The 72,089-nt window shown below is 35.8% G+C and overlaps 4 protein-coding genes across 11 annotated transcripts in view; 2 read left to right on the top strand and 2 right to left on the bottom strand.

Moving 5' to 3' along the window:
- Window positions 1-9,825, bottom strand: part of LOC127855407 (deleted in azoospermia protein 2-like) — a 31,787-nt gene extending 21,962 nt beyond the window's left edge. Inside the window, exons 1-6 of one of the 2 annotated variants that reach the window (XM_052390944.1) lie at window positions 9,662-9,825; window positions 7,400-7,516; window positions 5,508-5,599; window positions 4,605-4,674; window positions 4,293-4,352; window positions 2,458-2,479 (exon numbers count right to left, since the gene is read on the bottom strand). In XM_052390944.1, the coding sequence (XP_052246904.1) occupies window positions 2,458-2,479; window positions 4,293-4,352; window positions 4,605-4,674; window positions 5,508-5,599; window positions 7,400-7,516; window positions 9,662-9,682 (382 nt within the window). In that variant the 5' untranslated portion in view covers window positions 9,683-9,825. The remainder of the gene's footprint in view (window positions 1-2,457; window positions 2,480-4,292; window positions 4,353-4,604; window positions 4,675-5,507; window positions 5,600-7,399; window positions 7,517-9,661) is intronic. The other variant, XM_052390945.1, reaches the window with a different exon arrangement.
- Window positions 9,826-36,490: 26,665 nt separating this feature from the next.
- Window positions 36,491-46,277, top strand: LOC127855403 (heat shock 70 kDa protein 12B-like). Of its 4 annotated transcripts, none has more exons than XM_052390934.1 (9): window positions 36,491-36,552; window positions 37,553-37,677; window positions 37,851-37,958; window positions 38,312-38,401; window positions 39,934-40,152; window positions 40,353-40,512; window positions 41,034-41,624; window positions 42,120-42,182; window positions 42,426-46,277. In XM_052390934.1, exons 2-9 carry the CDS (start codon window positions 37,579-37,581, stop codon window positions 42,833-42,835), a joined length of 1,740 nt encoding a protein of 579 aa, XP_052246894.1. In that variant the 5' UTR covers window positions 36,491-36,552; window positions 37,553-37,578; the 3' UTR covers window positions 42,836-46,277. The 4 variants fall into 4 exon arrangements, with proteins under 4 accessions (XP_052246894.1, XP_052246895.1, XP_052246892.1 ...); XM_052390935.1 differs by having other exon boundaries at window positions 36,505-36,535; XM_052390932.1 differs by having other exon boundaries at window positions 36,540-36,663.
- A 2,189-nt stretch (window positions 46,278-48,466) lies between these two features.
- On the top strand, window positions 48,467-66,307 carry LOC127855410 (heat shock 70 kDa protein 12B-like). 4 transcript variants are annotated; one of them, XM_052390954.1, is made up of 6 exons: window positions 48,467-48,777; window positions 49,196-49,320; window positions 49,682-49,789; window positions 50,331-50,420; window positions 53,738-53,956; window positions 65,714-66,307. In XM_052390954.1, exons 2-6 carry the CDS (start codon window positions 49,222-49,224, stop codon window positions 65,741-65,743), a joined length of 546 nt encoding a protein of 181 aa, XP_052246914.1. In that variant the 5' UTR covers window positions 48,467-48,777; window positions 49,196-49,221; the 3' UTR covers window positions 65,744-66,307. The 4 variants fall into 4 exon arrangements, with proteins under 4 accessions (XP_052246914.1, XP_052246913.1, XP_052246912.1 ...); XM_052390953.1 differs by having other exon boundaries at window positions 48,468-48,793; window positions 65,714-66,300; XM_052390952.1 differs by having other exon boundaries at window positions 48,469-48,777; window positions 49,182-49,320; window positions 65,714-66,299.
- A 45-nt stretch (window positions 66,308-66,352) lies between these two features.
- On the bottom strand, window positions 66,353-67,789 carry LOC127855411 (heat shock 70 kDa protein 12B-like). The gene is made up of 2 exons (XM_052390955.1): window positions 67,432-67,789; window positions 66,353-66,877 (listed from the first exon to the last, which is right to left on the bottom strand). Exons 1-2 carry the CDS (start codon window positions 67,753-67,755, stop codon window positions 66,716-66,718), a joined length of 486 nt encoding a protein of 161 aa, XP_052246915.1. The 5' UTR covers window positions 67,756-67,789; the 3' UTR covers window positions 66,353-66,715.
- Between the last annotated feature and the right edge of the window lie 4,300 nt (window positions 67,790-72,089).

The following is a 72,089-nucleotide window of genomic DNA, read 5'->3' as shown; positions in this document are numbered from 1 at the left end:
GACCTAAACACAAAACTTAATCAAATTTTCAATTTTCTAAGTATAAAAAGGGCACATAATTCTGTCAAAATGCCAGTCAGAGTTACATTACTTTGCCTGCACAGTCCCCATATGATAGTTAGTAAGTGTTGCAAGTATGAAAGCAATAGCTTTGATGCTTAAGGAATAAAATGGACCTAAACACAAAACTTAACCAAAATTGTCAATTTTCTAAGTATAAAAAGGGCACATAATTCTGTCAAAATGCATGCCAGAGTTATCTAACTTTGCCTGCCCAGTCCCCTCATGATAGTAAGTAAGTGTACCAAGTTTGAATGCAATAGCATTGATACTTACTGAGAAAAGTGGAACTAAACGCAAAACTTAACCAAAATTTTCAATTTTTTAAGTATAAAAAGGGCACATAATTCTGTCAAAATGCACGCCAGAGTTATCTAACTTTGCCTGCCCAGTCCCCTCATGATAGCAAGTAAGTGTACCAAGTTTGAATGCAATAGCATTGATACTTTCTGAGAAAAGTGGACCTAAACGCAAAACTTAACCGGACGCCGACGCCAACGCCAACGCCAACGCCAACGCCAACGCCGACGCCAAGGTGATGACAATAGCTCATAATTTTTTTTCAAAAAATAGATGAGCTAAAAAGAATAGAAAATTTTAAGATTTTCACATTTTTAGTTTACTGTACATTGTAAAAACATATTATATTGATAGATCTTAGCCAGTTCCAATTCTATCCATTACCGGATAATCCAGTATTATTACGATTTCTTTTTTTTCGAAACCAAATTGCGGCCAAAGTTGACGATGCATGTCGTCCGCCATTTATCGCAAGTGCATATACAAATTGAATTGTGGGATTGGGGAATTCCCATTGAACATGCGCGAATCACATGGCGCAATTTGAGAGCATTGAGAACCGTTTATATTTAGTAATTGCATATGTATGCATAGTTTGGTAATCTCAAAACAGGTTATTTACCTACTTATTACATTATGTGTTATAACCATTTGTATAACAAAATGCATTATTTAATCGAAGTATTGTCAAATGCGTATAATTAAATGTGTTATCCGAAATCATTTTCAGATTTCATTATTCACGGAAAATTTAAAAATTCTAGCAACAGACACACATTTCTCGTGATTTTTATGTACAGATGAAAATCATGCCAAAATTAGACTTCATGTATAACATCACGTCATTCTTCCTCTGGGAAAGCGTGGACTTAAATATTTAGATGCTGAATAACAACTTCGTAGCGCAGAGGTCACCAGGGCCCTCAATCCATTTTAGGGGAAGCGGGTCGCTACCCATAGCAGGGGGAATTTTCGCGGCGTTTCCCTTTTTGGGGGATTTTTAACTTACTCTAATTATTACATTTGTACATGTTTGCACTATATTCATTGCTTATTTCATAATTAAGTATGTTTGATAAGATTAAATTAAAATAGAATTGAGATATAGTAATCATGAGACACCTATCTATAAAAAAAAAAAAAAAATAAAAATCCCCCAAAAAGGGGAAAAAAGTATACTTTTCAGGGGGGGGGGGGGGGGGGGGGGGGGGATGCGGCCGAATTTCGGCCGTGGATTTGACAGAATGAGGGCCCTGGTCACTAATATCTTTTATTTTGGTAGAAAATCAAAGAGCATTTTTTAATATGTAGAAACCTTTTCTCTAACTAAAAAAATAGTTAATTACGCTCTACAGTGCTACATTCGTTGAGATGCGGTCAGTAATAATCTGTGAAATGTACAGCTATTTGATACAGTTTCACTTGGGGTTGGCGTGTATTCGGCTGCCTGAGCGCTGATTGGTGGACGTACTTACAAAGAAGAATTTGATTGACAGCTGGAAAAATCAATATTGGCAACTCGCTGAGAAATTCATTGAAAACAGTAGCTCTTAGACGGAGTTAACAGACTGACTGAATGACCGGGCGTCGCTCTACTATACCACGGTTATTCCTCGTCAGTTATTGTCGGTTTGCGTGATCTTAACTTCCGATCGCAATTTTAAAGATTCGGGAAAAACAACCGATTTCTGGCAATTTAAACCAATGAATTCGATCGGCAATCGGTTAATAATGACAACCCTGCATGCCATCCCTATTACAGAATAAGTTGGTATACTTACATGGGTGAAAGTGCAGACTTTTAAAAATACTGAAATCTGGTCAAATAATGATGATATAACAGTTTTTACTATAGTTTATTAAGGACAAAAATTATGCAAAATACTGAAATCAGTATTAATACTGAAAACTTTCACCCATGTACTTATAATTATTAACAAATCACATTACACAAACAACTATACATGTATACAATTTCTGTTATTTCCTGAAGACCATACAACATTTACTTTGCAACTTAGTTTAAATCATGCACTTCTGTAGTTAGTATTATAGAAATGTAATATTGTCACATCATAATTAAAAATGTAAGCTTACCGAAAGCCCTTGGCAAAACTTGCTGTAAATGAAATGGGAAGAACAAGTGTTAGGCAACAATAAATACCATGCAGATCAACATACTATTAAGGCCAAACATATGGGAAAGTTAAGTCTTGATGATCTTTAAGATACACCTTTAGTCCACATATGAACTTGATCACTGTACCAATCTCTTGGGGGCGTTACATCTGTTTGCTTCCAGCAGAATAATAAGACACATAACCAAAAATCATTTATTTTTAAAGAATATCCAAAAAGGTTTAAGTACATTTTAGCTATTGCCAGGCAAATTAGCTGACTATTTGAATCATTTTAAACTGACACTCCACCCCCACCCCCTCTAAAATGTTCTCAAATTTACACCAATCTCAAAAATGGTCCTGGGAACTAAAGAAATTTTCAGAATCCCTGGCATCTGCTGAAAATCAAACTTCCTTCAAAATCAGCAAATATTTTAATAAGGATTTCACACAACCCTCAACTCCCAGTCTCATTGGTTTGCAACCAAATCCTTGCATTGAAATGTAAATGCAAACATGAACGAAAAGAAAGTTATTAGATTAAACAAAAAGAACAAGCTTTAAGTTCCCTCTTATAACCAATTATATGATGCCTTTTTTTTTAATTAACTGTCTTAAAGCTTGCTCTTTGATTCTTCATGCATTACAACTTAAACATGACTTCCAAAATAAATACATACAAGAAATGTGGTTGCTAACATGTTTTCATTCAACAACCTAAACATGGGATAATATACTTTACAAAACGTGTAGAAAATCATGAGAAAACCACTTGTTTTCTTCTTTTTTCTTCATATATCAAAATTAACCTGAACCAAGTTTAACCTGTTATAACATTTCAACTTGATTCAAATCGATGATAATATTATTGTTTACATCCAAATTGCGAGCTTGATAATATTATTGTTTACGTCCGAATTGCGAGCCGTTGACCTACCATTATTAAAGTTTAGATTTGTTAGTTTTGGATTAAGCTTCAACACCTTATTTCCGAGGCATTTTTTCTGTATTATTTATGACCAAGTTACACAAAGTTAAAGCAGGTTTTCATCCTGGGACTTGAGAAAATATCATAACACATTCTATTTAAAAGGTCGATTCTTATGGTTCGTATTATTCATCAGCGGCTCGACTAGAGCCAATCAAAAGACTTGCTGGAGTCTTCAAGCCTCATTCGGTTAAACTCAGCGTTCATTGCTACACTTTTGACTCGTACACAAGATGGTTCGTGCTTATCGTGATTCGCGTATGCGTTAACGGATACAGTTCAGCAATGCGTCCGAGTGGACACACATATTTCAAAATGATGCATCGATTTCGATATTTGTGCGTCATAGACACGGGACACACATGTAGATTTATCCCTGGATAATACACGCACAAATGAATATTGCAGTCGGCTCTTTTATGATGGGCGAAAAAAACTGAAAAAAATACGTTTTCAGAAATGGCAATAATTTTTTTTGGGTCAGGGGTAAAAAGTGGGTCAGTCTGTAAAAGCCAAACAAACTTTATTGTAATTTAGGCTTTATCACTTTAAACAAAGATTATAATGACAAATATCTCAATGCATATCCCAAGTAAGCTTGCTGAATGAGCAGTAAAACATTGCAGAAATCTTTAGTATAAACAGTTACCTACATTTTATTCAAACAAAACAAATTGTACATGTAATGTCCCACATTCAAGAACAAGTGTGTGATCAATCCTTGAGAAAATCTTTACAATTAACATTTTAAAACCACACAAACCATACTGGGCTAGGAAATCATGTACATTTTTTCCTTGTGCTATGTTAGTTAAACACTGTACCTGCTTTCGAATAGCTGGTCCAATGTTCAACTTTCTGTCACGGAATACTAAGTTGTCTGACTGGAATTAAAGAGGCTCACGGAAAATAAATCTGTATATACCACATGCTGAATATGCTAATATTAAACAGTTAAATAATCACAACAATTGATATTAGCATTTGATGCAAAATAACACAGCTAGTTATAAGCTTACATTAATTTAGACATCTTTCAAAGTTAAATTTAAGAATAAGAACAGGCATTTTATTGTACAGCATACATTTAGTACTCTTATTTATAAGGATTAAAAAAGACAGAAAATGACACTCACTTCTACACTCACCTCCTTCTTGATAATACGGTCGGCATCTTCTTGATTTTCAAATGTTATAAACCCATAACTGAAAATAAGGCAATAATTTAGATTAAACATTATATAGATAAACCAGTAGGGTGTATAAATATGTAATCACCACTTCAAAACAAACAATTTTGGTTAGGGTCACAAGCCCCCAATTAGTGCAAGGCCCAAGGTGCTTCACAATAAAAGATTAAGTTAACATTTCTATTCCCAACTTACAGATTCAGCACTACTGGCAGGGCTCTGGTTCACAATAAGATCCATTGTTAACAAGACCTACCGGTTACCGCCAAACATCCAAGTCAATGGTGGAATGTTTTGCGTTGTCATAAATATTGCAACTATCAAGCTTAAAAGTTCTACTTTTATGCACAAAATAAGCATGTTTAGCATTCATGGTTTGATAAAATTTACATATGTATTGATACTCAGTTTCTATGTAATGTTTCATAAATATGAGAACACTTCCCTTTTGGATGCAAAAACACCTTTAACCAAGACATGTATGCAGTCAAATCTCAACAAATTACAGCTTTAAACCTTAATTATTATAAGACCTCCTAACAGTGAGTGTATTCAGAGGTTTTTGCATTTTACTGTAGATGTAAACAATAACTAGCAATTTTTTTAATTGATATCTCCCACCACATACAATTTGCTTGTGACAGACAGACAGATGGATGGACTAACAGACAATGCAAAGTCTATATTTCTCCACCTTTGCCAGATGATAAAAACTTTCAATGTGGCTTGTACATAAGCCTAATAGACGATTCAGAAGCATAAATTCAGATCAAATGCTCTGTAAAGTTGAGTAGGAATGCTGAAAGTCCTGCATTGGAGAATAACTTTGCAGTGGACAACAAAATTTACCCCTTTGAAACACCTGCTCGATCTGCAATTATTTTGGAATCTTTTACAGCTCCATAAGCAGAGAAAAACTGCTTCAACTCTTGCTCGGTAGTCTGCAAAAACAAGATCATGTCATTATATTTGTGCAAAACAGTGTTTTTTTCACCATTTTGGGAATGGGGCAGGGTCCCTTTGAATTAGAGGCGTTTTGACTAAAATCGGGATATCAAGTGTTGTTGTTTTGTAAAAAAAAAAACAAAAAAAAAACGGGTTTTCAGTTCAATATTTACTAAATTTACTAAGGTTGAACTTATAATGGATGGTAGTTTAACACAATATTGATTTATTTTTTAACTTTCATTGGGAATTTTTAGCACCCATTGGGGAAAAATATTATTTTGGATAATTTATGGGTGATAATGTAGAAAACCTTGTAGCCAAATGGAATTTTGTGTAGCCATATTTTCTTATTTCTAGACATTGACTAATTTGGTGACTGGCAGAGAAAGGCCAAACAAATAATAGGTCTGTTTGGGGTCTCCTTGGAAAAAACAAGAGATGTGTTCGTCAGAAACACAATGCCCCCTATTGCACCATTTTGAATTAATTTTTTTTGGACCATTGACCTTGACCTTGAACTTCCAGGGCTCGAATTTAACTTTTTTTTCTACTTGCAAAACATTGCGAGCAGCTTTAATACCAACTCGCAAAATCAAAAACTTTCTCGCAAATTCTGCTGCAAACATAATTTAATTTCGTTTTTTTTATTCAACAGTTATTGTGAGTTAACTTTGCTTTATCTTTCGTATTGTTAAATCCATCTGTGGGCAAAAAGAAACTAGTTATTTTTCGCTTCGACGCCATGTCTGTTTAAGTTCAATGAACACGTGTGAATTAGTCGACTGTTTAACGTTCTTTGTACCAATACGATCCTCGTATCTGTACTATAAGTATACTAGTCTATATACAAAGTGCGCGCTTCCGCATACTGGTATGAGGACGTTCTATTACCTCTGGTTTAGTGTTCAGGACGTCGAACGCATTTAGCAATATTACTGTTGTTGTTTTTCACTATTTCTTTACTCGCAAAAAATTACTAGTGGTTTAAAACTTAACTCGCAATCGGTATTTTTCACTCGCATTTTGCGAGTGTGCGAGTGTTAATTTCGAGCCCTGACTTCCACCACTCAAAATGTGCAGCTTCATGAGATACACATGCATGCCAAATATCAAGTTGCCATCTTCAATATTGAAAAAGTAATGGCCAATGTTAAAGTTTTCGGACGGACAGCCCCCATATATTTGACATTTGACCTTGACCTTTAACCACTCAAACTGTTCAGCTCCATGAGATACACATAGAATATCAAGTTGCTATCTTCAATAGTGAAAAAGTTATGGCCCGCATGTTAAAGTTTTTAGAGTAGACGGACGGACAGACGCCATATATTAGACATTTGACCTTGAAGGATGACCTTGACCTTCACCACTTAAAATGTGCAGCTCCGTGAGATGCACATGCATGCCAAATATCAAGTTGTTATCTTCAATATTGAAAAAGCTATGGCCATTAAAGTTTTCGGACGGACGGACAGCCTGACATACTGACGGACAGTTATACTGCTATATGCCACCCTACCGGTGGCATAAAAACAGGGTGGGTAGGTAGGGATTTTTTTTTTTTTTTTTTAGGGGGGGGTACTATCATAGAAGGCTACTAAAGCTTTTAATAAGAAATACATGTATATATATGCTTTGTTTGCTTTATATTACATTTGGCGACCCCAATAAAATGTTGAAGGTTGGCGCCGATTCAGGAGACAAGGTCAGGTGACCCGAAACGGACCTATTTTTTTTATGACCTAAGCCCTGTTAGCTGAATATAGTAAGTTTAACACAAACATAACACTTACGTTAGCTGCTATTCCACCAACAAATATTCTGTTAGGTATAACAGTTCCATACTTTGGGGCTCCACTCAAAGGGGTCCCGCATGGGGTTGTGGTTGGACTGACATCAGTTGACGACGTCTGCGAATGTGCAGAACACAATATGTTTGTATTATATAATATACATTAATTTAATTATGATTGGCACTCTAGAATCATTTCTTGCTCGCCACACTAAGCTCAAACATCTCAGGCACATGACTTGACATATATGAGACATTATGGTTTGTATACCTATTTTGCATTAATAGTTTTAAAGCATTTATTTTAAATTCTTTAGGACAACAGTCTATCTTTAATTGATCAGGATTGTGAGTAAGAACCTACTCAGAAAAGGAAAATCCCCTACCCAACTCACAGGGTTCAGTTACACTGGACATTTGTATATAATATAGATCCAGCAAACAACTATTTGTAAAACAAGTTTGATATTGAGCGAGAGATGTGTTTCGTCAGAAACACAATGCCCCCAACTGCGCCGCTTTGAAGCCATATTTTACCTTTGACCTTTCACTACTCAAAATGTGCAGCTCCATGAGATACACATGCATGCCAAATCAAGTTGCTATCTTCAATATTGCAAAAGTTATGACCAAGGTTTAAGTTTTTTGACAGACACACAGACCAAAAACAATATACCACCGAGGGGGGGGGGGGAAGGAATATAGAAAGAAGAAATCAGCTCTGCTGAAAGGGGGAAAAATCACAAGCCTGTTTATAATTAGTTTAAACCTATTTATTTTAAGCTCGATTGCATAGAAAGTAATAGCCTAAAACCAGTACTTGGGTGTCTTACACTAAACAGGGAGATCTAAAGAACGCTCCCACGGTGGGGATCGAACCCGTGACCTCCTGGTCGCTAGGCGGACACCATATCCTTTACACCACAGCGACCTATAATTTATAATTCTAAGGCTCACTGTCCAGCTAACATGAGATGTCTACCTTTAATTAGTGCATGAGCATAACTCTGTGGAAATGGTAAATCAGTAAAGACCTTTGGCATCTTTTCTTATGAATTGCTAGCTATTCTTATTGGTATAAAACTGGGAATTTTAAATTTTACAGCACCTCACATGATTTTACTAAGTCCTTTTCTTGTTGAACCGAATAAATGGAATTATTTTTTTCAAGCCTTATAAGTGTTATCTCATTTTAAAGTTAAAAGGTAAACCAGTCCAATAATATCAAAATTTGTACATATCAAACTAAAGCAAGTGAAGAAATCTCTATATTCAAACAAAAAAACTAGAAAAGCCCATGTCATGTCAGTAAAATCCAATTTAAAGCAAAGAGTGCTTTATTGGTTGGTAACAAGTCATATAATTATATACCATCTTATATGCCTAAAACCATGAAATCATGTCAATTTTTATGGCAAATATGCAGTTTTGTTTTCCTTTTGATCTAACTATCACTAATGACATTTATAAACAATTTTTTTACTGGACACGTCGTGGATTGCCAGTTTTAGAAATTATACAGGACGTCAGGTCAATTTAAACCGATCTCTGTTAAGAACTATAAACAGACGATAGAATAAGACATAAAAGGCAACAGTCCACAGACAAGCGATGTCAGCAGGGCTGCGCAGATGAACAACAGAAACATACTCAAATGATAACCCTGATTTTAAAAATTTCATATTAACAAAATGGAAAATTAACATTCAGTGCCAGTAGAACTTGGAAGGATTTTTCTGAAAAACGGATGTGCATATTCATGAATATTTACCACTGGAAGGGCTTCTGTAATTTCTATGACAATTTGCCAGACCTTGACAATGTCTGCGTAAACTACAGTGTACTAGCATACTAGTCTGCATATCATAAAATCGAACATATCATAACATATCATACAGAAAAATAAGAATGTGTGTATACAAATTTTATTCTTAATCTTATAACAAATTTCAATTCTATTACTGTTGGCATTGCAGCAACTAAGTTTTTTTAAATTTGTTTACAGTTTTATCTAAATATCATGGTCTATAAACATAAGTACAAAACATTTCATGGCACATGTGATTTTCTAGCTAAAATTACAAATTGAAAGTCTTATGCTGTTTGAATATTGGATTTTTGTGTAGCTTTTATTCTTTTATTTCAGTTGTATTTCTAAACGAGATCAATTGACATGACTGCAATTCAGTGATATCCATATAATTGATGTTATGCACACAAATCATACACGTGTATAAAGAAAAGATATGAATATATAACTAACATTTAAATTGTAATAATCCATTTGTGATTAAACAGAATAAGTTCGACAGAGTCCACTTTCATGTAGAACTTTGCCGACCGGTTTCGTTCATATAACCATACACACCGATCTTCTCCTGAACACAGATCGCACACTAATCAAACAATATGTATAACACTACAATCACTCACCATTTCCATTTTTCCTGTGGAACTGTATGCTTATACTCTGAAAGTGTGTACGATATTTCTGCCAGGTATAGAGCGCTCCAATGCAGAGGTGGGTAGTTCATATCGAATATATTCGTAAATACTTCATAATATTTAACATATCTTATAAGCCAGGTAAGCAAAATGTTCAAACATAATAAGTTGAAATCATGTTAATAAGGACAACACCCACATCATATATTTATTTGACAAACGAAATAATATAGGTACACCCGCAACCCTATAAAAATGTAATCGTCCGAATTGCATTTTGATCCGGTTTTTCGCGCCACATAACTGGTATGTCGCGAGCGGTGGGTATATCTAAATTAAATGTCAACGTTCTATTTATGACACACAGTAGCTTTGAGACGCAAGTAATTTGTTTCGACACAACATCTTGTATTTAATGATTGCCACAATCAGTGTTGTATTTTTATTTAAATTGAGGTAAAGCTTGACAAAGTTCGAAAATAAGTAAATATCTCTGTCAGACTCTGACATGTCAAAATAAAACTCGTTTGAGTTATTTCTATGACGTCACTGAATACTTAACTTGACGGTCTTCTTCAAGGACCTTTTCGCAGATTTTGTCATGTATTTAAGTTTGTCATTGAATGACTTTATATAGATAAATGTCAACATTGGAACTTAATAGCTGCAGTAAAAAGAATAAATTTAAAGAAAGAAAAAAGTTATCTACAACTGGACTCGAACGACTGACCCATGGGCGCTCGATGGCAATGTTTTTATTTATTTATTATCTTTATTATTTTTAGTTACCCGTTGATTATTATAATTCATACAGTTGATTATTATAATTCATACACATACTAAATCAATTAAAATCTTCCGACAAAACGTCTTCTTAAAAAAATATAGTTTTGTTAGAAGATTTTTATTGATTTAATATGTGTATGAATTATAATAAACAACGGGTAACTAAACAAAACATTGCCATCGAGCCCCTATGCACTGACCCATGCAATAAAAGTCTAGCACATTCAGCTATCTGTTCTCAAATGGAGATAGCTAAAATTCTCTCCTCTTGTATTAGCGCTATACAAGGGCGACGGTAGCGTTCATAAAGGGCGTCGGTCGCGTTCGAAAAGTGCGACGGTCGTGTTCAAAGGGCGAGATATCGCATTTAAAAGGGCGACTGTCACATTCTTTATTTTAAACGCGACAGTCGATAGGCGATATTGTTACTGCGATATTTGAAATATAATAATAAAATATCGTGCGTCGCCCCGACTGTCGCGCAAAAAATCGTGCGTCGCTTCGTGTTCCGTGCGTCGCCCTTTGAACGCGAGACACGACTCACGAAGCGATACACGATAATTTGCGCGACATTCGCGGTGACGCACGATATTTTGCACGACAGTCGCGGCGACGCACGATATTTTGCGCGACAGTCGCGGCGACGCAAGATATATTTAACACGATATATCGCCTTTGGGCTACCTAGACAAGGGCGAATTTCGTGGTACATTCTCGCGCGTCGCGTCGTGAATCGCGCAAAAAAATCGTGCGTCGCCGCGACTGTCGCGCAAAATATCGTGTATCGCTTCGTGTGTCCTTTTTACGTCCTTGATGAAAGAAGGGCGAGATTATAGATGGCACTATCCGGATTCCGTATAAAAGTCGCATTAATGTTATCGTCATGAAGTGCACGCATATTGAACCACATAATTTAGTGTTATAGAATACAAATTTTACTACGTGTGATCACATATCATATGTATCCTCACGTGTCTGATTTCCTCTTCATCGAAACATTTGATAATTGATTAAGACGTAGTTTTCTTTCCACATATTAAAATAACGCCGTTGCATCCGTATCATGCGAAAATTGGTTTATCAAACCATGATACTTTCCGATACAAAAATGGAGTCACATGGTGTCATTTATCGCAGTCTGGCAAATGTCGGTAGCCTATTCTGGCTTGCAGGAAATATTGTCATACAGACTCACCGCGTACGTAACACACGTGGGGCTAGATAATTAAACAATTTTCTTTCTCTCATGGGCACTTTACTATTTCGGTAGGTTTGTCTTACAACGCATGGCAAATGGCATTTACCGACAGGTTTAAATTCATTTATTTCCATAAATTTCGTGTTATTTGATATCTTGAAACAATACTGGGTTATAAACATTAGGTGTTTATAAATAGTACATTCCGTCTTCCATTGATGATTTTTGTACCCAGCACTGACCTTGAAAGTTGAGGATGGAATTTCCTGGTTATGAGTACCGGTCATTGTAACTGGGTCAATATTAGTCTGCAGAAAGTAGTCCGCATTTCCCTACCCTGATAAGTGTTACCTCCTAAACCACAAAACGCGGTGATGTTTCCAATGTTCCGGATTATTATGCTCAAATCAGCCAATGTAATGAATGGAGTGAATAAAAATACACACATTAAAACTCTACCAGGACCGAAAATTAAAGACATTCGTTTGACACTGGATTCATGGGACATTACAAAATACAAAAATGTGATTATATATATTGGTGGGAATGACATGGCGGAAGGAGGCGACGCAAAAAAAGCATACCGAGAGATAAAGCAACTGCTACATGAATTTAATGGACATAACTGCACTGTATACTTGTGCACTGTTGCCCCAAGACGAGATGCAGATGTAGTTCCGCTGAATAACATAATTAAACAAATATGCGAAAAAATAGATGCTCAATCTATTGAAGTGTATACATCATTTATTTATGGAAATAGTAACATGGCTCAACATTTGTATGGCAGAGATGGGATACATCTGCACGCTAGAGGCTGCAGTACGCTAGTGGCTAACATAAACAAAGCCGTGAACATCATTAAACAGAAGACGTGCGTGCAACAAGATCGACAAGCTAATCGTAGCGTAACCCCTCACTCCACTCAATCCGGAAGTAATGGATACGTAAGTTATGCTCCTGACCGAGGCAGTCCGAGAAACGGCGATTCACGTAACTATCAGTTGCAAACCGGAAGTTATGGATACAAAAAATACGCATCTGGACGAGGCTCAATGAATGGCTATTCACGTGACGGAAGAAGCAGTTTTCAGACGCAAACCGGATACAGAGATCATGCACCAGGTCAAGTTGCCGGAAACAGCATGGCAACTGATCAACGACGATTTGACTCTCTTCAGGGACGACGAATGCCACCAAAAGCATATTGCAATGTGTGTGGCTTGAATAATCACGACACAAATGACTGCTACCGGAAATGGCGTCGATCGGACAGTTACCATAGCAACTCGTGGTACGAGTCTAGGAGATACGGACGATATCGCCGTCAGAGCAAGGCCCCAGCTGAACAACGGGCTGCATAGGACATTCGCATCAGGCCATCACACATTTACAATCCTGAGAGCGGTACTGTTAATTATAATTAATTTGATGTTTTAAATAACTTATGTATAGAGTGTAATAACTCTGTATGCAAATGTGATTCTGAAACTAGAATTTTAAATACGATTGTATCAAATGAAGCTGTCTACTTAGTATCAAATATTAATGATAAAAATTCTCTATTAGAAAGTAGCACTACCATTGAAAAAGATAATTGTTTTTCTAATGAAAAGTGTAGTATTATTACAGAATCAACTTTGGATTTTAATTTCACTAATAGAGGATTACATGTTGTGTGTTTAAACATTCATCACATATTACCAAATATTGATGAAATCAAATATGTACTTTATAATTCGGATATTCACATATTAGGACTTATTGAAACAGTTTTAAATGCTGAAATATTAGATAATGATATACAAATTCCAAATTATAATATTATTCGCCGTGACAGAAACAATCGAAAGAGTGGAGGCATATTAATTTATATTAAAGATAACATACCTTTCCAACATAGATTGGACTTAAACGTAAATTTTTTAGAATCAGTTTGGATTGAAATAATGTTTCCTCAAACAAAATCATTCTTCATAAACTTTGTATACAGACCACCGGATTCTACAATTGAATGGATATCGACATATGAATCTAAACGCAAATAACTTAACGGATACAGAATTTTATATATTAGGAGATTTTAACATAAATTTTCTTTCTGACAAAGATGTGTTCAGTAATAATAAATGGTTTTCTTTTGTGATGGCAAATGGACTCCAACAAATGGTCAGGCCAGGCAACCAACACGAATAACAAAAACATCTAACACTATAATTGATCATTTGTATACTAATCGTCCGGATCGAATCTTGGAAATGTTTGTATCGTCCTATAGTATAAGTGACCACTTTCCAGTGTGTTTCACGCGAAAGACACGCTATAAACTATCTAAAAACACGCATTTAACAAAGGAATATAGGCAATTCAAAAATTTCAATGAATCAAACTTTCAAAATTATGTGTTAATGTCAAATGTAGAAACAATAGCTGATCCAAATACTTCACTTAGTAATTTACTAAATAAAATTAATGAAGCGCTAAACGTTTACGCACTATTAAAAACAAAAAGAATAAAATCTGATCGTCTACCCAGTTGGTTTACAGCGGAAATAAGACAAGAAATCAAAATTCGCAATTGGTTAAAAAAAGCATCATAAAATAGATGAATACAAGAAACAGCGAAATCGTGTGACATTCCTAATAAGAAAAAGTAAAAGGCAGTTTTATAACCAATCGGTGAAGGAAAATGCATCAGTTCAGCATCTATGGAATACTAAATAAGGATAAATAATAAAGATATTGAAAATGTTGAAGATATTTTAGAAGAGTTTATCAATCATTTCATCAATATTTTCCATATAATTTCGAGAAAAAAATATGACCCAAACATTTATCAAACTTTCAAAACATTTTTAGACAAAAAAATAGACATGCATGTATTTGACATTCCCCAGATTACGATATTTGACGTTCGGAAAATAATAGACTCTCTCAAAATATCCTAAGCTGCCGGAATAGACGATATTGGCGCTAAAATTCTAAAATATTGTGGGGATACCATTGTAGGTCCGATAAATTCTATTATTAATACTTGTATAATTGCTGGAATTTTTCCTGACCAGCTTAAAGATGCATATGTTTTGCCAATACTTAAAGGTGCAGATAAAAGTGATCTTAACAATTATAGACCAATTTCTATTCTCCCAACAATTTCGAAGATATTCGAGAGACACTTTACAAATCAACTTAAATCATATCTTGAAAAGCATGAACAACTCCACAGTTACCAATCTGGTTTCCGCCAAAATCATTCCTGTCAAACATCCTTGATTCGCCTTGTAGATTCTTGGTTACAGTATATTGATTTTGGTCGCATGGTTGTATCATTTTTCCTGGATCTCAGAAAAACATTCGATTTAGTAGATCATGACATTTTACTTGAAAAACTGAGCATGTACCATTTTTCTGACAATGCTCTTGCTTTGATGAAATCTTATCTTTCTGATAGAAGACAGCGTATTAAAATAGGTTCCAGAAAATCGTCGTTTCAATATATCAAAACCGGTGTACCACAAGGCTCTATACTTGGGCCAATTTTATTTCTTATTTACATTAATGACATCCCATCCTTCGTTAAAAACTCAACAATTGATCTTTACGCAGACGATTCAACATTACACGTATCGGATTATAACATTCTTTGTATACAATTACATTTGCAAAACGATTTGGACAGTATAGCAACATGGTGTTCCTTTAATAGCATGTCAATTCATCCAAACAAAACTAAATGTATGCTTTTATCAAAAGCTCGTAGTTCTACTGACAATCTTAGACTTAATATAAATGGCATTATCCTTGAACAAACCAAAGAATTTAATTTACTAGGAGTTACGATTGATGAGCATCATGACAATCTCACATAAACAGTGTATGTCGTAAACTTAACTTTAAACTGGCCTTATTAAAACGAATAAACTATTTTATTAACTATGAAACAAAAAAAACTATTTTACAACTCATATATATTAACGACTATGGATTACTGTTGCGCATTATAGTGTTCAGCAACACAGTCACACTTACGTAAAATACATTCGATACAAAAACGAGCTGCTAAAATAATACTGAATAAACCATATTCAACTCCTTCAGCTCCTTTATTCAAAGAACTTGGTTGGTTGCTATTCAATAACAGATGTACTTTCCTAATTGGATCTATTGTTCATAAGTTTGTTATAGGCGCAATGCCCTCTTATTTCAATAATGTTATTCATATCTCTACTAACAATGTGTACGCTCTTAGATCCATCACCCACACTGATATATCATCTATTCCGTTTAAAACAAATTATGGAAAACGAGCGTTTTCGTTTCGGTCACGAACCATATGGAATTCAATTCCAATAAGCATCCGACAAGTGTCTTCGAATACTACATTCAAAATAAAATTAAAAAAATACCTACAAACAAATCATTGATATCTCTCTCTCTCTCTCTCTCTCTCTCTCTCTCTCTCTCTCTCTCTCTCTCTCTCTCTCTCTCTCTCTCTCTCTCTCTCTCTCTCTCTCTCTCTCTCTCTCTCTCTCTCTCTCTCTCTCTCTATATATATATATATATATATATATATGCTCATTTTTCAATTTTTTCTATGTAAATACTTTGTTGTGATGTGTCTGATGTGATTTATTTTGAAAGATTGATTTTTGAAAGATTGATTTTTGTATCAGATATTGCATATTTTATATTATCATAATCATCATCGTCATCTTTATCATCGTTGTCGTCATCTTCGTCGTCGTCGTCGGAATTGATAAGAAAGTTATTATAACATTTAACTGTATAGTGTTGTTAATTGTATGCATGTTTCAATATGTATACTTGTGTTTTGTTACTGAAGACCACATTGTAAAAAAGAAATTATTTCTTAATGTGAATTCGTGAAATAAAGTTATTATTATTATTCATTCGGGACTGCTGGCGTTATGTCACGGTCATTTAAGGTGAAAGCTGGGTTAAACAGCTACGCTGGAAAAGGTCGACCGAACGACCCGACAATGTTTTTCTTCAAATAATAACAGGGCCAAAATGTCTTTACACTGCTTAAAAGATTAATGTTTGACCTATGGATGTGTATTTGCTCCTGTGTTTTTGGCATTACTACAACGACTAAATGTCCAACTATGCGTCAAACATTTTATGGGCTTTGCAAGGTGTGGGAGACGACGCGTTCCAGAAGCGACATTGTATCGCTAAGTGCCTAAAGTGCAGCACATAGTAGCATTATAGCATATACGTGAAACCCCTTCATCGGTTCAACATCGCAAGCAAAGTTGTTCAGGTGTAGCTCGGAGTCTGTCATACCAGCAAGTAGCCTTCGGTCAGTATTAACATTTTCTCCTTTCTAAAACCATGTACGTACTAATGAAAACTATTCGTTTAAATAATTCCATAAGTGTTTGATTGTTGTAAATAAAATTTATTTTTTCATTTATTAGAGGTATTTGCTGAAAGGAACACGTACTGCCTTTCTACAACAATTTGCTTTTATAGCGTCACGACTGCCAGTGTGTTTGCCTTGAAAAACGGAGTTGATCCCCAATATGGTTGAGACATAGGTTTTTAGACCGGTTACATACTTATTTAAAAGTGTATGGTCAGCTCATATACATAATATTTTACCAATTTTAAATACAGAAAGCCCGGTTATTTATTAAACATAGGTGGTCTCTGCGCCTTAATGTTCATGGGAAACAACTAAAGCTATGACAACTTGCAGTTTACTACTCGGTTATCCGCTAACTAACTGGTTACTGTTTTACTTGTTTGATGGCATGGTAAAATTATTATGGCAAAATTCGTTTAATTAGCGTGTTACATGTTTCATGAAAGTATATAACGCCAAAAATGTATGTTGGTTTTCTATGGGAAGGCAATTTCTAATCCAATCATATTTTGTTGTTATCTGGTATCGAAGTGCCATCTGTTATCAAAGTATCCGCATACCCGGAGTGATGACAGAGAACGAAATTTCCTAAGATTTCATACATGATTATTAAGTTTCATTTCGCCGTGTGGCATGTAAATATGAGAGATATTATTAGTTAAATTTTTTATTTGATAATCGGATGAAAGTTTGAGAATTTGGTCGCCCGCATGCGCTTGTGGTATAAAGAAAACAAACTTCGGTAAATGTATGCAGGACAATGTCTGTCGAACGAATAATATTTCGATAGAATGAACAAGTAAATTGTATCGTTCGTAAAACACTAGGGACTTATGGTGCACTGAGAATGTACATCGTCTTCTAGCGGCATATGCATTCCCATCAGGGTTAGTTCCAATCAATAGCTTGAGTCTCTAGTAATCGATATTATTCCAATTCGACAACTCAGTACCGATAAGTTTTTAGTTGTTCGCTTGTACTGTTACCAGAACATTTGAGTGTAGCATAAAGGGGCCTTTTCACGTATGGGTAAATTGACAAAATTGAAAAAAGTAGTTTCAGATTCGCAAACTTTCATTTAGTTATGATATTTGTGATATTTAAATACTAAACATTTACCATGCTCTAAAATAGCAATTAAATGCATCTTTTGAGGATTTCAAAACTCGAAAATTATAAAGCGTTGTAACGCGAAACGAATTAATAATTTGGAGAGTTCTGTTGTTGTCGTTATATTGTGGAAAACTACGATGATTGCGAATAAAACAAAAATACATCTAGTATTGTAACCGGAGGGATGGTTGAGTGGTCTTTGTGGTAGACTTTTTACTCCAGGACTACAGGGATCAGTGGTTCGAGTTTTTTTAAATTTTATTCTTGATTTTTTACTGGAGCATTTTATATCCAATGTTTACATTTATCAATATAAAGCATTTAATGACAAACTTCAAAACATGCCAAAATCTGTGAAAAGGCCTTTTAAAAATCTTACGATTCACGTACCAAAAGTGAGCCATTTAAAGTAAACACAGGTTCTCATTATTTTTCTACCGTTGTTACATGCTAATTTGAAATGATATAATTTGACAACTTAATTTGAACGGGAGTAGCAGGTTTTGGACACGCACCTCGATCAGCTTCCACAACAAGAACAGGCACTTCAAGTCCGTCGTAGTCTCCATTCTTCTGTATGGATGCGAGACCTGGACGCTTCGGGCACATAACGCAGGATACAGGCCTTCAAACACTAGTGTACCCGAAGACTTCTCCGCATCTCTTACATGGAGCACAAGACCTACAAATCTCTAGCATGACTGATTAATTGTTGGCCCACAATCGCTCTTACTGGCTACCGTGATACGACGAAACCTGAACCCTACTGGCTACCGTGAAACGACGAAAGCTGGCTTGGTTTGGACACGACACCAGACACGTCTCTCTGTTCAAGACTGTGTTTCCGAGCACAGTAGAGTGAGGTCTTAGTTGAGTCCGTCGGAAGAAAAGCTGGAAGGACAACTTGAAAGAGTGGACATCACTCCGCATGGAATTACTTATAGCAGACTACCACAGACCGAACTGGATGAGGATTTCTGTATTGTCGTCTTTCATTTCCCTCAACGGAAAGACTGATTAAGGGAATGTTGCAGCTGCGGCTTCTGCTGCTGCTGATGATGAATCGCCTTCAAACGTTAAAAAGTTGATATGTGGATTAATCGCGGAAGTAATTGCAGCCTTCGCAATTCACTGTACTAATTGGCCCAAAACCGCGAACGTCAGCGCGTTATTATCAGTAACAAGTTAAAAACGATGTGTGCAAAACGAACAGCATTTAACACAGTACACTAAAAATCTGTTTACTGTTTACTCGTTTAATGGGTTGAACAATTACACTTGTAAGACTCCATTCTGCGATAAACTAAATGAAAATACTGGCCCGGATTGCTGGGACCTATACTGTAAACGTCCATGAACAAAGCGAGTTCAGAAAAAGACAACAATCTTCTGTTCTTCGTCTCGCTGATACGATTGAGAGTAAGTCTTGAGTAGACATCGCATTACTAGATAAGTGCTATCAATTCCATTTGTACTTGGTGGAAATCATAACATAAACACAAATCTAATCCAAAGTATGTCTGTTATTAAACAAATACGGCAACATATCGATTTCTGCGGGACGTCTAAAAAGATTGGTCGTCAACACTCTTTATATGCTGTCATATCCATGAACCACGAACCCCATTGTCAGCCCCCATGATGGATTCGACAAGTTACTAGTATTTACCGGAGCTAATCTAACATAGGGAACAAACATAGAAACATGGAACGTAAGAACACACAATCCGTGCGTAAAGATTCGCACGAGATGATGCGCTACCACTGGCACATGATCGGACTAGCCAAGGTCACGTGGTTAAGCTTTGGTAAAACATCAGCAGACGTAGAGCAAGAGATATGGTTCAGCGGCGATGATTCTTAATATCGCCACGGGCTTGCTTTCATCGTTAGAAAATAGGTCACTCAACGCAGGACACAGACCTTTGAATACAAGTCTCCGAAGACTGCTTCGCATGTTATACATACGGCACAAGAGCAGCGAGTACTTCCGGAACATGACAGAAGAACTTGTTTGACCTAAAGATTCCTTTCCTGGCGACTGTGAAACGAAACAAGCTGGCTTGGTTAAGTTGTTTATAATCGTGATTGTTAATATTAACCAAACGTACTAAAGTGTTCCGTACTTAGCTATAAATGTAAACATTGGATATAAAATGCTATTGATCGCCTCTATTAAAGGCTCCTACGTTTATGTACTTTTCATGTATGTTTTGTTTACTTGTGATCGGCAATTATTTCTTGATCGCCTCTTTTAAGCTCATTTCAGAAAGTATTGGATTATACTTATTTTGTAATGTATTTTTCGATTATAATTATTTATCACTCATAATGGGCTTCTCCGCTTGTTTTCATGATTATTGTGTTGTCCATGTACGTTTTATGTATGTTTAATTTACTTGTGAGTGTGGGCATGTGTGTATGGGAGTGTGCGTATTCGTGTGCGCGTGTGTGAGTGTGGGTGTATACGTATGGGCGTGCGTGTGTATTATTATCTTTATTATTTATGTATTTTTGCATTTTGCTTTGCCTACGTTGTTGTTAATTTTATTGTGAATTTATGTTGTCCTCATGTGCCTGCTATGGCGTATTGGATAGAAATAAACACCTATATATATATAAACGGTATCACTGGAACAGCCTTTTCGACGTTTAATGTTTACAAGATTGCTTCTACTCGGTCAAAATTAGCCGGTTAAAAAAGTAATATACTTTAAGTTAAGAACATAGAAAGTGGTGCACACCACATAATAAATTTCTACATATAGTATTTAGTATTGATTAAAAGTTTTTATTGAATTTTGCTAATAAAACAACCCGTTACAATTTGACGAAGTGTGAACAAAAAGAGTAAGAAATGGTGACGCCGTCTCACTAAATCTGAATGTGCATCGTTACACAAGATTTCCATGTTGCTGTTTAATTTTGTCGTGTGCGTTTTTCGTTAACTACCCGAAAACCCATTGTTCGCAGTGGTGTCAACTATTCCTATTTTGGAAAGCAATTTTAATCGGAAACATTCTTGAACAAGAGCGCCTGAAAGGCCCAAAGTCACTCTCCTGAGATACCAAGGAACTGAACTGCTCATTGCGGCCTGAATATATCATAAGAACAAATGTTCTGACCAAGTTTCATGAAGATCGAACTAAAAATGTAACAAAACGAGCGCTAATAAGGTTTTACTATTGTATAGCCATATAAGAATAAATTACCCGATCCCTGGCGGCCATGTTTTTCAACATCAACAAACCGGAACTATTTTTAAACTGGCCCAAGATATCATAGTATGTTCCTCTTTTAAAATAAATAATGTTTATTTGCATAAGATATATGATATATCCAGAAAACACATTACTGTAATTCTAATTTATTTCAATGCTTCTAATTAATTCGGATTACTTCCTATCGATAATATTTATGCTTTTGTTTTCGCTATTTTTTTCTGCAAATAAGAACCACGACGATTTATTTGGTTAATATTTGAGTAACTTAATTCTGATTATATAAACAATAATTTAATATATGGATAAAGCATTCAAAACTAACACGCCATACGTCCCGATCTCGGTGGGACAGTCCCGCTTTTGAAATAACACTGTTGACGGACACTGATACTGAACAATCATTTTTGTTTACGAATACTCATCGTTAGACATTGATGATAATATTATAAAAGCGTTACGAACGCGAAACGTTTGAATATGTTTGATAGTTCTGTTGTTATCGTAATATTTTGTGACAATAGTGGATTGCTTATGTAAATTCTAAAAAAAACGCATCGTTTGATAGTAGCACCGATGTCTAAGTGGTCTAGGCGCAAGCATCACGCCGGGTATGCGGATACTTTGATAACAGATGGCACTTCGTTAACAGAGAACAGCAAAAGCCCCGTGCGAGTGGTTTTTTTTTTGCATTTATGTTTTGTTCATTTGGTTTTCAGTCACGAAACATTGTTCGGTCGATTAATGGTATACATGTAGTACTTCAAATTGCGAAGAAAGAAATTCGTGGAAAAACGGTGGATTTTATACAAAGACTGATATAATGCCATCGATAATCATCATGAATTAGATGATCAGTACGTATTTCAACATAATAAAAATACTTGGAAATAAATCAAGAACGTTCCAACTATTCCAAATAAAAGTTAAATATGTCCATTAATGATACAATATGTTACTTTTTCGTTTAGTAACGTATTTGAGGAAATTCAAATGTTTAAAGAGTCGGATGCAAAATTTTAATGGACACTTATTTTAACGATCATCTCAATAACAGTGGCACTTCTATTCCAGATTACTCGACACTTTTTACCAGACATAACATACACTTTTTGGTGAATCAGAAATGCGGAATTTGCTGTGAAATACTGTTTAGTAAGAAGGCGATAAATAAAAATGCATGTACTGGCGTAAATTAAAAACAAATTACCGAAATATGTTTATCCCTTTGGAATATGATTATGATTTTGTATAGATCTAAATGTGAAAAATAAATGTAAACATAATTCGATATGTCTGATGAGTGCAGTCTATATGACCATACATTTTCCAGTTTTCGAGTCACCAAACAGATGAATTTTCGCGTAGTACACGAGTTTAAACAATTTTAAATTACATTCTTTGTAGCGAAACGTCTGTTTTAAAGCATGTATAAGTATGCCCTAATGAAGTTACTTGAAGGCCATTTACTTATACTATACTAAATAGCATGTCATGAAACATCACTCTGCTAAAAATGCAACTTAGAGATAAATATCAGCAGCGATGCAGGTCCGAAATTCTAGTGGAACGTTTTGGCTCAATGTCAGTAAATAAAAAAATATACTGGAACAGGCGGTCTATTTAATCACACGATAGTGTTGTCAAAGTTGTGCATACCCGTCATTGTTATTAATATCAACACTACACATTCTGCATATGATCTTGGATATTTATGATATAATTATATATTACAGGATGAGCGAATCGGAGTTAATGAATGTTACCTTTTATTCGTTTTTTTTTCACAAATGACGCATACAAGATTTCATAACATATCTAAATTTAATATCTAAATTTAAAGAATTAGTATGCGACACTTAAATTACAACAATTTATATTTTCGTTAAAGGGGCCTTTTATTAGATTTTGCCATGTATTGAAGTTTGTCATTAACTGCTCTATATTGATTAATGTAAACATAAGATCTTAAAAACTCCAGTAAAAAATGATTGAGAAAGAAAAAAGTAACCCTCGACTAGGCACCAACCATTGACCTCTGAAGCAAAAGTCTATCGCTTAGACCACTCGGCCATCCGTGCTTATACAATAAGTGATGTATTGTATACTTTATTTAAGCAAGCCTCGTAGTATCACAAAATAGAACGACAACAACAGTTATCTCCAAATTATTCAATCGTTTTGCATTGCTACGCTTTATAATTTTAAGGGTTTTGTTAATCTTCAAAAGATGCATATAATGGATATTTTAGAGCATGGTAACTGTTCAGTATATCTGTTTCCTAAAAATATAACTGCAACGAAAATTTGCGAATTTGAAACAATTTTTTTTAATGTTGTCAATTTACCAAAAACGTGAAAAGGCCCCTTTAATATTTTTTTGTTTTGTTGTTTCACTTAGTCAGCTCAATATGATTTTACTGAGATAAGGTTTACATGTAATTAAGCATGATTGTTTGTATTGTTTCTGCTTTTTTACATGTTGTTTTTTATTTTCAAAACAAGATGTGACAATCATGAAGACACATGTATACAGCATTATTAACTCTCAATCGCTTCTCTCATCAGTGTTTACTTGGTAGTCTACTTTATTAATTAATGCGCAGTTTTATGCATGTAGCGACAGTTTTGTATTGGCTTCTTATTTCACCAAATATAGTGTAACTTTACATAGCATTTTATGAAGATCAAAATTGTATTTGGGGCTTTAAGATCCCCTTGCTCACGTTACTGAGAGGCCTGCTATGATTAAAATTAAACAGAATCGTGTTAATCCACATGATCCGTTGTATATTCATCTCTCTGATTCTAAAGTAACCACAAAAAAAGTTCATTCTGTAGAAAAATATTACCGGTTGTCACTTGAAATATATTACTTCAGATATAAACATTTTAATCTTATTTAAAAATTGCACTTATAATATTAATTGTATAAATCAATAGTAATGAGATTTTTTAAAACAAACAACGCCATTAGTTATATTTCACATGTGTCTGTAATTATGTTATGCATAGATTCCCAATGTGTCGCGCTTGGCAATTCAAATTGATTTGTTCTTCAAAATGTTTGGTAAGAATAGCCATACTAAACATAAATGCATTTCAGGTAAAAGATAAAACTCGGTTATCAGAGTGCCCAATTTGTTGAAAGTCTCTGTTATCCGAAGTGTCCTATATCGGAAATCAAAGTATCCGCAACTTCATAAATATCACCAATTAAAAAATGCTCTGTCTTCGTTGATATTTTATTGAATACTTTAAAAATTTCAGTATTTGAAGCACATTGATTACTCCACATGCTGCTATAGCAAACAATTTCGTTCAATACTTCTAAGTAGTTTTATTGTGTTCAAATGTTTACTGTTCACCCCGTTTATGCTGTTTTTCGACCGAAATTTTTGTCTTCCCAGTACAAAGAGATACACCATTTATCAACTCGACCATGTGCCTTGTCCCAAAAACTAATCTTAGGACATAACATTTGAAAAAACTGAGGAACTTATATCTCGCGCGTGGCTTTTATTGTTCTCTGTTATCGATGTGCCATCTGTTGTCGAAGTATCCGCATTACCAGCGTGAGCATTTTACTCTAAGAGTCTTTTTTTCCATTGTTTTTCTTCTTTTATACCGGAGCTCTTTAGTTCCGATGTTTACATTGATCAATTTAAAGCATTTGATTTTAATATGCATATTTTTTGTTTTATACATTACATTCCATTATTGTTACATAGTGATAAGTCAAATAATTTAATTAATATTTTATTAATGTATCTATATGCGCTTAAACTCATCAGAAAACAACAAAAAGGTTTGTTTTGATCATCTTCGATTATTATTGTGTTAGGTATAGAGTTTAAGTAATACTAAGCATTTTGACTCTGTACTTTTCACTAAATCGTCCGTGGAAGACATTATGGACTGTTGATAAAACTTTGATAACACAGCATAGCTTTCAAGTTAAGGAAACAATAGAGTGTCATGATAAAGCCGAAATTGTTTCATTATCTAACCACAAATTTTTGCTTTACTCGTTCAGTCGGTGTAGATATCGTTCTTCAAAGACTGAATAGGCCACCAAAATTAGCTAGTGTGCTATAAATAAAAAGTTTTACTTCAATTTTTTTTATCGAAAAGAATTGTGTTAAGATGTTCCATTTATAAGAAACAACGATATTTTAAAGATCTGCGCCATGCGAAAACGGGTCTTATGCCATATGCGGCCCGCGTAGCTATGATCCAGCCTGCGCATCTCGCAGTCTGGTCAAGAGATACCTTATGATACCATGAAACCTTGCATTATTTATAGCTAATTGCGCAGCTCCATACCTGACTGAGAAATCGCTACATTAGTCGAAGCGCCTTAAAGGGGCCTTTTCACAGATTTTGGCATGTTTTGAAGTTTGTCATTAAATGCTTTATATTGATAAATGTAAAGATTAAATTTTAAAAGCTCCAGTGAAAAATCAAAAATTAAATATAAAAAAGCAAACAAAAGTAGCCCACGGCAGAGCTCGAACCAGTGACCCCCGGAATCCTGAAGTAAAAACGCAATAACCAACTGAGCTATCCTGCCAAGCATACATAATTTGCGTATTTTATACGTTATATAAGCAATCTTCGTAGTTTCACAAATTTAAACGACAACATTTCACAAATTTAAACGACAACAACAGAACTCTCCAAATCATTTTTATCGTTTCGCGTTGCAACGCTTTATCATTTTTAGGTTTTTAAATCGTCAAAAGATGCATATAATGGCTATATTAGACCATGGCAAATTTTCAGTAATACGGTTCTCTCACAAATATCATAATTAAACCAAAATTTTGCGAATCTGAAACAACTTTTTTCAATTTTGTCAATTTACCAAACCGTGAAAAGATCCCTTTAAGACCAATTTTCGCATGACGGGGCTCTAAAAGTATGATTTGAATGTGTCGAAAGAAAACTGCGTATAAATCAAATATTGCAATACCATATATTTCGATGGTGAAAATATAAACGCATAATAAGCCATGTTAGGACACATATGTTGTGATCGCCCGTAGTATAAAATTGTTATTTACGAACATTTACGTATAGTTGGAATGTTCGTGCAATTTACAACGCACATTTCATGTGGTGAATATGCGACTAAAATGACAACAACAACAACAATTTAAACCTTTTTACAATTAATTATTTTAAAACGTATTTTTTTTCTAACTTTATTTAAAAGTCAGGATATTAAATTTTAGCGTTTCCGATCGGAAAAATTGAAAATTGCGATTAAATCTTTCAGTTGGCGATTACAATTTGAAATGTAAAAAAGAGCGATAGTAAAAAATCAAGGTTTCTATATAAATAATCAGTATTCCGTACTATAACCCTTTCCCACTCAGGAGCAAAGTGAAAATGGCTATGTGCAAACAGCATAAAACCTGAACATACTGCGAATTACTCGCAGGCTGTTATGGTTTTATGCTGTTTGCTGCTCATCAGTATCTAAGTGTTATAAATGATGCCTTTAAAACTTAAATTTATTTAGAAAAATCTGTAATTAAAATTATCTTTCTAAGGGATTACAAATGCGTAAAAATATGTTTCTAAGTGGGAAAGAGTTAAAAGAGCTCGATTAGCAGCTGAAGCGTGCACGTCGCGACCGGGACGAGAGTCACCCGCAGAAGATTTTCATGAAGCCCTCTCCAAAGAATCGCCAAGCGGAATGGTAATTGTACGTAGGTGGATAGTGGTTTCACAACATCGTCTGAAGAGGATCGGATAGGTGAACTTCAGCGGGCGGCTCTGTTTATCCAACGAGTCCCGTCATCCGTCGAACCGGACGTCTTCCCTGCTGACATCGCTGACTCCCAGAATCTGAAAGGACCACAAAGTGGAATGGTAATTGTCCGTAGGTTTATAGTGGTTCACTACAATGCTGGAAGAGGGACGGGAGAAGCGGAGGTTGCAGCATACTGGACGGACGGGGAAGACCTTAGGCAGAGATATGGGCCAGGATTTCGAGGGGTGGCACTATACAAATAATGGAAGTGTTCCAGGATGGCGGTACACAGTAAGCTCAACGTCCTGGGGAATCCGTTCTGAGGTTCGGGTCGACGGCTGGTGACGTGTAGAGAGGCCATAAAGGCGGCGCAGAGCGAGGAGAAGGAAGAAGATCTTTTTTATTACCAGCACCCCTTTGGCGGAGTAACCTTGTCCTTTTAAGGGCAACCAGACGTAAATCTTCTATAAATTGTCTACCAGTGCACATAAAGGTCTCATTGACCACCGTGCACTGGTCGAGTTGGATCAAAATTATTTCATTAGCGACTATATGGGCAGCCGCGGTAAATTTGACTTACTTTTGCTCATAAATATTTACCCCTAGAAGTTGACTGGGGCAAGTATGTAGTCGTGAAGACTCATCGATAACCTGTAAATAAACTTCTGAATTATATACACACACACTTTAAAGGAGCACTTTGCACCGTTGTTTTACGCGTACTCGCCATAAACGACCGATAGGGTAATAGATAATCCACTTATTAGAGATAGCATGACCAACTATCTAATATTCAAGCCACATTACAGAGTCCTGTGTGCTGACACAGGTGCGTCACGAGAATTCTCAGTTTTGCTAGTCGCCAGACTGCGATTTTCGCTGTTTCGCTGTATTTGCTGCTTTTAGTCCATTCGTATGCATCTACAGGGTACGCCATTCTCTATACATGAACGCCATGTAAAACCCGAAAAGTAAAAGCCATGTAAGAGCGCGAAATGATGCTGTCGTCTGTCACGTTCCACGCATGAAAAGCGTGCATGTTACAACAGACCGGGTGCTGTAACTAAATATAGACGTGCAACTCAGTACATGTAATATTTTATCATGAAAAATTTAAATCGGAATAAATGCAGACAGTATTGAACCATTGAAACTATAGAAAAACACGTCAATATACATGTAGTATATAGTACATGAAAATTAATTAAAATGAAATGGCAATAAATTAAATGATGAAGGTTTTATTTTCAGGCGAAAAATATTAAATATTTTTTAATGTGATTTGATTGAAAATTTAATACAATGCTCGTTGGTAGCAACATTTACTATTATAATTATATTGCGGTTCATTCTTTGTGAGACTCACGGATTATTCCTTAGCGCCAACTTTGTTATACGTTGAATATCTTTTTTTTCATCTTTGAAATCATAAATGGAGTTTGTGTGACTTCTGTATCAAATGAGAGATTGTAAATCAATGACATTTTCCTCATAGATGTTTTTTACTTTTACAAAATCTCACCAATGTAGACAATTAAAAGTAAATTACATAAGTGTTTGCATTTTTCGTGGCGTTAAAAAGTCGAACTTCATGACCTGCGACTGCAAGTTATATTAAATACATTCGGAGAGCGAACAACCGCAGTCCGTTTTTTTATTATTAATATATATTAGGTGTTGCGATTGAGTACGTTTGAATAGTATTTGTTAAAAGCCTGCATGTAATTTAAATGCTTATGGGGATCTTCCGTGGTCAGACTATGATGCGTGTGTTTTGTCGTCGTAAGCGTGTGAAACACTTTAATGTGACACATACATTTATTCATAAGTATATGAGATATATAAGTAAACTGCTTCAAATACATGAGGTTGTTCATTGTCATTCAAATTTAAGTGACCTCAAAGATTCTTACCATATGCGATTATTCGTGAGATACGAGTTCATATAAAAGTAAATATATCGTTAATATGTATAAATTTAGCTTCGAATAAGGTTTGTTACTGAAGTTTTAGCAAACATTGGTTTCCATGTTCACTTATATTTAACTAAAATTCAGTGAACGAGTGTGTCTATGCAACGTTTGCAGATCCTGGTTCCATATTCGAGCTCCGCAATCGCATTCAATTAGAGAGAAAAAAACACAAATACATAAATAACATAACTGGTAATTGATATGACGGTGTGAATAATCAAAGTACTGACAGTACTGGTGTGACGATGCTTTTGAGAGGATGGATATAAAAGCATCAAGTTAAGTTTATCTACATCACCACAATCACCACAATTGTGTATGTTGGTACGAAAAAAAAAATTTGGTACACACATTTTGCGAAAAAAATTTGGGTATGAAAACAAATTTGGGTACGAAAAAATATTTGGGAACAAAAAAATTGGGACCGAAAATTTTTTTGGGTACGAACAAAAAATTCGGGATGAAAAAAAAATTGGGTACGAAAAAAATATTGGGTACGAAAAAAAAATTGGGTACGAACAATTTTAGGTACGGAAAAAAATTGGGGGAACGGGAAAGTAGTACCTGTGGGGAACTTGACCCGCACTCGCACATTTTCGGCCCTTTCCGTCAAACATCAGATAAGTTCCTCGAAGGCAATAGTATGAATACACATTTCGGAAGCGGTAATGCGGTCCTACCTACGCGCGTCAAAATGTAAGCAAAATATGTACACAAGTCTGTCAGGAATGATTGAATTAACAAAGAAAATCATGTATTGATGTAAGTTTTTTTGAAGGAATGTGCAGAAAATATATTAAACAAGAGCTGTGTTTGTGAAACACAATGCCCCCTGCTGCGCAGCTTTGAAGCCATATATTTTACCTTTGACCTTGAAGGATGACCTTGACCTTTCACCACTCAAAATGTGCAGCTCCATGACATACACATGCATGCCGAATATGGAGTTGCTATCTTCAATTTTGCAAAATTTGACCTTTGACCTTGACCTTGAAGGATGACCTTTCACCAATCAATATGTGCAGCTCTATGAGATACGCATGCACGCCAATATTGAAAAAGTTATGGCCAATGTTAAAGTTTTCGGACAGACAGACAGACGCTTTATATTTCTCATTTGACCTTGAAGGATGACCTTCACCTTTCACAACTGAAAATGTGCAGCTCCATGAGATGCACATGTATGCCAAATATCAAGTTGCTATGTTCAATATTAAAAAAGTTATGGCCATTAAAGTTTTCGGACGGACGGACAGACTGACACACTGACTGACTGACTGACTGACAGTTCAACTGATATAGGCCACCCTACCGGGGGCATAAAAAGCAATGGCGATATATTTCTCAGCCACATAATTGTTAATAGTTTGATATCACAAAATGAAAGTGAAAGTAGAACTGTCAAAAATGACAACCTGTCAACGTGTTGTTTTTGCTGGCACGAGAGGGCGATTACACTCAATGTGTTCACATTTTGACCATAGGCTTTGTCAATGACCTTTATAGTATGGGTAGCTTTGATATTATTTATTGCTATCATGTAACTGCATGATTGTGTATATGTTTACAATACACAAAACATAAATAATGATATAAATATACTGATTGAGCTTATAATAATCTGAGAACTATAGCCAGGTCAATTAAGGACTTAAAGGGATCTTTTCATGCTTTGGTAAATTGACAAAATTGAAAAAAGTTGTTTCAGATTCTCAAATTTTCGTTTTAGTTATGATATTTGTGAGGAAACAGTAATACTGAACATCTACCATGGTCTAATATAGCCATTATATGCATCTTTTGACGATTTTAAAACCTAAAAATTATAAAGCGTTGCAACGCGAAACGATTGAATAATTTGGAGAGTTCTGTTTTTGTCGTTAAATTTTGTGAAACTACGAAGATTGCTTATATAAGGTATAAAATACATCAAGTACGTGTACTCGGCGGAATAGCTCAGTAGGCTAAGGAGTTTTTACTTCAGGACTCTGGCAGGACTCCAGGGGTCACTGGTTCGAAACCTGGACCGGGCAATGCTCTTTTCCTTTTTTAAATTTTATTCTTGATTTTTTACTGGAGCTGTTACGATCCAATGCTTACATTTATCGATATAAAGCATTTAATGAATAAGTTAAAAAATGCCAAAATCTGTGAAAAGGCCCCTTTAAAATACAATTTTGTGTCCTGATTTCATGAAGAAATGACCATGCATGTCCCAGATTTCAAATTCAAGGCCCTGGTGTGACACATTGGTAGCATTACCGTTAAACTGTTACCAGGCTTATGAAATTAGTTTTTATTGAACTATCTAAGGAAATCTAAATCAGGCACTGATTTTTCTTGTTTTAATACAGTCATAGATCAGTTGTGGCCTCTGGGTAATGACCAATTTTTGCTTACTTGTCACACCCTTAAAACTTTTCACACGTCTATAATAGCAAATCTGGATTTAGGTGATCTTTAATGGTACATTTAAACTTTAGCTCTGTTACAAGAGTGCTGGTAAAGTCCAGTCACATATTTAAATCTAGGCCATGTCAAAATCAAAGTGTCAAAGACAAATGAAAGATGCGTTCATTAATTATTTTCCAGTTGTTTACTACTGCTGTAAGTTTTTATATAATATGACTGATGAGCATCATGCGAGAGAAAATTCACATTATCATTGCATATCAGGTTTAGCAGCCTTTTAGATAACAAAGTATGCTACTTTTCAATGTCGCTTCTGGGGATCAAACCCGTAGGGCTTTTAGGAAGAATCTGAAATTTTCGATCCCTCGAGAGCAACCAAACCAAAAATTAAGTCAAATATTGCCGACTCGGTTTTTTGAGTCGGTTCATGAGGGATAATGGAGCTTGATTGGTCATTGTCGGCTCTGGTACTACTTACATGTACCTCGGGTACTCTTAAGTATACTTACATGTACCCTGGGTACTCAAAGTTACTTACATGTACCCCAGGTATGGTAAATAAACGTAATTGTACTCGGTCCATATTAGACTGTACCCGAGTTGTATTCGCGCCCAAAATCCGATGTCGTAAAACGCGCGACCGATTATCTTAAATACACTTCTCTTCAAAAAACACTGCATCAACATGCTTATTGAGTGTGTGTTCCGATAATATAGAGGCCATTCTACAGAAAATTGACATAAATGTGTAATTACAAAAAAAATAGTCGACAACGACTGATTTAGGGTTAAATTTCCCGGGTACATTTTAGTATATTTACCGTACTCGGGATACATGTAAGTATACTTAAGAGTACCCGGGGTACATGTACGTAGTACCCGAGCCGACAATGAACAATCGAGCGATAATGGAAGGTGCAACATCTCTCACGCCCCCTAGCATCGCCTTTAGCAGTATTCAATTCTCAACAGGAAAGTGCTGGAGTCATTGATCCCGAGGGACAAGAAAAACAATTGATTAATGTTCGAAATAAATAATTTGATTAATGACAATTCTATTATTTGAGCTAAGTCACAGGAAAAGCGCAGTCAAATCAGTATCCAATTAAATTATTTGTTATTGTCAGAAAAACGCTTTTAAGCAAACAGCTTTCAAGCGACTGCAGGCTGATCTAGATCCAAACTGGCCACAATCACCTTAATGTCTCTTTTACTGTGACACAGTTCATTTAACTTTCAAATGATAAAAAGTACTAACACTAAGAAAGAGTACGAACCAGTTAAGAGCTTGAAATCAATGTTGAATTTCAGGACAGCTTGGTGATCTGCAAATCCCCGATGAAATGTTGATATCGGGTATCATAGTCATTCAATAAGTCGCAAAATGCTCGAATACAATTTATAAAGCACAATGTGACTTATATTGATAACTAAAAATACCTGTATGCCAGTTTTGCCGTGTCAAGCTGTTACGATCCAGAAAGTCCTTCATTCACATCGAGTATATATCCTTCGAATTCCAACTATTGTATTCATAAGCGGAGATTTAGTGAATAAATAATTCATATATCCTAAATGACAGCTTCTAAATAGCGAAACAAGCCATTATATGCAGTAAGAAAGTTTTGAATCGAGACTCTCATGGGGGCGGCCATTGTTGAATGTTGAAACACGAACGACAACTCTGCTAGGAGAATGTTATCAATGACGAGCAATCTCCTACGCAGTGGCGAATGCAAAAGGGAAGTAACTGAAAAAGCGAGTTATCTCAATCGGACTGGCTCGGTCTTTTACATTGGTCGCCATTGTGAAAAAAAATTAGATGGTTATGATACCTTGGACGATGCTGTTCCAGCATCGTCAAAAAGGATACTATTAAAATGCTATGCAAACTTTAATTGGAATTGCACATTTTAAACCAGTTTGAAGAAACAGATTAAAAGTAATCAAAACAACAAACTTGTATCCTTTGCGTTCTCAGCGACAAAATGCGCCAAGGATATAAGGAAATTATATAACCATGACTAAAATTTAAGAACGTGTTTGCCAATAAACATCATACTAACTGCTCCTTCCATATGCTTCCCGCTAGACTTTCCAAATATAGACGCCGATTTGCAAACAAAGTCTTAGTCAGAGTCATCTGTATATACGCCTGCTTGTAATGCTAATTGTTGGCGACAAGCAGTATATATAGATAGATAGATATATGTGTTATATATTATATGAACGTATGCCCGGTCCTTCATTTTGTTTCTATTATATATGTACATATTGTTACACCCCTTACCGTACAGCAAAGTCAGATTGTTTTCCTGTCCATCTTTTGGTCAGATTGTTTTCCTGTCCATCTTCTGGTCAGATTGTTTAGTCCGGAACATAGCGCTTTAATATGTGATAGATCAAATCGAAAGATGGACAGATGTCATTGAGGAAAAGTGCAGTTTATAAGAACCGTTAATCGACACAAATTTTGTTCATTATTCCACGTTGTTAATTTTTATCGAAGCATAGTTCAATATAGGAATAATTAAACTCCAAAATGTCTTGCTAATACCCGCTAGTATGTCTTTGACTTAAGGCGAAGGCTACAAGTGTTATGAACTTGATATTAAATTATAGGTCACATTCACGTGACAAGATGGCGCGGTGTAGGAACATTTCGGAGTTTTTCATGTCAATTATTGATGAATTAAGATTTAAGTTTAACATGTGCCAATGCATATGGCAGAAAAAGTATTCATTTAAGTTACTCATTTTTGTACCTATTTTGAATCACCGCGTCTTCGTCGTTGGCGTGTTTAAAAATTATGTAAGTGAACTGAGTGTTCAATAGTATTAAAAATATTAATATGAAACTAAATAGGCGGACATCGTATTTAAGGTTATTCCGTGCAATTACAGACGAGGGTTGTCTTCCGCAACATGACCCTCTTGTTAGGATAAACTGGTGCCCACAATGTACAAAAAGTTTTTATGGAACTTCTTTAGTAATTTTATCTTTTAAAAATATACGTTTTCTTAAAAATTTGGTCGTTTACATTAATAAACGGTTTCCCATTGAGCGCTGGAAACAAATATCGTATGAAAACACAAGCGGCCACGAATTGGAGTCTATTTTCATCTAACTATTCCGAATGTCTCTATGTATAATCTGGTTCGAGTTTTCTCTTAGTCACATGAGATCAATAATAAGGCATTTCGAGAGAAAAAAAACACCTTTCATTTCAACCGGATAAAAGACACGAAAGCAACTTCAGAGTACAGAATATAATACTGCCGCTTTTTATGTATTTTAAAATATCATTCCGGGTATCGAATTTTATGCGATGTTAAAACGTTTGTTAAGAATCATAATGTTATGCAATCTGTGCAACCTGTTCATCTATGTACCTCAACATTCATCAGTCCCTGATGTCTTTGAGGTGAATCTTTCCGTAGAGTATAGAATGGATCGTTTTTTGTGTGTGTAATATTGGATACAACTAAGGTTTGCCGTAAAGGGTTAGGGTTAAGCCCAAGTCTTATTATTGCCGGTAGAGCCCCGGTCCATCCCGGTTTGCTAACACCGGCTTACCGGCGAGAACCGGAATGATTCGTAGAATTATTTTAACGCGGTCACACCATTTCCCGGTGCCATCCCGGTTGAAGCCGGTCAACAACCCGGCAGAGTCCCGGTCAACCCCGGACTAGCTACGGTCTATCCCGGTTTAACCCCGGCAGAGCCTCGGTTGTCGCCGGTAATGCCCCGATGGAGCCCTGGTGAAAGCCGCAAGCGTCCCGGCAGAGCCCCAGTATACCGTTACTCCGCCGGCACTCATCGGGGCTATACTGGCATCAGACGCCGGTAGAGCTACGGCAACGCCCCGATTTAACCCCGGTCGTCGCCGGTAATGCCCCGGCGGAGCCCCGGTGAAAGCCGGTTGCGTCCCAGCAGAACGCCGATTTACCGATGTACCGTAGCTATACCGGAACTTTGCCGGCATTCATCCGGGCACCACCCGGCGACAACCGGGCGTTGCCGTACCTCTGTCGGAGTCTGTGTGGGCCCCGGTTGTTCTCGGTGCCGTCCCGGTTGTCACCGGTGCAGCGCCGGTCGTTGCCGGTCCTTCCCGGTGACTCCCGGTTCGAGGTATAAACATTTTAATACTTTCCCGGTGGAGCCCCCGTTGTCCCCGGTTCATCTCGGTCGTCCCCGGTGGAGCCCCGGTTTATCCCGGCAGAGCCCCGGTTCATCCCGGTAGATCCCGGATCACGCACCGGGGCCCCACCGGCATCATAGTGAGATTGGGCGTTAAAGGTTAGATCCGGTTGGATCTGTTGTCACAACTTATTTTGTACCCAAAATAGACACGACCAAATCTTTCATCCACATCTTTTCTCTGTTTATGGATTTTCTCTCTTACTGTCTATATTTGAGGCGCTTGCCAACATTTCAATAAACGGAATAAACAATGATTGTTACCCCCCCCCCCCCCCCTCCCAAAAAAATAAAATAATAATAGTTAAATAAAAAATAGTTAGATGTTCGCCGTGTTGCAACTTATCGACCGAACAAACATATGACAATTGTGAGGTGCTTACGTACGTTCTCAATAAGCAATAAATCAATCCTAAAATTAATTGCAATCAAATAATTCATCTCAATAATCTTGACTCCGTTCCAGCCCCCTGTTACTGCAAATGTAAGGTCAAAGTTTATTAGTTACAAACATACCATAGAGACTTAATATATATCTGCACACGACTGAACTGGGTTTCGTTAAGACGTATGTCCTGATAGAACATGTTACGTTTTCGATACACGTTTAACTTCCTGTTCCTGATTAGATATCGAAGGTACGTCGAAATCGAAAGTACGTTGATGCCTGGACAAAAAAACAGTTTAAAGTAAATCGATGATTAAAAACAACTTTATTGAGTTAACAGATAATAATTGCTTTTTGAAAAAACTGGATATTCTTATTGTAGGTAGAACAATATAAATATTTCATTTAAAACACATTGATATCTGATATTCACACAATAACAACCTTACCTATATTCCTACATTCCTAATTATTGTCATGTATGCTAAATATATCGTGTACGTTGGCTAAAGTTTTTTTTTTCGACAGGATAAGTACATAGCTAGATTATAAATGATATAATTAATAAAGAAATGTAGATTAAAAGAAAATGAGATCCAAAGCAGGGGCGGATCCAGGATTTCGGGGGGGGGGGGGTAATGAAAGATTTGCATGGGATCCAGGGGGCCGCTAAGGCCTCTGGTGGGTGCAGGGCAAAGCCCTACTAGGGGTCCAGGTGGGCGAAGTTCTCAGGAAGCTCCACGATGTTAGTAATTTTGAAGGCTTTGACAACCACTTCTCGAGCATGTCACGCCTTATGTTACATTATATTGTCAAAAAAGTGCATAGTTTATATGTAATACGGATGGATATAGCCGGAAAAATGCTATAAAGAAGAAACGCTAACGGTTATCAGGCTAGTGGCGAATACAGCAGGAAGGGGGAGGGCATGAAAGTAGAATCGCAAAGTTCGACTTGAAAAACCGGGCGACAGAGAGTCTACAGTTAAAACATTTAGCGATTGTCTGTGATAAGTGGGAAATGTTGTGTACGAAATTGAGTTTAAATAAGTGATTTAGATCTAGTTAAGTGTGAACTATCAAATGAATTGACTGTACTATGGCGATTTTAGAGGGGGGGGGGGGGGGGGGGGGTCGTGCGCCGCGTCTATACGCTTCTAAAAAATGGATTTATAAGTCTCACAAATTGCATATATTATTCAGACATATACCAAAGTCCCTCTCTTAACATAGAAAAGTTCCTCATCGACCTCTTTTCTTTTTTTCAGTTTGATTTTAAAATCGGCAATATAAAATGTCTAAACGACTGGTTGTGGCAGCGATAGACTTCGGTACTACTTATTCAGGTTACGCCTACTCTTTCCTTGACGAATTCAAACGAGACCCCTTAAAGGTAGTATGCCCATCTATATAGAATACTCATTGCCAAAACTTGCATTTCATAACGATTCTTTCTTACTTAAATGCGCTCATTACTTAAATAATATGTTCAACTAAAATTATGATTGAATATTATCAAGCGAAATTTTTAATAAGGATTCAGGCGTGTTCAATTATTAATTTCAGATCTATGCCAACAATGATTGGAACGATGGAAGCGGAATGATTTCTCCCAAGGCGCCGACCGTGGTATTGTTTGACCAAAGGGGCACATTCCATTCTTTTGGTTATGACGTATGTGTATTACTCATATACAAACCCATTCTATTTCTGAGGCAATTAATATAGCTAACCACAACTGCTAGCGTTAACTCATGTTTATGGACTCTAAGCATGGATGCATATGTTTATTTCATGATTTATGTGTTATTGTGTATTTATTGATAGTTTTTGCAATTGGGTAGTGATCTTTGGTAAACGATATGTAATGACCGGAAGTTTACTCCTTTTATAATTTAGTGTATTACGGACGATATTTTGCTACTAATTTAAAGATTCGATATTTTGTCGCCAATAAAGATAGCATTGACATTTATATAGATTTGAGGAAAACCGAGTTTGAATTTTGTCGAAATGTTTTAATATAGGCGGAAACCAAGTACAACGAACTTGCAGGCACAGACGATCATGATGGATGGAAATACTTCCGACGGTTTAAGATGGAACTTTATAAAAAGGTTGACGATTGATTAATCTAAAGACGAATTACCTGACCATTACTCTTCTTAAAATGAACTCACAGTATTAAGAGTAGAGTAGTTAAAAGAAAATAAAAATACAAAAACAGCGATGTATGACTTCTACTTAGAAATATGTATTCATCTTGCTTAAGCTTAACAAATTGAACATTTACACACGGTTTCTGTTGTGAGAACGGTTCATGATTTCTATATCTGTTGGTCGCTTATCCTGATGCTTCCCCAGCATTACTTTGGTGTAGCGAAAAATAGTTTGATCTTTATATTCTCCCTATTTACTATGTTCACTCTGGTAGGCAACAGGTATTTCTCAGGAGAATCTGGCCTGATATGTTTTCGAGCGTTGCATTCACTCTATTTTGTAGTTCGGGACTGCCGGTGGTCTTTTCCATCTCTTACTCAGTCAATAGTCAGTTTGTTGGACTTTGCAGCCGTCATTTAGGACATGGAGCCATATTATAGATGGAGCCTCACTTTTTAGTGATTTATAGTTTCTTGTTTTTATCTATGTATTTGTTGTTTCCAATTCATTCTTAACTTTGGCCGGCAAAGTGAACAGTGTAGCTGATGACTACTTGTTGTTGGGTGCTCGTAGCTTATATGGTGCCAAAAGCCTTAAACATGTGAATTCATTCTTAACTTTGGCCGGCAAAGTGAACAGTGTAGCTGATGTCTACTTGTTGTTGGGTGTTCGTAGCTTATATGGTGTCAAAAGCCTTAAACATGTGGCCGTTGATGTATTCTCTTCTATGTAAAAGAGAACCAGGTCCTCTGTTTGGTATTCTTAGGTAGTTCTGATATCATGACGTTAATGAAGATGTTTTATTTTATGCTTTCCGGTGGTTTATAGAGAAATATCAGTGAAATAAAACTGGTATTCCACTGTTTTAAACAGTGAAAAATAACAGTGAAAAATATCGATATTTGTCACTGTTTTACTGTGAAATGACGTCATTTTTTCAACGAAATGACGTCATGAATCCAGCGAAAGTATCCAGTTTAACTCATTTACAATGTAAATAAACGATGAAAAAAGCATAAAATAAAAAGAAAATTTGTTGGATTCGATGGAATATCGATTTTGTTTCACTCGAGATCATAGAAAATATATATTTTCACTCGTGGCTGCGCCACTCGTGAAAATATTGTTTTCTATGATCACTCGTGAAATAAAATCGATATTCCACCGAATCCAACAAATATCCTCTCTATATATAGCGGACAGAAACATTGAGGTTGAAATTAAGGGTATTTATTCATTTGGGTAGAATTTTAGTGAAATATATGTTTCCTGTAGTTATTAGATCTATTTAGCAAACAAAATCCTTTATGATAACACTATTTAATACATAAGACTATATTATCAAGCTAAAAATATTAGATCCGTTGTGTCCTTTTTTATGCGTTGTTATTTTTATAAGTTGAATATTTCTATTTAAAAAGTTTGCATCTAAAATATATGTTTGTACTTCATGTGTCTTATCCACTTAAATAAGAGTCCTCTTTTTCAGACAATAAGAAAAAACACAAAAATAAATGATGCTCAGGATAACGCAAAGGCGGCCATTGACGTTTTTGCCTCGGCAATTGGTTTTCTCAAGGACCATCTGTTGGACCGTTTGCATAAAAGGGACTTTGGGTTCAGAGACACGGACATTGACTGGGTTCTCACTGTACCGGCAATCTGGGACGATGCAGCGAAACAGTTTATGACCATGGCTGCAGGAAAGGTCAATAATAATTCTTACGAAAGGTTTTCATAGATAAACATTATACGTTTTTAGAACCTTTAAACAGTGAATGTTAATGCAAATATATATATTTGCTGTAATTTAATTCGAAAAGCATTTATTGTTTCTATTGAAACTGACTTAAATGTGACTTTGGTTTCGTCATTTACTAGGGTTATTGAATTTCTAACTGATTCCAGGCCGGAATTCCGGAGGATCAGCTTTTCTTAGCATACGAGCCAGAAGCTGCGGCTATATACTGTAAAGAATCCTTCACGACAATTGCTCGAGAGCAAAAGAAGTCCGCTGAACTGATTCCATTTAAAACAGGGGACCAATTTATGGTTATTGACTGTGGAGGTAAAATAAAAACATAAGCTTTGATAAAAAAAATCATTTTCAAATCCTTATTCCTGCATCCAGAGCTCCAGATAAGGATTTAGTCAAAAGAGTATATTACCCCATGATATTATTGTTAAAGCGTATTTTACTCCTGTGTTTCATCCATAAAGGATACTTGGGAATATTGAGGGGTATTTTCTATTTACACAGATAACTGATATATTACATGGCGTGTTTAATCTTGAAATATTATTATTGGTTATTTATATAAATAGATGCAAAGGAAAGAAGTTAAAATAATGATATGAACAGACTTTCTTTAAAATATTTTAATCGATTAAAAATACGTGCCAAGATTTTTATTGCGTAATGTAACGTACCTGGCTGATTTTTAATGCGTTTTTTTTTAAATTTTCGATGCGTAAATACGCAGATACGCATCTTATCTGGAGCTCTGCCTGCATCAAAGGTTTTAGTTGCCTTGGTAGCAATTATCGGTTACAATGGGAATGCACAAATCGTTCCTTTTAACATTACAGGTGGAACGGTGGATATTACTGCACACGAAGTACTGAAAGACGGGACACTAAAATCACTCTCTTCACCGTCGGGTGGACCGTGGGGAGGAACAGTTGTTGATAAGCATTTCCAAATTTTCATTGAAAATATTGTTGAAAAAGACATTTACAAACAATTCTCGAAGGAGTGTGCAACTGACAAGCTGGATCTGGATAGGATGATAGAATTAAAAAAGCGATCTATGAAGCCGGCGAATGAAAAGGTAAATCTTAAGTTCCCGAATGAACTATTTACCTTTTATGAAGAAAAGAAAAAGAAAAAAGTAGAAGACACGTTGCCAATTGGGCCGTATAAAGGCAAAGTTACCAAGAAACGCGATAGAATCATTGTTGAAAGTAGCATCATGTTGGATATGTTCAATGAATCTAAAAACCAAACATTAGCACATGTTGAAGGGCTTCTTAGAAAATGGGAACTGAGAGGCGTGAAAAAACTTTTGCTCGTTGGTGGCTTTGCCGAGTCACATGTTCTCCAAGAAGCCTTTCGTAGCAAATTCGGTTCAGCGTACGAAGTGATGGTACCCCAACAACCTGACTTAGCGATTGTCAAGGGTAGATATTTTTTTATCAACAAATTAAACACAAAATACCCATGTACATGGATTTTTATTTGTGGTATGCTCCATGTAAGAAACATTTAGGTTAGTTTTGAACGCCGCGTAAATAAACAATATAATTCTTCAAAAAATAATAGTATCTCAAGAAATCACTCGTAATGTGTTTTCATATATTGTTATGATTCACTTATGTATATTTATTTAATTATTTTTGTCCGTTTTAATTAAATATTTTCGTGCATTCATATGTGCACATATTTATTTTCTCTGACAATTTAGATAATTGTGCATATTGTTAATGTGTTGTAATATTGCAAGCAATGATTCAGACCTTAAATCACCTAATGAAGTGCATCTGATGCATTTGATATATAATTTCAATTTAAGAGCTTAATAGTTATCAAACAAGTGCTTGTAGTTGTTAATAGGTTCACGCCGTCTAATTGAATGTAAAACCATGCTTAGTTACTTATGGTTCGATTTGTAAAAGGTGCTGTGATATACGGACATCAACCACATTCGATCTGTTCTAGAAAGTCACCGTATACTTACGGTAAGTGTATCGTTTAATAGTTTCTTTTTAAAACGTATACAACTATAGATTATTTGCCGTTATTTTGGTTGTTGCTTTTAAAATTACTCTGACCTTCATTAATTTACGTGTAATGTCAATATTTACTAAATTACTGTACATGATTTATTTAGGAATCAGCACTTGCCTTTAAAATCACCCTGACCTTCATTTATTTACGTGTAATTTCAACGTTTACTAAATTACTGTTCATGATGTATTCAGGAATCAGCACGTCGATAAGATTTGATCCTATGAAGCATGCACCGATGCATAAATCTATCGGCGGGCGTGGGGAGGAAAAGTGTGAGGATATATTTAAACCATTTGTTAAACGAGGGGAAAGTCTGGAGCAAGGACACAAAACCCCCGAGCAGTCGTTCACAGCGCCGAATCCGGGTGATCATCAGGTAACCGTGGAAATATACCGATCTGATAAAGATATTCCTCCGATATATGTCACGGAATGCACGAAAGTGGGTGACCTTGTACTGAAGTTGACCAATGTTGATCCAAACGAAAAAGCTTTAATCGTTGTTCAGATGTCCTTTGGCGGAACTGAAGTTTCGGTGGAAGCAAAAGAAAGCGGAAGACGCGGACAAAAGGTTTCCGCTCGGTTTGATTGGTTGAAATAACTGTACAATCATACTAGTTCACGTATATTAAAGGAACCGTCAACCAAATTGACAAAAAAAAGACAAGTTTTAAAATACCGTATTTTTTTACAATTATTAGTTTATACTGATTAAAATATCACAACCGGTATATTGAAAAAAATGTTCATATTTTCAGTATATTCGGTTATAAAATTTCGCGATGTGAAATCGAAAGTACATCGCGAAAGTAGGTGACATAACGATATACACACTATAAATAACGCAAGTAGATTGATCATTTTATATATTAAATATATACAATTCACTACGCATGCACTATTTGCATTCCTGGGTTTACCACGTGACGACGATGATCAATCTGCTTGCGTTATTTACAATTGATTGGTAGTTACCTGGTACACATACCCAGTAAAATTTTATTACCGAATACATGTATACTGAAAATATATAAACTTAACAACTTTTACAAGTAATGTAATATACAAGTCGTGATATTTTAATCAATATAAACTAATAATTGTAAAAAAATACGGTATTTTAGAACTTTTCTTTTTTTTGTCAATCTGGTTGACGGTCCCTTTAATACATTTATGTTAAGTGATTTAGCTTACCTGAGCTCGAAGTGCTCAATGTTAGCTCATGTGATAATCCGGCGACCGTCGTCGAGCGGTACAAATCTTGGTTAATCTTAATTAGAATGTTTATTTTGTCAAAATGTACGTCGAAACCCTAAGTCACCAGGTCAATCTTAGAAAAACATTGTTTCCGCTATAGAGGCTACATTTATGTCTCAATCTTGATGAAACTAGGTCGTAATAATTATTTTGAAAATATACAGGCTGAATTCGAATATGGGTCACGTACGTCCGAAAACAATGTCACCAGCTCAAAACTCAGAAGAACCTTATTACCACTGTAAAGGCCACATATATGGCTCAATCTTCATAAAACACGGTCAAAATGGTTATTTGAAAATTAGCCAAGCCGAGTTAGAATCAGTGTAATGTGCGTATAAAATAGGCCACAAAGTGAAATCCTAGAAAAACGTAGTGCCCTATGTATAGACCCCATTTATTACTCAATCTTGATGAAACTTGGCCGATATGTATACATTGACATTTTCTATGTTGAGTTTGAATTATTGTCACGTGCGTCCAAACGATGGGTAACCATGATAAATGTTAGAAAAACATTGTTGCCACTCAAGATTAATTATGACTCAACCAAGATGAAACGCGGTCATAATGTTTATCTATACAATATCTAAGCGGATTTGGAAAAGGTCTTAAATATCTAGGTCACCAGGACATTTATCAAAACGCCAGTAACGAATATTGTCTTCGATTTGTCTATCGTTGGTTCAATTGTCGAATAAATATTTATTTACAAACTACATTATGCGTGTTTGCAGGTTGTATTGCTTGAGAGGCTGACCCGGGTTAGGGTAGGGGTGTCACACTGAGACTTCCGAAATGTGACCCATTTTTATACCGGAACTCTGATAAAGTAGACCCATTTTGATACAAGATTTTTGAAAAAGCAGACCGATTTGTATACGATACCATTGAGAAAGTAGACTCATTTCAATACAAAAAATATGAACGTTTTGGTTTTTCAAAAAAGCATAGCTTTATTTACAAAATCTAGAATTCGATTTAGCATTTTTAAACTTTTTGGTACGGATTCTTTCAAATCTATATGCATTTATATACAAGCAAATTTCTGATTTAAATACCCATATCTATACTAAGATGCTCAAAACCATACCCATATCTATAACTTTAGTCGACCACCCCCCCATATTTTTGGCACACCCCTATATACCCGTATATAGGAAGTTACCCCCCTTCCCTCCCCCCGGGGAGGCTGATCAATTTGGAAATTGTGTGCCAACTACATATGCTTCTCATCGTTTTTGGTGTGTACCTTATCGAACTTATCGACGTTATCTTTTAACTTATGTCATTTTTGGACAAAACATATTTTCTGTTTTCATTTATATTTTAATTGAAAATTTGTAAAAATTCGCATCGATGTATTTTGTGTTGTTAAGAATGCATTAACTTGAGTTATTACTGTTTTTCGATACACGTAGGTCAAATTATAGCTTTAAATGCACGCGGTATGTTACGTCCTATTGTTTACTTCATACTATCAATGTACATATTTGTTTTCACTGTTCGTTGTTCTTGAGTTATTGCCACAAATAGAACCGTTTTCTCTATGTGCCATTGATTTAACTTACTAGAAATAGAATTAAAGTATTTTTTGTAAACCGTATTCTCTCTGACACGCTAAAAATATAATATCATGTCAAGTCTGAAATGGAACTGCTAATCTTTCAATATCCTCCAGTAATGGTTGTCTTTGTCGAAATTATAAATAAATGTGATAATGCTTTCATGTATACTTAAATTTTTTTTAGGAAACTTTTGTACGTTTTACTTATCACTTTGTATACAGTTATATAAAATTATTGATTTAGATAAATGTTCAGTTGTGATAATAATTTCTCTGTGATATATTATTTTACCATTTCATGTATTTTTATACTTACCAGTAATTATTTGTAGTACATTGTTTTCTTGTATAAATAATATTGCGATAACATCTGATGGTTTAAGTCGGGAGTCTATTGATAATATGATATTATCATTTACAAACGTTTCTCGCGACATATCCGATCCATTATTTCCCTACTGGGTGTTTTTGCATAAATGAATGTTTCTTTAACAATAAGACCTGATTCGATCAAGATTTCATGATTCCCATTCATTGTAAATGGATGTTCAAAGATTGTTTAATGCTGTTATAACGAATGTGAACAGATTACTAGAATGTGAAATTGAAAGAAATAAGAGATTCAGAAGAATTTGAAGAAAACAAAAATGAAGTGATTATGATATAAAATGAACAGCAATATGAACTTGCGGAAATGTACTCGGGAGAGAATTTTGGAAGAAAAGTAAGTCAAAGTCAAGTAAAGCTCATATTATCTCATGGACTTTATTCGATAAATATTTTTTATATCATTAGGTCAAACAGTGTTGGTGCTACTAATATGGATTGGGACGACTTTTAATACACTTTTAATGATTTTAATGAATCTAACGATGTTTATCTTGGATTCGATGAAGAGATTATTGATGCCATCGGGTCATTAAAACGAGTTTAACCTTATGAAAGTGACAATTTCTAAAACAAATACGTCATCGAATCAAATGCGATTTCATCATCGAATGTGTGTGATTTGTACCCGTTTGATTGTCTTTATTTGTAAAAAATGTATACCCCGGTAGGTGTTTTGAAAAAAACAACACAGCATAGATTCAGATAACCCAACGAAAAGTGGACCTACAATTGCCATGCAATACAAAGTGTTTATTATTTGAACTCAGTTTTGTATTAAATTATACGTGAAGTTACCATTTAAACAAAGAAATAAAAGGTAAAACTGTAATTGTCAAGGCTACGATTTAAGACCGAAAACTGTGCGTCAGCATTTTGTATGATTTGTTGGATATATGTTAAGTCTTTTAGAAGGACTTAAAGTCTATTTTAAGTTTTATTAAGTCTAAATAACTTGAAAAATACACCAAAAGTTATATCGCCTAGATACACAATCGACATACGTATCATTAATAACAGTCTTGATAAGGAATTTGTGCATGCCTTCAATAAGGTCATGTTAAACATATTCTTAAATTTGTGTTTCCTTGCCGTATCGCATATACTTGAACTTTGTTTTGCTAATGACCGGTGCAGATTGTGAAAAAATGAGAATGTGTTTATGAAATCTGAAAACATGTGTACAGTAACGTGCGTTATAGATTGCTTTTTAAATAATTGTAACGTTTTAGCATGACAATGCCTTCATTTTAGAGTTTGTGTTAACATATACTTACTACTCATAAGGTTATGATCTGGTTATCTAAACGTCATAACAAGATGAAATTAAATGCTTCTTAATGAAATTTAATATTCTCATAAATAACAAGAATAATTCTTGGTTTTAAAGACAATTTAGTCACTAAGACCACCAACGAAACCCGACATTAAAATATTAATTAATCACAATAACGTCCCTAAGAAGTCGAGGAGACGGGCTTGACGGTGAAACGGATCAACAGGAACACCGGGGAGCAAGACGAAATACTCATGACTTTCTTATGACAATCACCCGGCGCGATATAGCATCGTGTACAATGTGCTTGTTTATACAAATGTCGCTGTGGTGTCACTTATTTAGTAATAATACAGTGTAGAAGGAAACAGAAATAGAAGACAGGTTTTATTGAGGACCGGATCAACAGAAACTGCACGGAGCAGTACGAACTACTAGTGGTCTTTCTTTGATCAACTGAACGCACGAACAAGAATTGTTTCACATTCTAATGACATTCTGACCTGTTATCACAGACTGTACAGTTTTTATAAAGATTTTTTTTTATATAGCTTTAACTTAAAAAAATCATAAGAATTTCAACTTGTGGATAAAAGACAACATTTTTATGTTGCCTGTGGCAATGTGAAACACATCAGAATTACTTTATTTAATAAGCCTGTGTTCTTTGCCAAAAAATTTGATCAATACCGCATTTATGTATACAATTATGCATCACGCATCGTGAAATTTTGGCACCGATTTCAGACGTATTCAAGGATTTATTCTTTAATATTAAATAACCGTCACACACTTCAAAATAATCTGTCTTTTATGAACTAAAGATTTTTGCAAAGATATTTAAAAAACTTGAGATATTTGCAAAAAGTTCTTACCGGTGTGTTTACATTATTTCCAGTCCGTGTGTAAACCGCTGAAAACCCCGTTGATCCTGCACCCTGCAATGCATATGACAGAAATAGCATTCATTGAAGCTCGTCTTTTTCGTACCTACATTTTGCATTTCGAATTTTTATTGATTTCTTGTGTTCACTGTCTATACATGAGACGTTTGACAACATTTTAATGAACGGTATGATTATAAACAATGGTTGCAAAAAGTAGTTAAGTGAAAGTATTCCATATTCTCGACCGAATAAACGATATATTGAAATGTTTTAGATGTTTACGTTTTCAATCAGCACTAAATCAATGTTTAAAGGGGCCTTTTCATAGATTTTGGCATATATTGAAGTTTGTAATTGAATGCTTTCTATTGAAAAATGTTAACATTGGATCTAAAAAGCTCCAGTAAAAAATCAAGAATAAAAGAAAAAAAGTAACCCTGAACAGGGCTCGAACCACTGACCCCTGGAGTCCTGTAGTAAAAGTCTGCCACTTAGACCACTCGGCCATCCGTGCTCATACAATGAGTGTTTTTTTATTTTTTTTATAAGCAATCCCCGTTGTTTCACAAAATATAACGACAACAACAGAACTCTCCAAATTATTCAATGTTTTGCGTTGCAACGCCTTATAATTTTCAGAGTTTTAAATCGTCAAAAGATGCATATAATGGATATTTTAGAGCATGGTAAATGTTCAGTATTACTGTTTCCTTACAAATATCATAACTAAAACGAAAATTTGCGAATCTGAAAAACTTTTTTTAATTTTGTCAATTTACCAAAACGTGAAAATGCCCCTTTAAATTCATAATTAAAACGATTATAGTTCCGTACCAGCTACGAATGACTGCAAATATTAGGTCAACGTTTATTAGAGACTTACAGACCAAATAGACTAAATATTTTGTCTGAACACGCATGAACTTTGTTTCGTTAAGACGTATGCTCTTACAGTACATAAAGCGTTTTTGATACACTTTTAACTTCCTGTTCCTAATTCGATATGAAAACTACGTTTAAATCGAAAGTTCCTGTTCCTAATTCGATATGAAAACTACGTTAAAATCGAAAGTACGTGGATACTGATTCAATTAAATATATGTTTAAATGTAAATCGATGACTGAGAAGAATATGATTGCGTAAATGGATGATAATAGATAATTAAAAGGTGGGATTTTCTAATTGTAAGTAGAAAATTATATGGATTTCTTTTTAAAAACTTACTTCACTATCTTGTATTCACACATTAATAACCCTACCTATATTCATACATTTCTACCTATTGGCCGGCCGGCTAAATATGACGTGTATTGAAGTGTGTTAGTGTTTTTTTTCGACAGGATAGGTAGAGAGCTAGATTACTACTGATATAATATATCAATATAAAGAAGTGAAACTCCAGCTGCTGGAGCAGTATTGACATACACATGTATACATAAATTAAAAGAAATGAAAATCAAAATCGAAATTGTTTATGTGCAATTTTTGGATTTAAAAGTCTCATGAAATTACTTATATTCAGCATAGCCCCTCGTTTAAAATAGAAAAGTTCCTCATCGATCTTTGTTCCAGTTATTTTTTTTCAGTTGGACTCATAAGTCGGGATTGTAAAATGTCCAAACGACTTGTAGTGGCAGCTATTGACTTCGGTACTACTTATTCAGGATATGCGTACTCTTTCCTTGACGAATTCAAACGAGACCCCTTAAAGGTAGTATGCAAATCTATATAGAACATGTATGTCCATAGCTCGCTTTTTATAACGATTCAATCATGCTTTAGTCCGATCATTAGTGTATACCCTTTAATTCACAGGTGGTTGGCGTGTGGCTATGATATTAATTAGTAAAAACATCATTTTGAATGACAAATAATCAAATAATAACGAAAAACCAACTTCTCTTTAAAAAAATCCCTATAAATATATATATATATATATATTTAATAAGTGAATATTTGTTTTCAGAAAAGTTGAATTTTCGTTATAATTTGTTTATTATTTTTTTATTGAAACTGATGCTTTTACTTATTAATATCATACCCACTGGCCAATTATTAATTATCAATTTCAGATCTATGCCAACAGTGATTGGAGCGATGGAATCACAATGGTCACTACAAAGGCGCCGACCGTGGTTTTGTTTGACAAAAGGGGCACATTCCATGCTTTTGGTTATGAAGTATGTGCAACTCATGTACACACCCATTATTTGTCTGAGGCAATAGATAACCACAAATGCTAGTGATAACTCATTGAGCATGGATGCATATATTTATTTTATGATTAATGTGTAATTGTGTATTTATTGATAGTGTTTGAAATCTGGTATTGATCTTTCGTAAACGATATCTGGTATTGATCCTTCGTAAACGATATGTAATGACGAGGAGTTGCCTCCTTTATGTATTTAGTGTATTTTGATATTTTGTCGCCAATAACGATATCATTGACATATATATATATATATATATATATATATATATATATATATATATATATATATATATATATATATATATATATATATAAATAAATATATATATATATATATATATATATATATATATATATATATATATATATATGTATATATATATAAACAAAATCTCTCTCTCTCTCTCTCTCTATATATATATATATATATATATATATATATATATATATATATATATTATTTGAGGGAAACCGAGCTTGAATGGTGTCGATATTGTTTAATATAGGCGGAAACAAAGTACAACGAACTTGCAGGCAAGGAGGATCATGATGGATGGAAATACTTCCGAAGGTTTAAGATGGAACTGTATGAAAAGGTTAGGCGATTGATTAATCTTAGCCGAATAACTTAACAATTACTCTTGTAAAAATAAAATTTAGTCTTAGAATGGAGTAATTAAAAGGTAATGCAAATACCAAAACAGCGATGTATTACATCTACAAAGAAATAGTTATAAATCTTGCATTAACTAAACACATTGAACATTTACGGTTTCTGTTGTGAGTACGGCTCAAAAGCTCTAAATCTGCTAAGAGCTGATCGATATGCTCCCCCAGCATTGCTTTGATTTCTAGGAAAAAGTTTGATCTTTACATTTTTCCTACTATGTTTACTCTGGTAGGAAACAGGTATTTCTTAGGAGAATCTGGTCTGAAATGTTTTAAGCGTTGCATTCACTTCTGTTCTGTTGTTGGGGAATGCCGGTAGTCTTTTCCATCTCATACTCCGTCAAGAGTCAGTTAGTTTGACTAGGCAGCCGTCATATAGGAGTCGGGGCTGTATTCTAGATGAGGCCTCACTGTCACATGAAACTCCGCCTCGAGATTCTCATCATTTGCTCGCAATTTTAAGTTGGTAGCTTCTTAATGATTTTAAGTTTGATTTTTGCTTTCGCCCTTGTATGTGTTGTTTCTAATACATTCTTAACTTTGGTAGAGAAAGTGAGAAGTGTAGCTGAAGATGACTTCTTGTTGTTGTAGTTCCTATATAGCTTAGATCGTGTCCAAAGCATTCTAAATGTGGCGGTTAAAGTATTCTCTTCTGTGTTTCAGAGAACCAGGTTGTCTGTGTGGTTTTCGTAGGTAGTGTAAGCCGAGCGGTATCGATGACGTAGCATTTTATGAACTTTGTTAAAAACAACGCATAAAAAGATAAGTCAGGATGGTTTCTGTAGTTGTATTTATTAGAGCAGAATCATAACCTGTGCCATAAAAAACAGCACTTTGTGTATTAAGTTGCACAACAAGAAGGACATGTTAGTACTTAGGCAGCAGTTAAAGTGGAATAAGGCGATGGAACCAGTCGTCACTTTTTAGTTACTCTTAATAGTTTAATTCAGTGAAGATTTAAAACGTAAGTTAAATAAAGTACAGATGTAGACTTTTTTAACATAAGATAGCGTAATTGAGTCGAATATTTTAGTTTATACCTTTGTTGTTGGCTTTCGACATCTTTGAAAAACAGTTCTTGTGACCTTAAGTTACGAACCAAGTAACGACTGACTTCATCACAACAAACAGCAGTTGCTGAGGCTGGGCGTTGCTGGCGACCAATCAGAACCAGGCTTTCGTGAAAGTATTTAACTGCGTAAAATGGTTTTATCTTCATTAACAACATTTGCATAAACAGCATTGCAAGTCTTAAAAGAAAGCATCACATCAATTAAAAGCTCAGAAAATATTATGCATCACTAAACAATGCTTTCACAACATTTCTCAAGCATAATGATAATATTTAGTCTTACAAACAGTGAAAGCTATACGAAAGCATTGCGCGAAAATACTTTAAATAGTTCCCCACCAGCATTAATATCTGAAGGGACTAATAGCTGTATAAGTAACATTATAACCATAAAACAATTAACAAGTCATAATACTACACATAAACATTGAGAAAACACATTTCCTCGAAAAGAGATAAATTATCCGAGAAGAATAAAATTGCTACGTCATGACCTTCGACATAGCAAATGGCGAACTTATTGTTACATTCAACCCGCGTTCAATTCAAAGCTGGCGATTCAAATTACAAGTAATGGTGATTCAATAATGGAGAAAGCATTAACTGGATTTAACAAACATTTGATAAGGTTTGTTAAACTAGATATCAACAAGGAAAATTTGGATTATTAAAGTTAAACAGGTAAGGCATTCTTAAGTGTACATATTTCGGACATGTATAGTACTCGATAAACAGTAATAGAGGGTATTACACTAGTTATGGTATTCAATACATCAGACTGTGTCATCAAGCCTGAAAAAATTAAATCCGTACTGCCCTTTTTTATTCGTTGTTATTTTTATGTCCCCCACCACTATAGTGGGGGACATATTGTTTTTGCCCTGTCTGTTGGTTTGTTGCTTTGTTTCACAGGTGGAAGTAACGTACCCTGGATAGTATTTTTTTTAAGGATCCCAATATATTCAAATAACTATATAAAATCATGTTTTATGAGAAAAAAATTGACAAAGAACCATGAAAAAAAAATCCCCACCCTATATCGGAATCATAACAAGGTCATTAACTAGAATTTATCATAGACCTGTCCTCGCGGGCCGCAAAAATGTAAAAAAATAGCTTTAATCCAAACATCCCTTGATCCTCCTATGGGCAATTGGACAACCTTTAAAAAAAGTTAACTTAAAAAAAATCTGTCCAGCCGTTAACTCACAGTCGGTCGAAAACCAAGCAATATTTCCAGTCCGTTTGTCAACCCGAATAAATCTTCGACAGACTTTCAAACAATAGTTTTTAGTTTTTGCCCCTTAATCGATAGATCGCGTCCTATTCCTTTAAAACAACGATGTTTATTTTGCAATATTGAAGATAGCAACTTGATAATTGGCATGCAAGTGTATCTCATGGAGCTACACATTTTGAGTGGTGAAAGGTCAAGGTCATCCTTCAAGGTCAAAGGCCAAATATATTGGGAAATAGTGTTTCACAAACACATCTTGTTCAAGAGTGGGTGTACCGATTTCCGAACACTTAAGCCAGTTGTAATGATGTTCGGAATTACGATCACTTTCAAGTCCGTGAATGTGGTATGTAATTCAGAACACTATCGATTCCTCCTTTACACAACCCTACATCATGATCATGAGTGTCACACATGATCAGAACATGGTTCTAGATTATTATTTTTCATAGAACGCTACTGTAGCGCAATTATGTGTTTTGAAAGAACCTAAGCAAAAAACTGTAAAAAATTAGCGATCAAATAATTTCACTTACCGGAAGGCTGTGCCTATCGGCATATGTATTTTTTAGAAAAACTGGTTGCACCTTTAACTCTAAATGGCACCGTAAAGAAAGAGAAACGAAGTGTTGCCACAATAATAACGTCAGATTTCTGATATCTTTTACCGAACATGATTGGATAAGAAATTTATATTTTGTTCGGAATCAGGGACATGGTCGGATTTCGGAGCACCCGCTCTTAGTCAAATTTTTCTATTAAAAAAGTTTGCATCTAGAATATATTTTTTTTATGTTCGCAAATGCCAATTCACGCAAACAACGGTGTGTACAATTATGAAAGTAGCTGACAGTAGTGCCGAAATACAATACACGTGTATTTGGTTTTAGTACGTAATGTAACTTATCCAATTATATAAGAGTCCTCTTTTTCAGAAAATTAGAAAAAACACCAAAATAAAAGATGCGCAAGATAACGCAATGGCGGCCATTGACGTTTTTGCCTCGGCGATTGGTTTTCTCAAGGACCACCTGTTGAGCCGCTTGCGTCAAAGGGACACTGGGTTCAGAGACACGGACATTGACTGGGTGCTCACTGTACCGGCAATCTGGGACGATTCTGCAAAACAGTTTATGACCATGGCTGCAAGACAGGTAAATAATAATTCTAACCGAGGGTTTTCATTGATAAACATTACATGTTTTTAGCTCACCTGAGCACAACGTACTCATGGTGAGCTTTTGTGATCGTCTTTTGTCCGTCGTGCGTCCGTCGTTAAAATTTTGCCTTGTGAACACTCTAGAGGCAACATTTATTGTCCGATCTTCATGAAACTTGGTCAGAACATTTGTCCCATTGATACCTCGACTGAGTTTAAAACTGGGTCTTTCTGGGTTAAACACTAGGTCACTAGGTCAAAAAAAGAAAAACCTTGTGAACACTGTAGAAGTCACTTTTCATGCCCAATCTTCATGAAACTTGTCAAAATGTTTGTCTTAATGATATGTTGGTTGAGTTCAAAAGTGGTTCCGGTCCGTTGAAAAACATGGCCGCCAGAGGGCGGGCAGTTTTCTCTATATGTATATGGTGAAAACATGTGAAAACTCTAGAAGTCACATTTTTGGTTCAATCTTCATGAAATTTGATCAGAACATTTGTTTCCTGGATGCGACGGTTGAGTTCAAAAATGGTTTGGATAGGTAAAAAAACATGGCCGCCAGGGGGGGGGGGGTCATTTTTCTTATATTTATGTAGTAAAAAAGCTTGTGAATACTCTAGAAGTCACATTTTTTGCCTAATCATCATGAAATTTTGTCTTAACATCGATTTTATAGATATCTCGGACGAGGTAAAAAAAGGAAAAACCTTGTGAACACTGTAGAAGTCTCATTTGATGCCCAGTCTTCACGAAACTTGTCAAAATGTTTGTCTTAATGATATGTTGGTTGAGTTCAAAAGTGGTTCCGGTCCGTTGAAAAACGGTATCCGGAGAGGCGCCCCCCCCCCGGAAAATTGCCCCCCGGGGAACTGCCCCCGGAGAACTGCCCCCTTATTTTAAAGGGGGCGGAGAAGTGCCCTCCCATCAAATCTTTATGGACGGAGAACTGCCCTCCCATTAAATCTTTAGGGGCGGAGAACTGCCCCCCTGTCAGAATTAAGCAGGCGGAGATCTGCCCCCTCACAATAATTCATTTGGCGGAGAAGTGCCCTCCCGTGTCCACTTCAATTAACATGAATGTCGGGCATCATCATCACACCTTTTTACCGCAAACAGTTACTCAAACATAAATGATTTCCGATGAGAAGTAAAATGCAAATGGTGAGCAATAATTTACTAATGGCGAGTACGTAATGAATACAATACTTACGGGTAATTTTACGTTATACCCGTACACATTTTATCCGGTAACAATGTAATTTTAGCACAAGTATATTTCCATTTATCGTCCGCATCACTGTACATGAATGTCATGTAAAAGTCGTGTTTTAATAAGAGCGCGAAACATAGCCGGGTCCACGCAGGTAACGCGTGCGTGTCAATACAGAACATGTGTCGTAACTAAATATAGGCGTGCAACTGAGTACATATAGATATACCGCTGTAGTACTCACGAAAGAAAATTTCTATCGGAATTAATGTTCTCTACAAGATTGAATTGAACATAGCGAAAAAATACATGCTTATATACGTTTGCAACTCAATGCGTCACTAGACTTGAATGGATTAAATTTCAATTAATGACTTACTGCAATAAATGCACTATTCTTTAATATTATAATAACTAAAAGGGTCGTTTTGGATTCATTGGGTTATGAACTTTTCGTATACTAATACAGTTTATTTATAATTATTAGTAATTAACTTACTGGATTGTCGGAAGTGACAGTTCCCTTGCAGTTCTCACTTCGTCGCTGAGAACACTCCCATCGAATCGTCGACTTGGTTTCCTTCTTCTTTGTGTACGAGAAAACATGGCCGCCAGAGGGCGGTGCAGTTTTCTCTATATGTATATGTTGAAAACATGTGAAAACTCTAGAAGTCACATTTTTGGTCCAATCTTCATGAAATTTGGTCAGAACATTTGTTTCCTGGATACGACGGTTTAGTTCGAAAATGGTTTGGATAGGTAAAAGAACATGGCCGCCAGGGGCGGGGGTCATTTTTCTTATATTTATATAGTATAAAAGCTTGTGAACACTCTAGAAGTCACATATTTTGCCTAATCATCATGAAATTTTGTCTTAACATCGATTTTATAGATATCTCGGACGAGTTCGAAAATGGTCATGTTCGGTGGAAAAACATGGCCGCCAGGGGATGGGGCAGTTTTCTCTTTATGTATATTATGAAAACATAAGAACAGTCTAGAAGACACATATTTTGCCCAATCTTTATAAAATTTGGTCAGAACATTTGTTTCCTTGATACGACGGTTGAGTTTAAAAATGGTTCGGATCGTCTAAAAACTTGGCCGCCAGGGGGGGGGGGGTCTTTTTCGTTATATTCATATAGTAAAAAAGCTTCTGAACACTCTATAAGTCACAATTATTGCCTAATCATCATGAAACTTGGTCAAAACATTGGTTATGCGGATATCTCGGACGAGTTTGAAAATGGTCGTGATCAGTGGAAAAACATGGCCGCCAGTCTAGAAGGGTTGATGTTATGTGCAGACGTGCATAACAGATCGTATAGAGCAGACTGCCATTGAGTGTATATCCCAGTGTGTATGCGTCATCAGAAATTGAGTATTTTCAGTTTGTATGCAGGTGTATTCTCCGGAACAGATCTATATAGATGCCGACTACAACTATTAATTGTATGAATTTTATTTAATTAACATTTAATAAACATTATTTGTCTGCTTATGGTATGATGTTTATTTAATAAACTATATTTATATACATCCGTACAATCTTCAGATGTTTCAATATGTTTTTTAAATTGCAATAGATAACAAATGAAGCACTATAATCTGCACCCAGTTGACATTCCCGTATTCTTATACGGTCTCTATGCTATATTAAAAGGTATTATTAAACTAATGCTTATACGGGCTTTATTCCATTAAATGCGATATGAACACCTTATTTACGTCTAAACAATCTAAGAAGATTCTTTGAATTATATGCGGTTGATTTCGACGGAAAACTATTGCAGCCCTATCAATCTGCATGTGTTTCAACAGCATTGAAGATTTATAAGTGTTTTATCCCGTGTGTTATAATCTCTTAATTGCATTTAAAACGTAGTGAGTCCCTTATCATCTGCGTCCAGGTCCAAAGTCTGAGCAGGTTCCGATTTTAGTTTCATGCGACGGATAACTACTGAAGCCCGAACAATCTGCATGCGTCCGATAAACTTTACAAGGCATATTTCAGGTTTTTATATGTGTTTAATTTGCGAAAGAAAAATAAATCATAAAGCCATATAAATCTGCTGGCGTTTTGACAACATTCACATGGCATTTCTAAGATTCTTATAAAGTTTACTTGCGACGGTCAACCAATGAAACCCTATAAATCTGCATGCGTTTCAACGCATCCTATCAGATTCTTATATGGATCTAATTTCAACGGGGAACTTGTGATACCCTATTAGTAAGACCGTATATATGCGCATGTGAATGTTAACTGGGTGCAGATCAACAGGTACTCATCATTATTAAACCTGAATGTGGCAGAGTCCCGGTCAACCCCGAACAAGCTACGGTTTATCCCGGTGAAGCCCCGGCAGAGCCCAGGTTGTCGCCGGTAATGCCCAGGTGGAGCCCCGGTAAAAGCCGGCAGCGTTCTCGCAAAGCCCGGTCTATCGTAACTCCGCCGAGACTCACCGGGGCTATCCTGGCAACAGACCCCGGCAGAGCTACGGCAACGCCCCGGTTTAATCGCGGTCGTCGCCGGTAATAACCCGGCGGAGCCCCGGTGAATGCCGGTGGCGTCCCGGCAGAGCGCCAGTTTACCGATGAACTTGGCTATACAGGGACTCTGCCGGCATTCACCAGGGCTCCACCTGGGCACCACCGGCGACAACCGGGGCGTTGCTGTAGCTCTGCCGGGGTCTGTATGGGCCCCGATGGAGCAACGGTGCCGTCCGGGTTGTTCCCGGTGCCGTCCCGGTTGTTCCCGGTGCCGCGCCGGTCGATGCCGGTCCTTCACGGTAACTACCGGTTCATCCCGCAGGTATTAAACATTTTAATACTTACCCGGTGGAGCCTGGAGCCCCCGTTGTCCCCTGTCGTCCCCGGTTCATCCCCGGTTCATCCCGGTAGAGCCCCGGTTCATTCCGTTAGATCCCGGATCACGCACCGGGGCTCCACCGGCATCATAGTGATAGTGGGCCTTAAGGCCGTATACGTGCATTTCAATGTACACAGATCAATAGGCAACAATCTCGTATAATCCAGAATTAAATCGTATAAGCACGATGTGAAAGTTATCTGGATACAGATTTATAGGTGCTCATTTGTTCCCCAACGCTATACCACGCGTATAAAACTTGCGAAGATCGTATAGAAGCATGTAAATAGAAGTTACACAATGCACTATAAATCTGTTTTCAGAACTCAATCTGTTGTGCACGTCTACATCTAACGCTTACATGCAAATAGAAGTTACACAATCTGCACTATAAATCTGTATTCAGAACTCAATCTTTTTTTTTCTAACGCTATTATAAACCACAATTCTACGACAAGTTATTGACGCAGACGAATAGGGTTTCATCATAATCTGCACTAAACATCTGCATTACAAATTCTAATAGGGCCGCAAAATATACACATCCCACTGTTCATCACGTGATACACAATCTGCACAAAAAAATCTGTTTTCTGAATTCAAACTGTTATGCGCGTCTGCATATAACACTAACCTTATAAAAATCATTAAAAGTGTACTAAAATCATCCCACTTCATATTAGTAACACCAATACTGTTTGAACTAATGATTTAAAAATATTTCTCGAATGAAGTTGATGGGATAATATGAGCTTTACTTGACTTTGACTTACTTTTATTCCAAAATAATCTCCCGAATACTTGTCCGTAAGTTCACATTGCTGTCCATTTTCTATCACAATCACTTCATTTTTGTTGTCTTCAAAAACTTCTTTTATTAATTGCAATTTCACAATATAATAATCTGTTCACATTGATATAACAACATTAAATAATCTTAGAACATCCATTTACAATGAATGGGCATCATAAAATATTGATCGATCAGGTCTTATTGTTAAAGAAACATTCATTTTTGCAAAAACACACATAGGGAAATAATGGATCTGATATATCCCGAAAAACGTCTGTAAATGATAATATCATATTATCAATAGACTCCCGACTTAAACCATTCGATGTTATCGCAATATGATTAATTCAAGGACACAATGTAATACAAACAATTATATTTTTGTAAACAGTTTATAACTCTATGTACATTGTAAACTCAAAATACCGGTAAGTATAAAAATACATGAAATGGTAAAATAATATATCACAGAGAAAGTATGATCACAACTGTATATTTATCTAAATCAATAATTTTGTATAACTGGATACAAAGTGATATGTAAAACGTACAAGTTTCATAAAAAAATAATAAAGTATACATGAAATCATTATAACATTTATTTATAATTTCGACAAAGACAACCATTACTGGAAAATACTGAAAGATAAGCAGTTCCATTTCAGACTTGAAATGATATTATATATTAGCGTCTCAAAGAGAATATGTTCTACAAAAAGATACTTTAGTTCCATTTCTAGTAAGTTAAATCAATGGCACATAGAGAATGCGGTTCTATTTGTGGCAATAACTCAAGAACAACGAACAATGAAAACAAATATGTACATTGCTAGTTTGAAGTAAACAATAGGACGTAACATACCGCGTTCATTTAAAGTTATAATTTGACATACGCGTATCGAAAAACAGTCATAACTCAAGTTAATACATTCTTAACAACACAAAATACATCGATGCGAATTTTTACAAATTTTCAATTAAAATATACATGAAAACGGAAAATATGTATTGCCCTAAAAATCATAAGTTAAAAGATAACGTCCACAAGTTCGATAAGGTACACACAAAACAACGATGCGAACTTGCGAAGCATATGTAGTTGATACACAATTTCCGCATTGATCAGCCTCTCAAACAATACAACCTGCAAACACGCATAATGCAGTTTGTAATGAATATTTATTCGACAATTGAATCAACGATAGACAAGTCGAAGGCAATATTCGTTACTGGCGTTTTGATAAATGTCCTGGTGACCAAATTATTGAAGACATTTTCCTACTCCGCCTAGATATTGTATAGATAAACATTATGACCACGTTTCATCTTGGTAGTCATAATTAATATTGAGTGGTAACAATGTTTTCTAACATTAATAGATTACCCAGTTTTTAGACGCAAGTGACAAGAATTCAAACTCAAAATAAAAAATGTCAATTTATACATATCGGCCAAGTTTCATCAAGATTGATGAGGTTATGAGGTCTATACAAAGGGTACTACGTTTTTCTAGGATTTCACTATGTGGACTATTTTTTACGCACATAACACTGATTTTAACTCGACATAGCTAATTTTTGAATAAACATTCTGACTGTGTTTCATGAAGATTGAGTCATATACGTGACCTTTAGAGTGGTTATAATGGTCTCCGGAGATTTGAGCTGGTGACATTGTTTTCGGCCGCACGTGATCCATATTCGAATTCAGACTGTATATTTTCAAAATAATCATTTCGACCAAGTTTCATCAAGATTGAGTCATAACGGTCGCCTCAAAAGCGTAAACAACGTATTTCTAAGATTGACCTGGTGACTTAGGGTTTCGACGTACCTGACCCTGATTTATGCTCTGCCTAGATTTTGTCAAAATAAACATTCTGATTAAGATTCATCACGATTTGTTGCAAAATGACGACACAACACACACACTGCACACCGAACACCGCAGGACGACGTTCACCGGATTATTAGGGCTGCAACGAATCCAAAAAAATTGTTCGGATCCGAATCTGAATCCAAATATGGTTTCTTACTGTTTTTCGGATCCGGATCCCTCATATAAGAGAAAATTAGAAGTTTCTGTCTAAATTAAAGAAATCAATGGTATTAGAAGTTCAATTTGACTAAAAAACATAGAACATTTATTAACAAAAAAAAACATAACAAAGTTCTCGTTTAACATTGTAGCAATGTCAAAATAAAATGAAACCTTAATTATTATTTACTTAATAGTTTGTTTGTTAACATATGCTTTTCACTGTTCATACAGTTTGATGTTTGTTTTCACAAAAATTATCATTTCAACATTGTCCGGGTCCAGGCAAGCCCTATGAGCACTGGAGAGATCTCCTGCTGTGCAGAAGATTCTCTCACTGGGCACCGAGGTTCCTTGCATCACAAGATAGCATCTAAACAATTTACATGATGCAGGAACTCAATTGGACCGGTCGTCCATATAAACGAACTCCCAGAGCCTTTGATAATTTTTGCTATGGCGGCTCTGGGACTGGAAGTCCATATGCACCCCTTCATAAACATGGGTGCAGTTCAGCGCAGTGAATCCGTGCACTTCACTAAACTGACGTCGTTCGAGACAAATTGAGGAAAATAATGAATAAACTTCATAACATGTTAAATTTACCTGAATGGCAACCTACGGATTTTATCCTTTGCATGCACCCTATAAAAACACGACGATGTTTTAACACACTTTTCTCGCTGATAACTGTAACTATAAGCAGCCCATTAAGCTATTAAGCGTAGAATTTAATTATTGCAACAATTGGACAGGTCGCGAAATTATGCAAAATTTACCTGAATAACATTCCAGACACACTGGATCCACTACCGTTGTTTTTAATACAATTCAGAAAGACAATAAGGATTGAAAACTTACTTATTGCCATTATGAATTGCATTTGTAATGTTTAAATCCTCCATGATTTCGAATTAGTTTTTCTTTGGGTTGATGTTATGTGCAGACGTGCATAACAGATCGTATAGAGCAGACTGTCATTGAGTGTATATCCCAGTGTGCATGCGTCATCAGAAATTGAGTATTTTCAGTTTGTATGCAGGTGTATTCTCCGGAACAGATCTATATAGATGCCGACTACAACTATTAATTGTATGAATTTTATTGAATTAACATTTAATAAACAGTATTTGTCTTCTTATGGTATGATGTTTATTTAATAAACTATATTTATATACATCCGTACAATCTTCAGATGTTTCAATATGTTTTTAAATTGCAATTGATAACAAATGAAGCCCTATAATCTGCACCCAGTTGACATTCCCGTATTCTTATACGGTCTCTATCTCTATGCTATATTAAAAGATATTATTAAACTAATGCTTATACGGGCTTTATTCCATTAAATGCGATATGAACACCTTATTTGCGTCTAAACAATCTAAGAAGATTCTTTGAATTTTATGTGGTTGATTTCGACGGAAAACTATTGCAGCCCTACCAATCTGCATGTGTTCCGACAGCATTGAAGATTTATAAGTGTTTTATCCCGTGTGCTATAATCTCTTTATTGCATTTAAAACGTATTGAGTCCCTAATCATCTACGTCCAGGTCCAAAGTCTGAGCAGGTTCCGATTTTGGTTTCATGCGACGGATAACTACTGAAGCCCGAACAATCTGCATGCGTCCGATAAACTTTACAAGCATATCTCAGGTTTTTATATGTGATTCATTTGCGAAAGAAAAATAATAAATATAAATCTGCTGGCGTTTCGAAAACATTCACATGGCATTCCTAAGATTCTTATAAAGTTTACTTGCGACGGACAACCAATGAAACCCTATAAATCTGCATGCGTTTCAACGCATCCTATCAGATTTTTATATGGATCTAATTTCAACGGGGAACTTGTGATACCCTATTAATCCTTATGCATGCCAACAACCTTCACAGTGTATTTCACAGGTTTTTATATGGATTTTAAATTCGACGGAAAACTAATAAGTCCTATTAATCTGCATGCGTTACGACAGCACTCACAGGGCGCGTATACGGTTACAATCCGGGATTGTATGGGATTTTTCCATATACATTTGCGCTCAGTCGACACGAACACCTTAATTTATGGCATTAAATAAGTAATGCAATCCTTATCCATGTGCGTTCTTATACTGCTTTAATTGCGACTCAAGTATTTTTATTTTAATTAAAATCGCGATCCATGTAATGGAAATTAAACATGCAAGAGTAAGTGTAAAATGTATTCAGTTGTGACGTAAAACGGTCCGTGAACAACCTTAGTTTGATGGTATATGCACGATGTAATCGTTGTCCATACGCAGATTAATAGACGTTCATAAGTTCCACAACGCATTTTAATACGTCTCAAGCCATGCGAAAATTGTATGGACGCAGATAAATATAATGTCATTAGTTATTTAATACAATTACTAGCGAATAAGCCACCTTAATATATCGACTCGATGCACATTGATAGGGTTCCTTTAGCTCTGTAATGCAAGTAAGACCGTATATATGCGCATGTGAATGTTAACTGGGTGCAGATCAACAGATACTCATCATTATTAAACCTGAATGTGGCAGAGTCCCGGTCAACCCCGAACAAGCTACGGTTTATCCCGGTGAAGCCCCGGCAGAGCCCAGGTTGTCGCCGGTAATGCCCAGGTGGACCCCGTTAAAAGCCGGCAGCGTTCCGGCAAAGCCCCGGTCTACCGTAACACCGCCGAGACTCACCGGGGCTATCCTGGCAACAGACACCGGCAGAGCTACGGCAACACCCCGGTTTAATCGCGGTCGTCGCCGGTAATGACCAGGCGGAGCCCCGATGTGCCGGTGGCGTCCCGGCAGAGCGCCGGTTTACCAATGAACCTGGCTATACCGGGACTCTGCCGGCATTCACCAGGGCTCCACCTGGGCACCACCGGTGACAACCAGGGCGTTGCTGTAGCTCTGCCGGGGTCTGTATGGGCCCCGGTGGAGCAACGGTGCCGTCCGGGTTGTTCCCGGTGCCGTCCCGGTTGTTACCGGTGCCGCGCCGGTCGATGCCGGTCCTTCACGGTAACTCCGGTTCATCCCGCAGGTATTAAACATTTTAATACTTACCCGCTGGAGCGTGGAGCCCCAGTTGTCCCAGGTCGTCCCCGGTTCATCCCTGTCGTCCCCGGTTCATCCCGGTAGAGCCCTGGTTCATCTCGGTAGATCCCGGATTACGCACCGGGGCTCCACCGGCATCATAGTGAGAGTGGGCCTTAAGACCGTATACGCGCATTTCAATGTACACAGATCAATAGGCAACAATCTCGTATAATCCAGAATTAAATCGTATAAGCACGATGTGATAGTTATCCGGATACAGATTTATAGGTGCTCATTTGTTCCCCAACGCTATACCACGCGTATAAAACTTGCGAAGATCGTATAGAAGCATGTCAATAGAAGTTACACAATGCACTATAAATCTGTATTCAGAATTCAATCTGTTGTGCACGTTTACATCTAACGCTTACATGCAAATAGAAGGTACACAATCTGCACTATAAATCTGTATTCAGAACTCAATCTTTTTTTTCTAACGCTATTATAAACCACAATTCTACGACAAATTATTGACGCAGACGAATAGGGTTTCATCATAATCTGCACTAAAAATCTGCATTACAAATTCTAATAGTGCCGCAAAATATACACACCCCACTGTTCATCACGTGATACACAATCTGCACAAAAAATCTGTTTTCTGAATTCGAACTGTTATGCGCGTCTGCATATAACACTAACCTTTTTATAAACCTAGCGGTGTTTACCTCGGATAAGATGAAGATATAAACGGTGCAAGAGATTAGTAATGCCGTCGGGTCATGTTAAACCTTATGAAAGTGGCAATTTCTAAAACAAATACGTCATCGAATCTATTGACATTTCATCATCGAATGTGCGTTATTTGTACCCGTTTGATTTGTCTTTAATGTATCGGTGTTTTGAAAAAATATAGCATAGATCTAAATTCAGATTACCTTACGAAAATTGGACCTACAATTGCCATGCAATACAAAGTGTTAATTATTTGAACTCAGTTTTGTACAAAATTATACGTAAAGTTTCCATTTAACCAAAGAAATAAAAGGTAAAACTGTAATTGCCAAGGCTACGATTTTAGACCGAAAACTGTGCGTCAACGTTTTGTATGATTTGTTGGATATATGTTAAGTCTTTTAGAAGGACTTTGGGTTTTATTAAGTCTAAAGAACTTGAAAAATACACGTAAGTTATATCGCCTAGATACATAACCGACGTACTTATTATTAATTACAGTCTTGATAAGGAATTTGTGCATGCATTCAATAAGTTCATGTTAAACATATTGTTAAATGTATGTTTCCTTGCCGTATCGCATATTCACGAACTTTGTTTTGCTAATGATCGGTGCAGATTTGAAAAAAAATGAAAATGACGAACTTTGTTTTGCTAATGATCGGTGCAGATTTGAAAAAAAATGAAAATGTCTCTATGAAATCTGAAAACATGTGTACAGTAACGTGCGTTATAGATTGTTTTTTAAATAATTGTAACGTTTTAGCATGACAATGCCTTCATTTTAGAGTTTGTGTTAACATATACTTACTACTCATAAGGTTATGATCTGGTTATCTAAACGTCATAACAAGATGAAATTAAATGCTTCTTAATGAATTTTAATATTCTCATAAATAACACGAATAACTCTTGGTTTTAAAGACAATTTAGTCACTAAGACCACCAACGAAACCCGACATTAAAATATTTTTGATCACATTAAAGTTCATGAGAAGTGTTTATTTTTTCAATGCAGATCATCGTCATATATGCCTATATCACAAATTGCGCAATCTTTTCAGGAGTTCCATTGTCCGCTTATAAGAATATGAAACCTTGCATGACGTAATGGTGGACCGTGTAGCTCCTAATCTGACTGTGCGAATGGCATAAGAACCATTTTCGCATGACGCGGCTTATATCAATCACTGATGCACCAGCAGTCAAGACATCATGGCGATGGATTCAACACAACATAAACCACAGAAACTCGAAACACAATACATGTGTTACAGTGTACTATGTAGTCACCAAAAAGATTGTCGCACGAAAAGTTTGGTTCGCAAGAAACATCCTTAAATCTACTACAGTATAACTGTATTATTTTGCGTAACACTATTAAGCGCGATTACACGTTTCTGTATTACACTTCAACACCGTTATTTCGAAGTCGTCGGGACCGTAAACAAAACTTCGGATTAACGATTTTTCGAAATAAACATTTGACAGAAGACTTCTTTCTCTGTACAAATAAAACGTTGTGGAATTCGCATGGTTCGATTACACGCTAATATTTATAATGGTTTTACTTAAAAACGTAAACTAGTCAGATAGCAATAGATTTCTATTTGTAACAAACGGAGGAATAAAACGATTCTTTTTCTTCTTCTTTTATTTTTCTCTAATTACAGAACATATAAAATACCATGAACAGCACACATTATAATACATGTAAATACATATATGTACATTTTCGGAAATGAATAAACTTCGGATTATCGGTGTTCGAAATAACGGTGTTGAAGTGTATATAAAAATCTTTATAAAAACTGTACGGTCTGTAATAACAGGTCAGAATTTCATTAGAATATAAACAATTCTTTTTTTGTGCGATCAGTTGATCAAAGAAAGACCACAAGTAGTTAGTAATGCTCCGTGCAGTTTCTGTTGATCCGGTCCACAGGTGAAACTGTCTTCTATTTCTGTTTCGCCATACACTGTATTATTACTAAATAAGTGGTACCACAGCGACATTTGTATAAACAAGCACATTGTACACGATGCTATGTCGCGCCGGATGATTGTCATAAGAAAGTCATTAGTATTTCGCTCTGCTCCCCGGTGTTCCTGTTGATCCGTTTCACCGTCAAGCCCGTCTCCTCGACGATCACTTGATTTTCCGACTCCCAGCGATCCGGCCACCCCTCGGTAGGCGGCTTCATCACAATGACGCCCACCTCCTCCACCTGAAATTCAAGACGGTACCGGTGATTTACATACTGTTGTATGCATGCATAAAAGTATAATGTGTATAAGTCGCGCTCTGGAAAAGTGGGGTTTAATGCATGTGTGTAAAGTGTTAAGTCCTTTTAAAAGAAGCATGTTCAGTCCGGATCAGGGACGACTCTTTCCGCTTTTATGGTATTTTTCGTTTCGTGTCTCCTGTGCGAAAATCAAGTTTAGGGGGGAAGAGACGTGTCCGATTAGCCTGCGTATATTGCTTCGGCTAATCTGGGATGGCACCTTACGCACATGCGTTTTCACAGAGCGTTGCCCATATATTGAGTGTAATAACGTGTATTTTAGTAATACGTATTGAACATAACATTGACATAAAACATCACTTATAATGCGTATGTGTGCGAAAGCATATAATAAAAGTATAGGGGTGTATTTAGTCATCATATTCAAGTATTGAAAATAAGTCATTTACAAAAAATCTACATATGATTGACAGAAAACGTCATTATTTAACAATATTATTTACATGCATTTTTCAAAAATGTTAAAAGCTAAGTACCCCTTCCTCTGCTAGGCAAAACCTCGGATTGTCACGTGTTGATCTCCATAGCGATGTGTATCTTTCCTCGTGTTTTCTGGCGGGGTCCAACGCCGTGCCGTTCCTTGAACGCGTGAATATCTGTCCAACCTCTACGATCTGATTCCTCTCGATGACTTTATCAAATACGCCGTTGCACCAGTTTAAGCCACCCTCTGAGAATTTTAATTCCTCGGGGTGATCTCCGTCTATGAATGGAACTGTGACGTCAAATCCGTACGTGTACTGAGATCGACGATAAGTGACGTCACCTGGTAAGTGCGCCATCATGATGGCACCCTGCATGGCCGTTAAACTGAAAGGAAAATCAATTTTTAAAGTGGTAATTTTGTAGAATGGCATGCATTTGTTCAATCGATTTCAATTTAAGAAAAAACTATTTTATTTATAAAACACGTATTTGTTAAACTAAAAATACATTAAAATTAATTGCCGGTGTAGTGTAAGCATGCGTTTCAATAATGAATAAATGAAAGCGAAAATATTTTTAATAAGTATAAAGTAGTCACAAAGATTGTTCTAACCTTTTCTATATTTTAACAAAATAATACGAGTCATTTGTGTTTAAAATTAGCTGAATTTGATCGATTAGCTAAAGTGAAAACAATATCAAATTACATTTAATGGGGATCAGATGAGTAGAACCACACCTTTTAACATCTTTCTGGTAAATAGTTTGTATATATATTTAAAAATTGATGATGGCAATGTTAGATATAAATTATGAAATGGTGTTTGTGTGTGTTTTTTATATAATAGCCATGCAAATTGTATTATACATTTTTGCTTAAATGAGTTTAAGATAAAGCAAGGGGCATGCGTATACGGGAGCTTACCGGGTTTAAGTGAGGTTAGTTAGAACTTAATTCGAAGATGGCGTCGTTTTGGTGTTTTTCGAAAATGAGAAGCGGTTATTTTACGCGGTAAACCACTTTGTATTTATATTTATTTCATGAATACGCTCTTTCGGCTCTACGGTGTTTGTGCTCCTCTCGTGTTTTTTTTTCATGATCGTAGACGTCGGGATAAAAAAGGAAAGCCGTCCATAAATCTGTTGTCTACTCACTCACGTGACGTTTAAGAAATTGGATGAATATGTATTGTATGTGTAGATATATCTCCCGTATACGCATCCCCCCACCCCTCGATAAAGGAAATGCCATGTGTTTATATTTGCCAAAACAATTTTATGCGGGCCAAAATAGTTAAATGAAAATCAAGCGTTGAAAGCTGATAGGGCGCGGCTATTCATAAATTTAGATTATGACAAGATATTAGCACATATTGAAGAAAACTGGTTCTTGCTGAATAATGTTTCAAATTCAGGTTATTATTCGTTACAAGTTGCTCGCATTTATTGTCTTAATTAGCTGTTAATTATTATAGAATTTGACAATACATAAAGCACATAACAGAAGATACAGATACAGATTATCGAAGAACGCCATTCCATTGATAGCAAGATTGTTATTATAGCCTATGTGGTCAACTCTCTTCCTTGCTTAAAGATATCAAGTCATTTAAAGGGGCCTTTTCACAGATTTTGGCATGTATTAAAGTTTGTCATTAAATGCTTTATACCGATAAATGAAAACATTCGATATAAAAAGCTCCAGTAAAAAAAAAAAAAGAATAAAATTAAAGAAAGAAAAAAAGTAACCCTCAACTGTGCTCGAACAACTAACCCTTGGAGTAAAAGTCTTTCAGTTAGACCACTCAGCCATCCAGGCACATACAATGATTGATGTATTTTATACTTTATATAAGCAATCCTCCTAATATCCCAAAATATAACGACAACAACAGAACTTTCCAAATTATTCAATCGTTTCGCGTTTTTAAACCGTCAAAATATGCATATAATTGATATTTTATAGCATGGTAAATGTTAAGCATTACTATTTCCTCACAAATATAATAATTTCAACGAAAATTTGCGAATCTGAAACTTTTATTTGTATTTTGTCAATTTACCAAAACGTGAAAAGGACCCTTTAAACAGAGGATGTCACTGAGCAATTGTCAACTCAAAAGCGATATTCGCTATCGCCACAGTCTACACATAGTATAAGACATTTTACAAATCATACTTATCATGTACACCATACCCTAAATAATTGTTTCTATCGAAGTTCAAAGATCATTATGTTATGAAGTATCATGAACCGCATACCTTCCTGAAAGGTGCTTCTACAGGAACATGACTGGAGAGGGACGCAATTTCACATTTAACAATACACAACATATTTCAAGAAAAACGTAATATCAACCAGTAAACCAGTAAAATATAATTACCCTATTTCTTCCAAGGATAGTATGCGCATATCTGGGAACTCGTTGTCAATCTTGCTCCTTAGGTATGGAGACCTCGAAAAGCCTCCAGTAAGAACAAGCGTATCAAGATCAGGATCGTTAACCTCGTCTTTTATTTCATGGAGTCGTGAAATTAACCACTTAATGGATGGCATGAAAAACATTTCCATCAACGCTGGCTGAATAATTAAATTTCCGGTATCTTCCTCAAGTCGAATAGTCTTGTTGTCGAATTTATTTTGTATAAAATGTTCCAAATGCTCACCTGTCATTTCAAGGAAAAGTTTTATCAACGATGGTTCGATTGGGAATTGAATTGTTTCGGCGTGGTTCATAGTGAAATCGCCTTTCCTAGACTGAAAATCTGCCACCATACTCATATATCTATCATAACTTTGTTCTTTAAAGTTTTGCCACAATGATCGACCAACTAAACTTTCCCAGAACAGAATATAAGCTCCATCTACAGTTGACCCACCTAATGTTCCCCCAGAAGCCATGTGCATTTCCCCCACTTTGTTCTCCTCAAGTATTACGTGCACACATATTTCAACTATTCCACCACCGATATTAGCTACCATATACTTGACTGGCAATTTGTCTGTGTCATTTTCATCCTCTTCAAGTTCAACTATGCGGTCCAAATTCACTCTGAAGACTGTAGATGCTACTTCTGTTTCAATCAGAAGTTTAACGTTTGCTTTGTCTAGTCCGGCCCTTTCAGCTGCTTCATGCATGAATTGTCTCGCCGCATCGTTCCATACTGCAGGTATTGTATACACCCATTTAACATCTTCTATGTGGCATTCACTTTTCGTCTCTTCAAATGCAATTTTAACCATTGCTTTTAAATGTTTAAATATTGTACAAAACACATCTATTGCATTTAATGTTTTGTTCGAATGCTCTTTGAACAGCGTCTCCGATGAAAGACCTTTCATTCTATGAAGCATTGGTTTAAAATTCATAAAAATCCTAAATTCTGTACTGTCCTCTTTATGTAAATTAGTTATCGCATCTAAAGCACTATTTCCAAAAGCAATAAATGAATTGTCTGCATTGAGAATCAAAACCGTTGGTTCATTATCAATTATTGATTTGATTTCCGTCACACTGTCAGTTTCTCTGTCGTAAATTGTGTATATACATGAGCTGAAAGATGTCCCAATATCAACAATAACCGATACGATCACGTTCGATGAATGATCATGGTCGTTTATAGATGCATTATTCGAGTCATAGGAATCTGCATCATCGCTGTCCGTGATATTTTTATCGATCAGTGCGTCAGAGCTTTGGTAATTGGACAGAATCACGTTTTGTGAGTTCACGCTAGCGCACACTCCCATGTTTCAACGAAGCTTTTTGAAGGTTTCACTTTTAAATGCACTATGTAATTATACAAACTAAATTATATCCATTTATATGCAATCAACTATCAGTATGGTTACGTTTACGAAATTATTACTTTCTAATTGTATGTATAATCCTCGACGCCAGTCTGTTGCTGTGCTTTAACAATAAAAATAAAAGTTTTCGTTTACGAATAATGAAAATGTTGAAGCTTCCTTTTTTATTTAAACCAGAGATTTTCTTAAAGAATAACGTCCGCATCTGACAAACACGCTATTATGTTCTGTTCCACAGGTTTAAAAGTTTTTGCGTATAATTACAGCTTGGCTCGACGCGAAAGAATGGGTTTCATAAAATTCAATTAGACGATCTAATAACCAATAACGTCTGGTATTCAAGATATACGACCAGAATAATTTTCTTTATTATGTCAATGAATTGAAAATACATTACATTTTTTAAAAGGCATTATGTTATTGTAAAATGTACAAGTTATATGGCAGTTTTCCTTTATAAAGATCGTATATTCGGGTGGATAAATTCAAGTCAATAAAGGATAAACGCATAAGCAGACTTGAAATATATAAACCCATTCTATTGTTAATGGCAAACAATCCAAATGCATTCATACGGAGATTTTCGATTTTTCAATTCTTTAATGCTTTTCCAATGTTCGCTTATATATGTTCGCCTATACAACGGGTTTATTTTGCAGATATATTCAAGGATAATTAAATCAGTTTTCAATATCGCATGTAATCATTACGTTTGTCCTTTTACATTTGTTTTCGTTCAAGAAGCCCTATACTATTTCGGTTTTATAAGATGTTTATATAAAGAAATAACTTAATACCATATTTCCCTATTATTTCACCTATTAAGCATAGTAACTAATTAATATGGAATAATATTCGGGCTACATTGGTTGCCGCTTGTGCACCTATACGGCCGAA

Source organism: Dreissena polymorpha, chromosome 13 (genome assembly GCF_020536995.1).
Source record: "Dreissena polymorpha isolate Duluth1 chromosome 13, UMN_Dpol_1.0, whole genome shotgun sequence".
Classification (NCBI taxonomy): Eukaryota; Metazoa; Mollusca; class Bivalvia; order Myida; family Dreissenidae; genus Dreissena; species Dreissena polymorpha.
Note: the sequence above shows the minus strand (reverse complement) of the source record. Positions and strands in the feature narration are given on the sequence as shown.

Coding starts and splice junctions, on each gene's coding strand:
- LOC127855410 (XM_052390954.1), top strand. CDS start 49,222: ATGTCCAAACGACTTGTAGTGGCAGCTATTGACTTCGGTACTACTTAT. Junction 49,321..49,681: donor TCAAACGAGACCCCTTAAAG/GTAGTATGCAAA, acceptor TATCAATTTCAG/ATCTATGCCAACAGTGATTG. Junction 53,957..65,713: donor TGACCATGGCTGCAAGACAG/GTAAATAATAAT, acceptor CAATCTTTTCAG/GAGTTCCATTGTCCGCTTAT.
- LOC127855403 (XM_052390934.1), top strand. CDS start 37,579: ATGTCTAAACGACTGGTTGTGGCAGCGATAGACTTCGGTACTACTTAT. Junction 38,402..39,933: donor AGATGGAACTTTATAAAAAG/GTTGACGATTGA, acceptor CCTCTTTTTCAG/ACAATAAGAAAAAACACAAA. Junction 42,183..42,425: donor AAAGTCACCGTATACTTACG/GTAAGTGTATCG, acceptor TGATGTATTCAG/GAATCAGCACGTCGATAAGA.
- LOC127855411 (XM_052390955.1), bottom strand. CDS start 67,755: ATGCAGGGTGCCATCATGATGGCGCACTTACCAGGTGACGTCACTTAT. Junction 66,878..67,431: donor TTTGCCTAGCAGAGGAAGGG/GTACTTAGCTTT, acceptor CTTGAATTTCAG/GTGGAGGAGGTGGGCGTCAT.